Below are 59,458 nucleotides of genomic sequence, written 5' to 3' on the forward strand. Positions count from 1 at the left end.
TCTCCTTCCCGTGCCCAGGGAGCCGGGACGAGAGCAGGCAGCACTCGCGTGCGGTGGGAGCAGCTCAGGCTGGAGCTCTTGTCCTCGTTTGTCCTCACATGCCCTCCAGCTGAGCACTGGATGCTCCGTGTTGTAGCTACCGGCAGATGGGTCTCCATCAGTCTGGATGATGGTTTCCTTTGAAACCGGGCAAGAGCAACACAAGGTCCTTCAAGGTCCAAAGCTGTTTGGCTTCTGTGATGGGATAATGGAAGGTAAAACCACCGTTATTTGCAAAGTATCTCTGCCATAGCAGGTCTTACCCCGCAGGATCAAAATAAGACTTTGTTTTCTTTATCCCTTCCAGTAATTTATCAATTTAACTGCTAAACAAAGCCGCCTCTTTGAAGGGGAGCTCTCCTATTTTAAATCTTGCTCCAGAGGAAGCTGTAGATGATCTTAACCAGACATGTTTTCTTAAAGGGATGCACTTGCTACTGCTCTGGCTGAGGACTCTGGAAGATCAAACGGCACCCTGAGAATTCAATTTACTACATCGTATTCCTCTGCAAAGACACCGTTACCCAACTTCCACCACTCAGAAGGATTTAAACACATATTCCCAGCTCTGTAACAAGGCTGTGATACCCTGATGGTTTGGGTGTTCAATAAGCACACCACCTGGAATGAGAGCCAAGGCTTGTTCTTCTGCCATGTCAAGAGTCTCCAGCTGGGGCGATATTGGTTCTGGGGGGACATTAGCAAATTATACTCCTCTTGGTTATTGCCACAAGCTCTGCAGAAGCTCCATACCCAAGTTTATAAAGGTTTTCCATTTGTACGAGATGTAGAGGATGCTGGAAATAGAGTGGCAACACACAACAGTGCAACCCGCTGCATCACTTGGGGTGCTTGATGTCATTTGATTGTAAATAGACATAAACAAACATTGGCTTTAGGGCAAGAGAAAAGCTTTGGTGGCTCTGCTGTGGGGATAACTGTATAATACTAAAAAAAGAAAAAAAAGAAAAAGAAAAAAAAGAGTCTGCTTCCTGCCATGCTTACATCTAGTCCTCATGCACACTTTACAAGAGAAACTACCTGGATATAAATAAACAAACCCCCAAAACCCCCATTACTCACTCTGAAACGGATAACACGGAACACAATTATGTTTTGATCCGAAGCCAAAAATGCTTTACTGATTTGAAATGTAAATGATTCCTTTATCTACTGCCTGGGTCACAACGAGTTCAGGGCAGTTTCCTTCCTAACAGGTCACTCAGCACAGAGTTTTGCAGAATCCCAGGGAAGTAGAGAAAGCAGCAGGGGAGACACAGAAACCCCCTTGGCTGATTGATGAAGAGGAGGGTGGGAATGGGCCTCCCCATCCCTTGGGGAAGCATTTCCAGAGCTGCCTTTGCTGGATTCCTGCTGCAAGGACACTGCACCGAGCAGAGCAACGCAGCCCGTGCCGCAGCCACCAGCAACGCTGTCCCACTCGCACCAACACATCTCCCATACTTGCTTACCATGGGCTTGAATCATAGACTTGTTTAGGTTGGAAGAGACCTTTAAGATCACCAAGTCCAACCGTTCCCCCACCCCGGCACTGCCCCATGTCCTGAGAACCTCGTGTCCGTCTGTCCAACCCTCCAGGGATGGTGACTCCAGCACTGCCCTGGGCAGCCTGTTCCAATGCCCCACAGCCCTTTGGGGAAGAAATTGTTCCCCAGATCCAACCTCAACCTCCCCTGGTGCAACCTGAGGCCGTTTCCTCTGGTCCTGGCGCTTGTTCCTGGGGAGCAGAGCCCGACCCCCCTGGCTCCAAGCTCCTTTCAGGCAGGTCAGAGATCAGGAGGTCTCCCCTCAGCTCCTGTTCTCCAGGATGCTGCTGGGAAGGTGGGGAAAGGAGGGATGGGGGTGAAGAGCAGGAGAAGCCCGTGGGTTCACCCATGTGTGTGCAGCGTTCATGGATGAGAATTGATTGCGGGATAGTGGCAGAATTAACCGATTGCACGAAGAATTGATTGATGGGGAAGTGGCTGCACAGGGCAGCAGAGCTGAGCAGGCAGGGAAAAACCACAGGCAGGACCGGAGAGGAAAAACAACCCAGAGAGAAAAACTGAGCAGGTGCTACTGAGCTCTGAAGACTAATCAGGTTAATTCTTTCAGCCCATGGTGCTCTAGTGCAGTGCAAGAAGGAGCAAAATAATTCATTTCATGGGAAGAAGAAATAAAAAGATTTTTTAAAAAAATCAATGTTTCAACTGTTGTGTTTCTTTTGAATACACTTTAAAAGTTTTTCACTGAAACCAAAGAGCAAGACCTTCCCCAGCCAACGACCAGCAGCAGAGACGTGCTCTCGCAAAGGGAAATTTATATTCGAGCCTCTTCTCTGGCCTTTTTCAATTCCATCCCTGAGAGAGACGAGTTCAAGACGGTGCAAAAACCATCTAGACTCATTGAATAGTTGTGTGGTCCTGCTTTGTAACGCACAGACATACCACAGCTTCCCTGCGCTCCGTTTCTGCCAGGGATAACAAAACCCAGAGCCGCGTGCCCGGGTGCCCGAGCCCAGGGCGGAAAAGCTTTATTCGAGTTTTAGGACGGTGCATGAAGTGGAGGCGTTTTGGCAACCCCAACCCAGCACAGCCACGACCCCAGCCACGGAAACCATCCGAGTTTGGAACAACCTTTTTTTGGGTTTTTTTGGGACATCAGGTTGACCCTGGTGAAACCAGAGCCTTGTTTTTGAGGACAAACTCTAATGGAAGCACAACACCCATGTGATTGAAGGCGCCGGTACCACGGCCCAGGATGGGAGCTGGTGGGGAAGCGGTTTGTGGAGGGGATACCAGAGCCCCCCACGCCAGCACCTCGCGGGGCTGCGGCACCGATACCCTTCCAGCATGTTTCTGAGAAAAATGGCTGGAAACATTCCAGCAGCAAATGCATCCGTCTCCAAAAGGGAAAAAAAAATATCTTGCTTACATTAACAGTGTCTGGATGGTGAATAATGTAGAGGACAAAGTATCGCAGGGCAATTAATAAGCTGAGGCTGTGCTTGGTGGCAAGGATGTAAGGAAATATTAGGGGAAGTGAGACGCAAAGCCAGTAAATAGTGGAACAAGCACATTATTTGGGGAAAGGACCAACATGTCTGCAAATACCGGTTCTTAAACTCCAAAAGCAAAGGTCAGCAGCCTCCCATCACCCCCAGGTCTCCAGAGGCTGCAGCACCCCGGCTGTAAAGGCAGAGGCTGCTGGTGCGGGGACATGACACCACGGGGACACCGACACTGCTCTACCGCGTCCTCCAAGGAGGATGAAGAGGATGGCCAGGCACTTCTTGTGCTGCACAGGGGGCTGGAGGTAAGACACTCTTTTTCCCCAGTGCTGGCTGTAGCCCCACCAGCTGCATTCACCCCTTTGGCAAATTTTCACAGCAGCCTTAATGAGAACGAAGGGGCTGCTCAAGGGGGAGCTTACAGCTCTGTGCAAGCGATCAAAATCACACAATTCCCAGCAAGCACAGCAGGTCACACCTTCCTCAATGGGAAAACACAACACTTCAGCAAAGAAATGCAACAAGGGAAGTTTTATGCACGTACCTCATGGCAGAGCTGCGAACCGCTGTCCTCCATGGGGACGAGGGAGAGGATAACGATGATGACAATGATGATGTCTCTTCTGGAAGTGCAGGCTTGGGTTTGCTCACCTGCTTCACTGGAACACGTGCAAATGCAACCCTTGAGACACAGCTGCCAAAGCTCAGTGTAATTACAGGGGTTTGACAAGCATTTGGGATGGGCAGAGTTTAAGAATTTTGCTCATGTGGCTCGAGCTGGTCTGAAGGGCTGGAACCAGGGTTGTGAGGAGAGAGACCATCAAATTGTAGAATAGTTTGGGTTGGGACTTTTAAAGCTCCCCCAGTGCCCCCCTGCCGTGAGCAGGGACATCGGCACCAGCTCAGGTTGCTCAGAGCCCCGTCCAGCCTGGCCTGGGGTGTCTCCAGGGATGGTTCAGCCACCACCTCTCTGGGAACCTGGGCCAGGCTCTCACCACCCTCATGTCCAGCCTGAATCACCAAACAACAATGCAAAAAAGCGATGCAGGTGGCATGTCCCTGCCACCATCCTTCGCCTTCACCTTAAACCGGAGACCCCCTCGGGTGGGTGTGCAAACCCCACCAGGAATTGTGCCAAAGCCTCGGCATGAGGGGAAAAACCAGGCCTAAGGAACGCAGTCAGGACTGACCACAGAGCGATTTGAGCATTCAAGCAGGTTTTCCCTGCTCAAGGAGAAATATGACTTGGGACAAAAAATTGTATGTCTGCCTGAGCAGAATATTCTGCAAATATAATCAGGCATTTGGGTGATTAATGCACCCTGTTAAGAGTTCTCCATCAAAATCTTGGTTAAAAAAAAATCCCTTCTGCAGAGAAATTCAGATATCACAAGTGCAACAACACAGGCATGCATCCCAGCAGAACCCCGAGGGAACTAACAGAGCAAGGAAAAGCAAAATTTAATGTTACCGAGCATGCAACAAGCATCCAAGTTAACCCAACTCGGAATCCAATCACGGTAACAAAAGCAAACAAGCCGAAGTTTAAATAGAAGTAAAAAAATCTTGGAAGAGAAAAACCTATGAGAACAAATGTTTACCCTGATGATGGGATAGTTTAGAAATAATGGCTGGGTGCCAGCTCTCCAATATTTTTAGTTTTGGAAGGTCTGCTGATCTCAGCCACCCCGATCCCCTCCTGCCCTTGGCTTCAGCCTCTGGGTTTTATCAGAAACACCTTTGTGAAAATCAGGACAAAAGCTTCTGCCACCTGATTTTGGGGGAAAACCAACCGACTGAGTGTTGCAGAGTGTTTTGCAATTTCTCAGCTGATTACAATTAGAGCAGAAACAAATGCCCAGGTGAGTTAATTAAAGTTGTTACAGCTGACACAGTGAAGAAGCCCAATAGGGCACTGAGGAATGTAAAACAGATGCAAAGAATCCAAAATGCAGAGCTTTAACATAGATTCATACTGATAACAAGTCCTTGCTGGTTTTTGTTGAACACTCAGATTTAGGAGGACACCGGAGCCCTGGGATGATCTGCAATAGGAAATAATGATGGATTAAAATACTCTTGTCAGCAGCAGGAGGGAATTGGGAATCAGACGTGGCCACAGCGGATGGTGCTGGCTGAGGCTGACACTGTCCTGTGTATAAATCACCAAAAGCTCCAATATACGGCTTGGCTCCACCTGACAAAAGAGATAAAAAAGATGAAAATGCTGCCCTGTGTTTTCATTGCCAGGTTTAGGGGAAGGAAAACCAGGGGACAAAGCCGGGAAAATCCGCGATGACCAGCCCAGTGTCCCTGCGAGCACCTGCCAAGCTCAGACTCCAGCACGGAAAGAATGAGTCAGGTTTGAACTTATATTAATTTTATTCACATTTCCAGAAGAAAGCATCAGTGGAGTGCAATGACATGGCTAGTGTCGAAAAGCTCAAGTATTTGGTTTAGAAGAGGCAAACATTTCAGAGGCTGAACCCAGACAACTCACTCCCTTCCCCTGCACGTGTTTCCAGTTCAAGTAACAGGAATTTCCAAAATAAGCTCGCTCGTCACATGATGGAGAGGATGTCAAAAACTTTAAAGCTTTCTGTCGTATAAATCCCTAAGCAGGGCATGAAAGTAGCAGGCAGGAAATCTTCTACAGCTGAACTAGCTTATCCCCTGGGCTGAATGTTGGTTTTTTTTTTTCTTGGTTTTTTTTTTTTCTTTGGTTGTGGAGTTTTGCTATCGGTGCTGCCAAATGCTTCTCTGTCCAACTTCCATGCGATTCATTACCCAGAGCAGAAATTTGTTGCTACTGGATTACAAGGATGATCGTTGGTCATGGCACAGAAAAATATTAACAGGACTCTCTACCGAGGAGAGAAAAAAAAGGAGAAAAATTTGATCATTTTGGATTTCAAAACGAGGGATATGGGAACAAAACCATATCCAGAAATAAGATCTATTTTAATTGAGAACTGAGACTTCCCAATTGCATGGGAGGTTGCTTTTAAGTAATATATTTACATTTCTAAGTGACTTCTGGGTTCAGCTGGACCCACAGCTGGTTTCTGCTGATGCTTCACAGACAAAGCCCTCCTAAACCAGGTGGCATTAACCAGTTTCAGCTGTTTTCACCACAGAGCTACAACTTTTGGCTTTCTGCTTCAAAGTGCATGTTTTAAATCAGACAACAAGGCATCAGGCAATCAAAGGCATCTGCAGACCCCTCACCCTGACACAGGCCTGGCTCAGGACTGGGAACAGGCACAGCCGGGTTTGTCCAGGCAGAGTCTGGCAGCAAAACAAGCCACTGACTAACAAAACGGCATCAGCAACCAACGGATTCCTAAGGTATGGGGCTAAAAAATGAGCTGGTTTAGGTTGGTTTTTTTGCCTCGTAAATATTAGGGAATTTTAAACACGTCCAGTGAAGACACTGGAAATCATTTTGCCCTTGCATTATTGTGAAGTTGCTTGATTTTATTAGGATGTAGCTATATTTGGAAAAGGAGTCAGTCATAGATATGTGCACATTCTTGCTTGCTCTGCAAAGACAATTATTGAATTACCAAAAAAAAAAAAAAGGCACAAGAAGCACATTCTTCCTTCTTCTACCCCTAAAAGGTTCCTCCTTCCTCCTTGCTGGAAGCGCTACTCTTGCTGTCACCGAACAAACTCCAAGTACACATTTTCATCTTTGATCCAGCTGGCTTGGAAGCCTCTAGGATTAAAGATTTCTGTTTGAATAATTTCAGCGACTAGAATCTCATTGCTTGTTTCACCGATTTCTCTTCATCCTCTATCTATATATAGTAAAAGAGATGAAATAATATTATATTTTATTTTATTGCCGGAGGCAATCTGCTGTCCTCCAACTTGGTTTCCCAAAGGAAGGAGGTAAAACAGAAAATCTGGCAGGATCTGCTCGCTGCAAACCAGAACAAAGCAAAATTGCACTCACCCCACCCGGCTGGGGGTCACACTGAAGCAAAGAAGGGTTCAGGGTTATTTTGGAAGTTGGTGGAAAGCTGGGAACAGCGCAATCCAGCTACGGATCCTCCGCTCCAGTTGTCAGGGAACAATTTTGCTTTGCCTAGAAGGCGAGTTGTGTCAGAGTCTGGGACATGCCGCTTACAATTCAAGTCTTTGCACTGACGCTGGATGCGCAGAGTGGGATAAAGGAATGTGACTCTTTGGTGAATATCCTGGTTATCATACTAAAAATGTATTTTAATAAATTAAATTCATATCTAGTCCTTAACACTGCATTACATTTCTCTCCCGAAGTTGCCTGGCTGATATGTAATGTTTCGACTATTAAATATCCCACCAACCCTATGTCTTCTCTGTTGAAGGCTTTAACTCCTTAACACCTTATACAAAAATACAGAGTATGGAGACAAACTGCTCTATATATCAATCCAGGACTGAAAGGCTTCAGAGGTGTGGATTCTGCTCTATTTACAGTTTTAAGGAACTCAGGACTTTAGGCAAGTCACACGGACCTTCTCAGCAGCCGGAGGGTTGGACAAAGGACACGGAGTGACTGGGAAAGGAAGACCAAGCACGTTCCCTTTGTCACCGCCCACACGGTCACGGACAGCGCGTTCGTTCTGTTCCCAACGGTGCTCCAAGAAGCTGCGGGGCTGAGACTACGGCACAACACTGGTGACAGAGATGCCAAGTACATGAGGGAGTTTGAGGTGCCTACGGATGGATGCAGAGCCCTGAGAAATCCACGTAGCCCTGGGCAGAGGCTGATGGCATGGCTGCCTTCGGCAACACCGTGTAAATACGCTCAGAAGGGTCCACACACAGAAGATTCAGCCTGGCAGCTCTGAACGAAGGGTGAAAGGCTTTCCTAGCTATGGTGGGTCTAGCTAAACTCCGGAACAGGCAAGTATCTATCAGGGAGAGCAGCCAGAGGAAGAGTGAGGAGCCAGCATGCTGCCAGGCATGGATGGAACACAGAGCAGAGCCCCAGCAGGGCCCAGCGCTTCTTCCAGGGCTTCCACGGGAAGAGAAGAGCTCTGGAAGGGACGGCGTGGAAATCCCCCACCCAGGACATCGCAGTCCCGTGGGCACGTTCATGAAATGATGCTCTGAGTTTGAGCGGAGCAAGAAATACTCGTGCCCTGCTCCACCAGGAGAGCACGGACAGAACACAGCCACAAGCTCTGCTTCCTCCCTGACATAGATCAATTCTCTCTTTTGAGAAGGAATTTTTCCCTCATTTTGCTGTTTAAACCCCATTTCTCCTCCAAAATTCCCTGTGTGCTCTGCCTGCCTTGTCACTACAGCGGCAGAGGAGCCATGTCCCACTGCTCCAGCACACTGACTCTTTGGCAGAACACACCAGAGTCCATCTGGAGGCTGAAAAGGCTAAAACACTACATGTTCATGAGCTTCAATAGCTCAAAAATAAAAGCAAATTGTTTCTAGGAAATCTGTTTGCATCTGTACTCATATGCTGGCCACTGCTGGGTTTCCAACTCCTATTCCTGGCATTCACCTGACAGTGGAGGTGACAAAAACAAACCCATCAAATTCTCAAGTGCTCCTGATTGTGCCATTTTGCCGTAAGATGTTCCTGGTCCAAACAGCAAACAGGAGAATTACAGCTAAAATACTGATCTTTGTCTCCTGTGGGAGATACCTTCTGGAGAGATCCTTGCCTACCCAAAGCCCACCTACACAGGGCTCGTTCCCTGCTCGCTGGTGACATGAATGAGAACATTTTACTTGTTACCAGAAACGATGCAAACCATGGCTGGTGGAAACCCTTTGCCCATAGTACCTTCCTGCTGGGGTGTAAGCAGCCCAGTAGCCAAGGGCATTAGAACAACCAGGAGACACTGGAATTTAAAAATCGGTCCCAAAAAGGTCAGCTCTGGGGTCACAGCATCAAAGGATACAGGTGAGTGGCTCTGAAGTGCATCTTTTTCCTATTGTCTTATGCTCTTTTCTCAGAGTTTTTATACATACAGACTATTAAACATGCTGGTGATAACACAGTCTCTCTTTCAGGCACTATTGCTGGACACAGCAGCCACTTCACTCAAAGCTTTCTTCTCGCTATTGCAGCTCCACCAATGTTACCCTGGATTCCCCTTATAACCGGAGGTTTCTTCTACATCTCAAAAAGAGATTGATATACCAAAACCAAATGCAATTACAAAATATAATAATATCCTCTTCTTGGAAGTGAAGCTGCCCTGTACTCCAGACTGTGGCAGGATTATTATGTCCTCAAAATATTTTTAAGAAGTTCCACGAAAGTACTTCTGAGTTCCAATCTGCCTGTTGGGCATATTGTAAAGCCGAAGCTGAAGATCTGTTGAAGATCTGTTCCCCATGAGCTCCTCGTGGGCTCTGCCGAAGGGCTCTTGTCAGTTGTCTTCTGCAGACTTGAACATGAGAATGGCGTTGTAGATCTTCAGCGCGGGACCCAGCTTGATACTGAGTATTTTAACAATGTCGCTCTGGTTGAGGAGCAGGAAAGCCTCACCATCTATCTGCTAGAGGTTGGAAACACAAAATAAAATAAAGATTAACATCAAGAGATAGGCAGGATTCTCACTTCAAGCAAGAAAGTGAAAAACATACTACCTTGTGAAAATACAGGAAGCTCTAGTTAGCAGCGAGTGAAATCATAACATATTAAGAAGAGGTTAAAAATTTACTTGGCTTTGCAAGAACATCCACAGAGAAAATACAGATATAATTAATATAAACCCCAAACACTGCAGGGAAGAAGCTGAAGATCAATGGACACAGACAAACAATGTGTGTCTCCCTAAGTTATTCCATTAAAGTCCATTTACGGAGACTGACAGTGTCTCATCCTCTCACTTGATGTTCACCAGTGCAGACAACACCACCGGACACTCAACTCATCCAGAATAATAATTCTTCTATTTCTGTAGTGTTCACACCTAGAGCTTTTTTGGACACCAGTGACTGGTGGAAGAGGCTACGCTGAATAAACTTGGACAAACATACAATTAGAGCAAAGAGCTGGGAGCCAGGAGATTTGGCTTCCCCTTCTCTAACCACAGAAGAGACCATTAGCAAGTTACTTAACCTCCCAGTACGTACACTGGAAATGACAGCAGTGCTCCCAGTCCACAGACAGCGTCCCCGAATTTTATTTGCACGCTGCCTAGAGTCTACACTACCGCAATGAACATGTTAAAAATAGCTTGAAACAAATGGACTGCTGCTTAAATTAAATAATACAGAGTCAAGAGTAAAGTGCTGGAAAACAGTCCTACATTTCAAAATGCTTTTGGGTCCAATATTATTACTATGCTTCATTTTCACTGCATTGCCTCAGAGGTGCTTATTTTAAACAGATCTCCCCTGAACCGGACCTAGAAACAAGCACAATATCAGTGCCTGTGCTTTATTATTCATTTTTTTGTTCCATCTTCTTGGGATGGTTTTTAAAATTCTGTGCACAATTTGTTCTCTTCATTCCTAACGTAAGCAGCAACTTACCCCTCTCCCCGCCAAGAAGAGTCTGCAAGGGATTTATTTCTCCTAAAGCAGATGCCTGATTACAGCTAATGGACAATGCGGGTACAGTTCTGCAGTCCTGTCACTCACACCTGAACTCTGGCCAAAGCCAAACTGCTAAAAGGGTTTTAATTTCAAACTGACAATTTGGTTGAGCATAAATCTGAAAAGCAACCCAAGCCCCTCTCATCTGGCAGAGGGAATCGTACTTTGAGTCTGCAGAAGGTATTAAAATAGAACGTGGTTATCTGCTCTCTGAACCAGAAAGCTGTCACCGTGTTCAGGACCTGTTTAAATTATGGCTAAACGAAATAAAACACGTTGTGAATGGCTGGATTCGTTAGAAGATTTGCTAGTTACATTTTACTGACCAAATTCAATACATCTTCACTAGAAATCAGAACACACCTTTTACTATCAGCTACACTGATTGTTTCATTTGAATAAATTTCATTATTCTCACTATATTAATTAAACAGCAGCCCACTACACTGTTATGCTGTTAACAGTGCTTTTTGTGAGCCTCCATTTCTTTTGCTTTTTATTTGGTGTGTGTGCATGTCTTTTAAAATAAGGGAAAACAAAATACAGATACATAACTCCCATAAAATGCACTACAGCCTGATTCGTCCTGAAAGGAAGCCAGCTCCGGGGAGCTGTCATCTGTTACAAACCTGCCCTTTACCGTCGCCACTGCGTGCAGCGCTTCTCCTCCGTACAGAGAAGGCACAGCCCCTCCCCTCCAGCAGTAAAGCTCGGGTGACAGAAGGGGAGGGACGTCTGTGCAAATTCATCAGGGGCTCATAAAGCATCTCCCAGTCTCCCCTGCGATGCGCATGGAAGCCAAAGCACCCAACAGAGCATACATGTCGATGGTCCGAGTAAAGCAGCATGCTAAAACCAAGTTTCTCAGCAGCCATGGCGATGACGGAACACACCGCACGCAGGAGACGCTCTGATTTTCCAACCACCGCTTGTTGGAGGAAGGTTCCCCTCCTGCTCTCACCTCAGCCAGCGATTCCCGGGGAACCTCGCGCCCCTCAGCCTCTCCAAGAAAGGCACATGCGCTCGTTAGAGGGAGCAGATGAGCTCTCATTGCCCCATTCCAACAGGACATCTTTATAGCGATGCCAAACCCTCTACACAATAGTCCAAGACAGGATGTTAAGCATAAGCTCAGTGATCGGAGCTGCAGGGGAAATTTAAAGCAGCAGAATGTAATTAGCTGTGCTCGATGCTGAAGCTGCCTCCTAAATGTCACGGGCACTTTAATGACAAGTCTGAGCATGTCTATGTTCTCTGGAACTCCAGAGGAATGGGGTACAAAACCCCTTCGCTGCCACGGGACCCGCCAGTGGCACCGCACAGGACTTGGCCAGCCTCGACTTACCTCTTCCCTGAAAACAGACGCTTGTTCTTTGCAACCCGGTAAACGCTGGATAAAGCTCACCACCTGCAATGACATTTGGGAAAAGAGAAACATGCACAATTAAAATGGGGTGTCATCAAGCAAAGAGGTTGTAGTTCCATATATGAGTTCTATAAGCAATAATTTTAAAAACTTTAATACTTACAGCTCTCTCATTAATGAAGGGTATATATGAAAATCATTACTGGGTTGTTGCTGCAACCCCTGCAAAGTGTATTCTGGCTACCTGTAATACTTTCTGTTGCCTTTTGAGCATTTATCTTTCTGTAACAGTCCAGTTCCTCCATTGCTCAAAAGGATCTTTATAAAATATCAACAATATTTTTACAGATTAAAAACCATATATGGCAATACTATTTTAAACCCATGTACAACTTCACTTTCTCTACAGTATTTCTGGAAAGTAAAATAAGGATTTAGACAGTTTCCCATGATGACATGCCTTTAAGAGACAAGATAAATCAACTGAATGAGCACTGCTGGTTTACCAACATACAGAAAGCAGAAGAGCTGCGAAGAAAAGGAGTTTTGGGTTTATTTAATCCGTGGTGGGTGGCACAGGATTGATGAAACCAACAGGATTAAAGGAGTAAAAGTTAATTTTACATTTCACATTAGGGAAAACCTTTCTAAGCAGGAAATCTGTTACCATTTAGAATAATCTCCCCAGAGACATGCAAGCAGCCCTTGGGTTACATTATATAACATGAAACAGTGCAAGGAACAGCCCTGAATGCAGCGGAGGATGACTTAATACTTATTGTCTTCTCCAGCTGCAGCTTCACTGGTTCATAGGAGATTTGTATATCGAGGCATAATCAGATCAAACATCTCACGCTAATTGGATGCTCCCTTGCAGGAACAGCTCTGTTTCACAAGGCATGTTCATTTGAGTTATTACAGATGTGACATTTCTCCTGTGAACACAGACAAACAGTTAGGAGGGGTCACTGTCAAATGTGAGCTTCCCTTTAACTCAGGATTGTCAGACTCCCTCCTAAATCGTGTCACTGCATCTCCAGCTGATCCCACCACTTGACTAATGTTCATTCCCTTCCTGCAGTTCCGAAGCTGTCAGCATGCCCTCTGGGCTTCCTCTGCCCTGGCAGAAGCCGATTTTTGGTGAAAAGCTCTGACTCCGTTGTTTCTGTTATGCAATCTGAAAGCAGAGCATCCCTCTCGTGTTTTGCCCTTATCTTCGGCTGGTAGGGACAGTTCCGTTTTAAAGGGAACCCCTAAAATCCACGTCTCCATCAGGCAGTGACTCCAAATTTTCTTCTGTACAAGAGCGAACTCATAAACAAGTAACAAAATATTACTTTCCTTTTGAATCCTGTGCCCCCATAATTAAAACACAAATGAAAATCCTTCTGCAGGGTCTGGTACCTTCCAGAATTTAAGAGACAGTTGGAGCCCTGGGGGCAAGACGGTAAGTGCCCTTTACTGTCTGTGGTGTTGGGAGGCTGGTGGAAATCTCCGGGGAATGATTTGAGCTTGCCTGACTTCTGTGTCCTGCCCTGCGCGACTGCTGCTGGCTATTGTCACCGACGCCAAGTGACAGGCCTTTGATCTGTCCCAGACCTCACTTGGAAGGACACTGGGAGCACTCTGCGCCACAGGAGCGGCCTTTAGAACAAACAGGAGTCTCAGGGTTTTCCAGAAATGGAGACAAGAGAGGGAAAGAGGAGAATACAGGAGAGAAGGACGTGAGCCAGGCCCTGGGTTTCACTGAGCTGCAGTGACCTGCCTGGCTGGGGCGGGGGGGGCGGGAAAAAAGAGTCCCCAAACCAAGCCATGGCAGTTGAGGGACAAAGGAGGTTCAGGTGCATGAGGCCAAAACACCACAGGCTAGAGAAAACCAATGTTCTTCTGCGATTCAATATCCCTCACTAGCTGTGCCCTGAAAACATGACAGGAAGCTTTTGATAAATAACACAGCTAAAATAAAGTATTAATACCTACTCCTGTTGATGGTTCAGTGTTAGCAGAGTTTCTTTGCTTGAGGCCCCCTAAATACCACTGCTGCTCTGCCACTTCAGCTGTTCTCAGCCAATGGAGAATTGAAGCAACATTTTTTTTTTCCTTAATGTGGGTTTTATAAAATAAAAACAGTTCTTCAGTTTGAAAGCAAAGGAGAATTTTACACCCCCGTTGCTCTTGTTTCACAGCAGCAGAGTGGCTTCCTTTGTGCAGCAGAGTTCAAAGCACAACCCAAAGGCAAATGTTTGCCCTGTAGGAAGACGTTAGGAGCCCAAATGCCGACAGATCAAATCCAGTTTGGACTCACTAAAGCAGAGAGAGCCCTGCTGCTTTCATCTTCCAGACCTGTGGCTACGTTCACTGCACACACATGCTGATCTTGCGAGTGCTCAAATAGAGACCAAATTGATTCCTGTGGGAATTTGTGATGAGCATAATTTGCAAAACTAGATCCACTTTACTGAAATTCAAGCCAAAAACCTGTAATGACTTTAGCCAGTCCATTGCGGTGCTGCGACTCATCTTTTTAATGCTCCATTCACACTCCTGCTGGCAGTCAAGGCTTCATCGGTTGTTTCAGGCTGCAGCACAGAGCACAGTTGAGTGTATTCTGGGTTTTGAACCGCTCTATCCAGCATGCCCTGCATTCATGCCCCATGGTTCCTGCTTACATTCATCCGTTATCAAACTAATATCCCAGTTAAATTTACTCAGCAGTTGCTTTAAAGGTCAACTGCAAAGGACAAATTTTATTTGGCTTGTATCCTGACTCTCTTCTTCCATGAAACATGTTTTATCCAAAAGAAAGAGATTCTGATTTTTCACGTCAGAGGATTAACTGCTTCTGCCTTAACTGATTTTCTAAAAGACCTTTTGGAAAAGTTATTGGAAGCTTTCTCAAAAGGACACTAACAGCAAAGCTTTCAGAGAGATTTTTTTCCTCCTTGCTATGAATTTAATTCAAACTCATCTTCATCACAAAAAACCCACAAAACGACAACAAAAAAGGACCAAGTTTTAAACCAGCCACACTAATTGCTCTGTCCCTTTCACAGTTGCTGTGGTTCCCATCTCCTGTGATACTGCAATCCCACCAGTCTCCTAGCGGTCCTCCAGCATAAAGAGCAAAAGCAAGATTGGATTTATCTGATGTAAGAGGCACTTAGGGAAAATGCACTTTCTAAAAGTCTCTGAAGATCAGCACCTTTTTGCTGCTTTGCGGGTTACCTACATCCCTGCAAGCACGACATTACAGCACACTTCTCCTGAATTAAATGGCCTGCAATTAAGCGCCAGGATCCAAACCGTCACCATTTCTCAAGTAGAGATACAAATATTATTTATGCCCAAGGCATCGAGGCAAAAACCAACTACTCAGCACACAAAAGACACTGGCTTTTTCACACACCACCTAATTACAGGAGACATTTCCAGAGCTGGGACTGCAGAGACACATCCCCAGCTGCACAGCTACCTCTGTCAGAAATCAGGTCAGGCTGGGGGCAGTTTTGTTGCAGGGGAATCGGGCAGGGAGACACAGGAGGACTGGTCTGCACAGTGTGGTTCGGAATTATCTGCAATGTAAACGTGAATCAGCAGCAAAGTCACAGGAGAGAGAGGGAGATCAGAGAGAAATGCAATCTGCTGTCAGAGCGTTTCAGGCCTGAGGACTAAAGGATCAAGGGCTAAATAAACAAAAGAAAGGAGGGAATCTTGCTCAGGGAAATGAGCCATGGACACCAGAGGGTTAACAGGGATCCTTCCCCTCCCTCACAAAGGGACTTGGGTATAACTTCTAGCTAAGTCAGCTATTGCATATGCAAAGCAAACAGAAAAGCATTGCCAAGGAAAGGAAAAATATCTTCCAATTAGTACTCCAGAAGGTGAGGGCTCAGTCATTCCCACAGCCCGTGAAAGCAGAGCAGGGAACAGGTAACTCACCTCTTCCACGCTCCATTTGGCCACATGTTTGGCCGTGAAGCCCGAGACCTCCGGCAAGAGCTTGCAGTGCTGCTCCCAGCAGAGGTGGAGCCGATGGGTCGGGTTAGAGGCCAGGGAAGGCATAAAGATGGACTGGTGGAGGGCCTGCTGGAGATCCAAATCTGCGTCTGGAAAAGGAAACGAGACAAGTCAGAGCCAGGCTTCAAGTGGGAGCAATTACAACAAAGCAGGAGGAAGGGTCACACTCTGGAGGGAAACGCAAGGCAGGGCCAGCACGACTACTGCATGGCACGCCGAGCTTTCAGGGCGTTCTTCCCACCCTCCTGAGAGGGGAAAAAAAAAAAGATAAGATTGCCAGGCTGGAGGCTTTATTGCTAGCTTCTTCCCTGGAAAATGATGTCATGCTGCTAACAGAGAAGATGTTTGCAGCATTTTATTGACAAGGTGGAGGAGTTCTGGTAACAGCATCTTCGCCTGGAAACTAATGGCATCACTCCAGCTCACAGCTGGAGCCAGCCTGCAAAGAGCTCTCTGTGTGCCAGCTGATGGCCAGGGCTCCCCAGGAGACCCCCAGGCCAGGAGTGCTGCACGCTACCTCCAGACATCAACTCCCTCCTTGTGTGTCAAGTGACGGAAGCTTTAAAAATCAAGGCAAAAAAAAGAGGAAGAAATCACCCCTCCCTAATGAGATCACTGGAGCAGTGCAGAGTCATGGTCCTACAGGGATGTGCCTGGTTATACAACAGGAAGCAAAGCAGAGGATGGAAACAAGATGGGAAACATTTCTCTGGTTTACAGTGGGTAACGGGTGCTGTCCCCTCGTCCCTCACCCTGCCAGGCTGTGAACAGGGTGCGCAGGCTGCTTGGTGCCATCCCAACAACCATATTAAAAAAATTCCCATTTTGTTCCTGCCTTCCGAAAGGTTCAGCATGCCCAGTGTTGTACAGCTGCTTGTACAAAATTCCTGTTTCGTTCCTGCCTTCCAAAAGGTTCGACACGCCCAGTGCCGTACGGCCGCTCGCCTCGCTGGGTTTGCTTGGCATCAGCACAAAGGCTGTTAGTAGGATGGTGTGTAAAGATCTGCAGGGTGCGCCCGCTGCTACGTGTAAAGTGCAAAGGAAAATGGTATTATAAAGAAAAAGCAAGTTTCCATGATTTACCTGCTGCTCACCAGTCCAAGCGAAAGCAGTACTGGAGGCAACGCCTGATCTAGTGCAAGGTCACTCCCCTGTCCCCAGCTATGACACCTTACCTCATCTCCAGATGTGGGACAGCATCAAATACAGGTCTCTAATTCTGAGACCAAAAGAGGGAGGATTTAAAAAAATAAAGCCTGAGTAGGAACTGCTCAGTTTAGGAGCTGATGCTCCTTGTAACAACATGTCACCTACCCCTCATCTGCCGCCCCACCTCTCTGTCCCAGGAGGTGCCCAGGTTTTACGTGCTGCCACGTCCCTGCTGGGTGGGCACTGCTTCTATCACAACCTCTCTCCTTTTCTTCACTAAATCCTCAGGGGTAAGCATCCAAACCACGGCCTAAACAAATTACTTTCCCTTTGAAAAGGAAGCAGGGTTCTAATAGTTTAAATAGCGATGGGATGAAAGCGCTGGGTAATTGTGAAATTACAGGTCAGTGGATTACTGTGGAATTTCTCTCCACCGATTTCCATCATTCTGTTGAAGGTGAACGCAAAGGGAGAGCGGACAGCTTTCCTGGCCAGCTGCAACTGCAGCTTGGGGCTGGCAGGCTCCTCCAGCTCTCACTGCAGAAGTCAGCACTAGGTAAAAATGAGTATTAAAAAAAAAAAAAAAAAAAGCTAGGCACCTGTCCCAGTTTGTGCCTGCTTAGCTATTTTGGATTGGAGACTTATTACTATGTTAAATCCTCCTAAAAGCCTGGTCAGCTTGGTTCTCTGAAATGGCTTTTTATAGTAAATCTGAAAGTTAAGCATATGGTTTGCTAAAGTGACATCAGAAAGCTTCTCTTTAAACTTAACCTGTCATGTACCAAAAAAAAAAAAAAAAGGCATTGTTCTTCCTTTTAATTTTTTGTTTTCTTTTTCATCCTTAGGAGAACCTTAAAAAAGTCACCACCCCAAAATGATCCAGATTATGTTGCTGAAGACTCAGTGGGGTCTAAAGAAAGAAGCTGACGGAACTTAAGACCATCTGCCAGGTTTTGAGCAAGTCTCCCTCGACACCTCTGCTGGGCTGTCAGCAGAACGGTCACCAGCTGTTCGGGGAATGAAAATCCTTTGCCACTTCAGAAGAGTATCCAGTGGTACAAGAGATGGTGCAAGCTTGTCTTCTCAGTTAATAAACACAAGGCTTCACTCTACAAAGTATTAAACATTTCACTCCTATGTAATTTCACCCTTCTTCCTCATTTTAAAAAAAGAAAGAGTACCGTTAACATCACCTCCAGCATGTGCTTTCTCTTGACTGTGAAATCAAAGACAAAAGGCCTGTGATGTTTTAAATGTGACTGTGGTATATTGCACATATATGCACACACACAGAAAAATAAATAAAATTTAACCAACCTTTCCCATTGCTTTCCTGTTTCACCAGCTGGAACTTTATGTAGGCATGTGAGCATTCAAGCCTGAAAGCATCAATTACAAAACATTTCAGAAGATACACAAATTGATGTAACTCTTCTCTATACAGAGGTTAACAGGACTTTTAGGAACCAAAAAATTTTCCCTGACCTCTCACTCTAAACTAAGGTCTGTGCTATTAAATTCATGGCTAGAACTCAGAGTTGAGTTTACTACAGGAAAGAGAGGGTCCAAAATAATGGGAGGAAGGGAAGAGATTTACCATGTCATTCTAAAACCCTATGCTGCAAATCTCTGATCAAACTGGGCTGTTCTACGTTGTAATTCACATCTGTATTTCAGATATAGCAGCAGCATCGAGAAACGCAGCTGTTAACGCATGCAAATCCATCACAAAAATCTTATTTACTTTTTTGGTTTGGCTTTGATGTCTGCAGAGGAATCTTCTTCTCCCCAGTCTCTCTCTTGATTGTTTTCAGACTGTTCCGACAGACTGTGAACACTGCTTTGACATGACTTTTCACTGTCTTGTGAGGATTTTCTGGAAAGACACAAATGACAGTAGCTAAGCTGAGACCCTCTGTTCCCTTTTCCTGCAGGAGAGCAAAGCTCCTTGCAACTGAGTAACAACTACCATCTAGTGGTAGCAGCTTTCCTCTCCCCCATCATCATCACTGGCACCGTATAAAGAGCTTTTTCACTCTTCAGCGCGGATTGAGAGAGATTATGTGAAATAAGTCGGTCCCCGTGAAGAGAGGCTCTGATCCCACCAACTACAAGAAATCCACTGAAGCATGTGTTATGGGGAAATCAAGAGATTTAAGATTTTTGAATCTTTGATACATCGGGATAACATTTAAAAGTCTCCATGGCTGAGCTGGATGCATAAACTGAGCTACACAGTTGCCCAAGGAAGGACAAGCAGTCGGGTGTTATCAGATTTGCATACTGAATTCAGACCTCCCACTATCAGGAAATGAAATACTTCGAAGAACAGAAATATATTACAGTTTTAGAATATTTATTCTCAGGGAACCCCAAAGCTCCTGAGAGAGCTTTAAGGTAACAGTGAAACAATTGAAATGCAATCAGTTCTGGTGTTGAGATTAGCAAATTGAGACTCCAGTGCAATTCTGGGATGGGACAAGGCAAACTTTGGCCACGGATGCTGGGGAGGGGAGAGAAATATTCCTTTTTGCTGGCCAAATATATCTTGAAAATGTTATAAATCTAAGCAAAACAAATTAACTTTAAAATGTATAAGCCTTCATATACAACACAGACCAAAGTGTTGCTGTAGTTCATCCTAGTGACACTGGATTTGTACAGACTAGAGGTGGCAATAACAAAAGCCGTCATGTCCAGGTCTGTCCCCTGACACAATTTAACTGCCTCCTGCAGTCCAAAAACTAATACACAAAAGAAATAAAATACCTGAAGGGGGTCAACTTGTTTGCCAAGTGATACACACAGAGCCGTTACACCTACCAGTGTAGTGCAGCCGACTCTGGGCTGGACTGCAGCTACAGTTTAATAGTGCAAAATAACCTTGCTTCACAGTTTTAGGACAGGAAACGAAGGAAAAGAACATATTTTAAATTGAAACAGCAAAAAAAAATTTATGGAGACAGAATGCAATTTCCTTTGTTGGAATGTGACCAGAGCAGGAGGATTAAGGAATCAAGAAACCCATTAAGGCATATGAGGGTATAAAAGTGCACTGCTCTGTGTTAACAGTGTCTGGGGCACAGGTCAATATTTCAGACACATGAACTCAATGCTCTGCTGCTTCTCTGCCCATTCTCGAGGTTTCCGGCCTTGTAAAATGCTTTTTGCTCCCCAAGAACAGGGCTCAGCTCACCTGGATTGGGGAGAGTCCTCCTGAGAAGACTCTCCCGCTCCCAGCAGGAACGGCGCAGGAGGCTCCAGCCTCTTGGCTTTCTGCAGGCTGCTGCTGGGGGAAGGTCTCTCCCCGCTCAGACGGTCCTGTAACAAGTTTTCTCTGTTGAGATTCACATCAGAATATGGGCAGCCAACTAACCTGGGTCGAAGAAAAAAAGAAAAAACAAAAGAGATGATGATGCTTGCTTTTAAGTCATACAGGCGTACCAGCCTCAAGCAGACGTATCCATCAACAAATCCAGAAACACTGAGGACAAAACCACTCCGGGAGATGTTATTCCTCAGTTTTAGGTGTGGAAAACCAGGGGATTACCTGGCAGAATTAGAAACCAAAGTTGTTTTTAAAGAGTCACCTCAGAGAACAAGCGCTTTTCCTCTGTAACCTGCTTGTCTGAACAATATTTCATGAAACAAGAGTCCTGCAGCTTTCACTCTGAAAAACTCAAAGCTCTTTACCACATTATATACTACAAGATCTCCAGACCACCCATCTGAAATGGTTTTCTTGCTCTTTAAAGTAGTTTAATCAAGGCAAACCTTCATTTTCCAAGAGCACATTTCAAATCAAAAGGCAGAGCACAAAACAGCTAAATCTCCCCACTCTCTCCCTTTTTAACTGGCTCCCTGAATGGTGTTCTTGCGTATATTATTTTACCAAAAAAAATATCTTCCGTTTAGCTGAAATGTAGAAATTGGAGTGAATTAATCTATGTTGGATTGCTCTGCAGTTGTAATGATTCTACTGGTATAAACAGAATTTATGATGAAACAGCACATCTAGACACAAGAGGGAGCTGCAATTGCAGTTATAACTATCCAGAACAAACACCCTGAGATCATTTCGGTGCAGGTGCTTGTTGCTGCATTATTATTACAGACAGCAGTCAGACCGCTGGCAGGCAGAACCGTTCTAAGATCTTATATACATACGTATAATGTGTTCCGTATCGTGGTCCCCTGACGTGACCGATACCATGGCAGCCTGGAGTAGGACACGTTTGTCCCACTGTTCCCACTCGATCGACTGTACCTGGCAACAAGAAAAAAAAAATTAAACAGATCTGTAAAATGCTCCCTGCATCTGAAGAGCAGACTGCACTTCAGAAAATTATTCAACGTAACAATATGATGTCAGCTACTTTACCTAGAGGGACTTGCAAAGCATGTCCAGTTTTTGCACACCAGCCTACTGGATGAACATCAGGGCTGTCTGCATCGACCCAGAAATCATAATTACGATCCCAACCATCAAAATGGATCTAAAAGAAGCACACAGTCTTGGTGAGATACAGCTAAGGACATGACTCAGCTTTTATTTTAACTTCCCCTTTTGTTTCACCTTGCTCAGCTTGGGGCTGATTCATCCAGTCTTTCAGTCAAGCACAATTGTCCTTTGTGCTCAGTGTAACTATTTGTTTTCCTGACCTCTGCATCTATGTTTTACAGAACATCCAGATTCTGGTGACACCGTCAAATCCCAGGGGCTGCAAGAAAGCATAGACTAAATCTATGCAAACAGAATTGCTTATTTAATGGTTTTGTTTTCTGAGGATCCCAAAACACCATAAAAGCCAACGAGTTCAGTGAGTTTTGTAGTGAACAAGCTAGAATTTTCTGCTGGATGAAGTAACTAGTAATAGTGCAGATGCAAGTCAGGTTAACAGAGACCAAGGGTCACTGTGGTTTAAAGGCAACTGGGTTATCCATGCAGCAAAGTTTCAAATTTATGAACTGAGTATCGCACTACGATATAGTGGCAGAACTTGACTTTCGCTTGTAATCACAGCGATGAAACCGAGAATCAAATGGCTGATGGAGAGTGAACTCTATTCCTGCCCACATCACCACCCTTTGGGAAGGAGACCCGTGGCCGAGGAACCTCCATCAGTGCAGCCTCCACTTTAGCTGGCTGATACTTAATTTCCCAAAAGCCAAAGCACAACAGATTTTTCTGGCAACATACTTATGTGAAAAGAATTAGTTAAAATCCATTTATGTAACATATTGATGCTGGAGAATGATGCTGTTTCCCACATGTACCAGAGTTTAACTTGCTTTGGGTTTTCCTATAAGTATGCTAGGAAAAAAAAAATGTTAGGGAGCTTGCAGAACATTAATGCTGCCATCACTCACACAGATCACACAGAAATCACTAAAAGATGGAAAATCACACTGTCAAATGCTATTTCAAAATAGTTACATTAAAACAGTAACCAGCAATACCAGGCAATTCCATCAGATTTCAACAGGACAAAACAACAGAAATCATTTCCAGTCGGGCAGGCCTGCAGGCTAAATCGTCTGCAAGGGGCTTGTTTGCTGCTCCTTATACTAAATGGTTATTTCTTCTGTACTGCCAATCATTATATTCCTCAGCAAAAGGGCTCTGCACTTTGAAGCAAGGTCATACCTTAATGCGATGGTCGTCTTTGTCAACTATTGTTGCCACTCTTATCAAGATGGGATTTCTTCTGTCCACCGCCTCTAACTTCATATTAACTTGGAACCCGTGAGCAGGACGCTGTAAAAGAGGATTGCAAACAGAATGCTAAGAAGTCTGGGTGTTCAGAGCCAGTCACCGTCTCGGAATAAAATATGCTCAAGTTTTCATCAACCACTCAAATGCTTTTGCAGCTCTGGCTCCTGATCTCACACGGCAGACTGCTTCAGAGGTTCAGATCAGAGCTTCCTAGAGGATTAAGCCGTCTGTTTGTCTTGGAAGCAGCTCCAGCGGCCGAGTGTCCCACCCACAGGTTCTGACCTTCTCTCAAACCCCAGTGCTCAAACTACTTTGTAAAAACTCTGGAATGTTCTTTGGCCTGATGAGTGCTCTTTGTAGCACCCACGGATGTAAACCTCTAAGTAACAGACAGTGTTTACCAATCTTGCCATTTATCTTTAAATGACTGACTGCAAATTCCTCCTCTGACCTCCTCAGCTGGGGGTTATGCAGCACTGGATGCTCATTCAGAACACGTCCTTCTTCACTTCTGCATGCAAAGGTCAGGATTTTAGCAAGAGATGATAAATTGTGTCTTTGAACAAGATCAGGTTAATGAAAAGATGATTATAATCACTCTTCCCTCACAATCTTCCTCACCCTTCCTCACTGTTGGGATGTTATGAGCACAGCTCAGAAAAAGGCGGAGCCTAAGCTGGGGGAAACAAATGTGTCCTAGTGACCAGTTTCGCTCCTTTTCCTGCTCCACTTGTGCTGCAGGATCGAAGATGTCTTCCCAACCCTGGAAAACCTTAATCCAAGGGATGTTTTCGAGCCAAACTGTGCTGCAGGTAACTGCAGCTGTGGCCTTATAGCTCTCCAAGAGGCAAAACTAAACTAGCCTCTTCCAATTCCCTGACACCCACCTCGCAACCTGCAACAACTTCAACTGGACACCTGCTGAAATCTAGCAACTATCAAGCTGGTCTTAGCTGAGGCCTCCCTGATTGTTTTTCCTCCTCAGTCCCAGGCAGCTCACCAACAAAATGTGTGGAAGGGCAGCAGGTACCAACCTGCAGCACTAACTTCATCAAAAGGAATCAAGACAAGTGTCACAATGACACAGAAAAGTTTTTAAACATATTGCAAAGTTTAGCAAGGTAAGTCGGCAGTGTGGAAGAAGCTGCTAAGAAAAAAAAAATCAACTTTAAAGTAGGAAGGTTTTTTTTGTGAAGTTATTTTAGAGACTTTGTTTTCTGCTCACAGTGAGCTTCCAGATAAACGCACTGAACTCAAATGTAAGAAACAAAAGCTCATGCTCCCAAGGTTGAGAGAACCATCTTGAGATTTAGTCTGCAGGATGATCTTAGTCCAATCTTGTAGTCTGCTGTGTGTTTTGTTTTAGCAGCAGCGAGAGACGATCTTAAACTAAGGCTCAAAGTAAAAAACCCAGTTTTACCCTCTTGGCACAAACATGGTGAACCACCATCAAATAAAGCATCTAGCAAGAAAGAGCAGATAATAGCAGCTTCTCCCGCCCTCCTGATCAAGGACAATCAAAGAGATTCACCAACCAGTTTGAATGCTCTTGCTGGGGCTGCCTGGGAATTAGTTTCTTCCAAGTATTTCTCCCAAGAGAAGGCTTTGGAATCCTTGTATCCTGAAAAAAACCCCAGAGAATTAACACTTAAGTAAGAAAACCCCACATTTATTGTTACAAACAACACAAAAGCAGCTATGTAATACATGGCAGTTATGCTAATTTAGCACTTAACAATGGGCAGCGCTGGAAAGCGGTCTGTTTATTCATACCCACCACTGGCAGCACCACGAGTTTCCCTGGCTTCTACCCAGGGCTTTAACCCCGACCTGAAAAACCTGAGGGGTTCCCTTCTGTACAGCTTAATCAGCTCTTATTCTCGAGAGAAAGCTGCCAATTAAGAGCTAGTCAGAGGATTCTGTGATGTGCGATGGCATCACTAAATCAATCTCCTGTTTTATTAACTATTCTATGTGTGTCTCCGAGACTGCAGAAACTTCTCTTTTCCTGCTACCTACTCACCCATTGCTGAGTAAAACCAGCAGTCTGAAGATAAAAGGCTCCATTGCCATTACCATCATCTCAGACACCTACATGGGTGCGCTACTCTAACAACAACAGGATGTCTCTGGTAGCTACATTTAAGAAACTCCTCTATTTTTTCCCCTTCCTATTTCAGTATTTTTTAACCTCAGTATCATTTCCTTTTGGCAGGAGGGTGCAATGACTAAATGCATAGGACAGTCTGCAAATTGCTACATGTACACCTCTCAGCAGAGAAATCAGAACTGAGTGCAGATTGTGCCAGGGGCACGGGTAAACCGTGAGATGATGTGACCCCCACAGCCTTGTTGCACGTTCCAGGAGCAGGATCAGATGTGGTGTTGCTGAAAAATGAGCACTTACAAGCCCTTCTGCATCTGCAGCAAAGGCACAGAGGCTGATTCCTCCGGTGCTGAGGGATCTTGTAGTGCTGCCCACTCTGCTAAACCTGGTACGCAGTAATTACAGAAATTCTTGCTCCAGGGCTGTCAATCTAGCAAACAGCAGACATAATTTTTAAATTTTTGTTATTTTTAAGGTGGATGAGCACTTCCAAGGCCTGAAAACAACACTGATTTTCCTGTAGGCTCTTGTCTCTTTTCATCTGCCAACATTCTCTTAATTTACTGAATTCCAGTGCAGCAGAGATGTGGCTTCAGTTACTCTTTGATTTCCAGAAATTCCATCTTATCTATGAAACTAAGATACTGATTCCTCTTCATCCCAGATCACCTTAAAGGAAATGTTGCAAATGCTTCAAAGTTCTTTCCCTTCTGAAATCAAATTCAATTACAAATTACCAAACCCCGTTGGATTTTTTGAAAGAGCTGTGAAACAAAACACAACACAGTGGCACAAAGTATGAACAATAATATTTTTCAGTCAGTAAGGAGTACAGAATGGAAACCGTAACTTGCAAATACGTAATTAAGTGGAAGATAAAGCTTGCAGGTTTTTTGACTGATATAAGTCTCACTTTCAACATACCAGGTGGTGTTGTCAGTGGGGTTCCAGTTTCTTGGCAGTAGCCAACAGGACGAATATACGGGCTGCTCGCTTCACACCTGAATCAAAGAGGGAAAGTTGGCACCAGTGAATATTAAAGCGAAAAGAAAAGCAGAATTTCAAATGTTGATACGCCTTTGCTGGGTTAGCAGATGCTTTCAGTGGGTGTGATCATGGTATAGAAGACAAGCATTACCTCGGTAGAATTTCTAACGCCAAGTTTTCAAGGCATTCAAGCTGCCCCAAATGAGACAGAAATACAGAGAATAATGTCTGGTGCTTTAAAAAAACACCACAAAGACCCCACACATGGACCATACCAACCACAGCTCAGCCTGGATCATCCAACCTAAAATGCAAAGGAAGCAAAGAAACAAAAAACAAACTGTTGTCCCAAACTAAAACATCATTACTGTGGACGAACGGGAAATTAATTTTAAGGTCTTTGCCAAGAACTGCACGTTATCCACTAATTCTGGCTGAAACCTACTGGTAGCTTGTCTGGCTCCCAATTTTACTGCAAGTTTAGATCTTTTGAGTCCCGAAGGAGGCGACAGGTCAATGTGAGACAGCCCCTTTTGTCACATCTGCTCTGAGGAAGGGACCAAAGCAGCCTTTCAGATCTAGGAAAAAACCTGAGTGTTTTCAGCCAAGCTCTACTTCAAAGCTTTGTTTGCTTGCGTTTCCCATTAAAATTTCCAAATTCCAAATGAAACACAGCATGAAAACAAAGGTTCATGGGCTAAGACGGTAAAGGAACGAGATCTAAAGTCCTGCAAATGGCAACACTGGTCTTACAAAGCTCTGCATGACGTATTTATGGCAAAGAAAGAAAAGACCAACTTGCCACCAAACAGATGCCTGTGCTTAAAAAAACAAACAAGAGAAGATGGGGGATAGGACACAGAATACTGATCAAATCAGTGCTATTTTGATAAGCATGTGCCTTGTGTTGCTTTCACAGACAAATTCAAAGAACGTTGCTCTATTTATGTAGGTTGGGTAACATGAACATTCCCTGACCTGACCCAAGCTGCATCACCTCGAACACTTCTTACCTCGAATGCTTCACGGGGAGTTCAAGGTAACCCCATGGGTTTTGGCCTGACAAGCACTCAAACAACAGGGGAAGCTACTAGGCAACTGGCACTTTGTAAAAACCCAAATTAATAATTCAGATCCTTGAAAACTGATTTAAAATCCCAACTTCAGTGACGACATTTAAAATATTAGATATTACCCTTACTGGAAAAGGAAAATAAACCCCAGTCTATTTGCAGATATATATTAGACATAGAATCTCTTTACCAGTAGTCGTAACTCTCATCCCAGTTATCGAAATGAATCAGCAGGCGGTTATCCACCATGTCTGTGATGGTTGCAACACACAACAGCGATGGATTCTTCTTGTCCACGGCCTCTAGTTTCATTCCCAGACGAAAACCAGAGGGTGTGACAGGCTGGGGAACAGAACATCAGGAAAGGGAAATCAGCCACGTTCTAGGTCAGGCCATTTCAATTACCCTTATAAACTCATTAAGAAATGAGGTTGTAATCCTGAAACCTACTGCCCAAACCACACTATAGTTACTAGCAAGAGGTCTACAGACAAGATTTCCACATGTTCTGGCAATGATTGTTACTATTTCTAAAAGAGAGCTGAAAATTGCAGGTCCGGCCTTAGCAATGGAAAAGTTAGAGAGTTTTCAAGGAAAATAGGTGACTCAGTCAGAAGCAGAGCTGCACAGTTGGGCCCTGATCCTCCTGAAGTCCAAGTCAAATCCACCAGACCATGACACGAAACGGGAGTGAGTGTTATACAGGAACTGAGGGTAACAATCAAAAAAAACCAACAGTGGGTGAAGGAGGAAAAATGCTCAAGATCCATTGCCTCTTAATGAATCCCATGGTGCACACGAGTGTGCTGCTGGAAACCAGAAATTATTTTGGAAATCATTAAATTAGAGGAGAAGTGACACAAATATCTTGACTGTAGGGACATAGCAAAACACTGTTGCAATATATTTAATAAATGGGAGAGTAAATCTTTTCCTCCAGTATTAAGGAGAAAGGGAAATACAAATTCTCTCTCTGAAAAGCCAGTGACTGGGAGAAGGACGAGAAATTGTACTCGTTTCCATCTTAAAAATAAATCACAGCAGGAAATAGCTTGCAGTGGATTGTACCATGGCTGTACCTCTGACATGGGCATATTAAAAACACGTAAATATTCTGGTCAAAACTCACTTAGCATCAGACCTATTTCAAACATTTTGTACTCAATATCACCACTTACAGTGCTGAGGGTCTTAAAAAGGCTTTTTGGAGCTGCTTGAGCTTTGCAATTCTTCAAATAGGAAGTCCAATTAAATTCTCCTTCCTTGAAACCTAGCAAGAGAGATAAAAAGATTGTTTTACACAGCCCCATTACATTCAGATTGGTTTTTCAGAAATTGAAATTACCTGGGAAGAATATGAACTTTGCATGATAACTGCCCTTCTACAGTCTTCAGGGGTTATACACTTCAGCTAAAACACCTCTCTCTTTTTCAGTATAATGCCCAATCATTAATCTCAACCTTGAAATGTTTCTAGGAAATTGAACGCAGACAAGAAGCAAATTCTGAACCCCAGAGAGACTCCTTGCTTTAAATGCTCATCCAATAAAAAGTTTCTAATTTGACTAACAACGTCAATCTTTGGGAATATCAAAAGGAAGCTGTTTTGTCCTTTGGTGATTCGCTGTCTTAGTTGCACTTCTTCCCTTGAAGCCTCTCATAGTTTCACAATGAAATCCAACTAAAAATGAAACATGCAGAGCCAGGACAACTAGTTCTTAGTAGAATTTATGGTTTCTTGTACACCATTCTATTTTTTTTCTCATACCTTTAGGAGGGAGCAGCTTATGACCTGTTTTTTCACACCAGCCAACAGGATGGATGTCTGAGGAATCAGCATTAACCCAGAAGTCATAGCACTCTGGATAACCGTCAAAGTGCAATCGCATTCTGTACCCTTGGACCTATAATGAGGGGAGCTGTGATTATCATAAAGGGTTATGAAAAAGCTAAAGTAAAACACCAATTAAACACTCCCTCAATATTTAGATTTCTAGAAAAAAGTAAATATAAGATCTCATTTATTTCTCAAAAGTCTAGTGTTATTTTTCCTCATTTATGTCTCCCAGTTTCCACGCTCCTCTTTCCTCAACAGCTGAAAATAGAACTGGTCAGTGTAACTTCCCTGGCCTCCTATTCCATACTCAGGACATATTACTGTGTGGCAATATCTGGAGGGCTTTTACGTCTGTACCAGATCAACACAGATTTCACATAACTGAAGGAGCATAAAAGCATTTTGACTTGCTTATATTTACTAATTCTTAGGGCCTAATTGCACTGTTCTTTTTCATATTTGTTCATTGCATGCAATTAATAGGTTTACTATTGTGAGTTACAATTGCAAAAATCTGACAGTAGGATTTCAGGCATAGAGGCTTAACTATGTAACACTATTCCTTCAGCATCACCTTGAACTCCTCCTAACCATTAATTCATTGAAGTGCTATTATTCTTGTGTTTCTACCTTTTACTGAAAAATATCTTAAATGTACACGGGACTTTTGGAATCAAAACTGGGAAGAGCAACTACCTCAGCCACTGTGAGAACACAAAACCGAGATGGGTGTTCAGGATCCAGCCCTTCTAATTTCATTCCAACTTTAAATCCATTTCGGCCTTGTGGGAATGATTGATACTGTGAAGGGGGGAAGAAGGAAACATTTGTTTTTAATTCCTGAAGACAAAAATCTATTGCAGAGCAGTCATCAGATATACCTAAGGCTTCGAATTTTCAGCTCAGAGAAGAAAATTCTACCACCAAATGATTGCTGCTTTAATAGACAGGTACAGAGATCAATAATGACATGATCACCACATTTCAGATTTACTTGTTATTCTAATTAATCTCTCAAAAACATTGAACCATGAGCCTGTTGCAATTAGCTATGACAAAATCTTTCAGCAGATGCAGAAATGAGCTCTATTTGAAGACAAAAGCATCCCCTCGGCGGCCCAGTGTCAGAGGGCTGGCAGAACTGGAGCCAGTAATGCTAAAATCCCTTTGCCTGCGTCAGCACGAGGTCAGCAGTCCAGGCTTTCCCAAAAGGCAACTTCTCATCTTCAAGCGGTAAAAGGGACATGGCGTGTTTGATGTGGAACCCATTTACAGCCATTCCAGAGCACATTTGTGTTTTTCATTTGTTTGCAGCCTTAACCCAAATTAAACCTTTGGAGTAGAGTTAAAGGCTTAAGAAGAAATGTGAAGTGGAATTGCAAGCGGCTCATTGCACCCACTGCAGTTTCCTGACTCCTCATTGCACTCTGCAGGGTGCCAACAGCCCTTGGCTTGGCGAGCTGAACTTTTCATGTGGGCTGGTGCTCTGGAGCGCAGAAGCAGCTTCACTGAGGCCAAACTCATCCTTTCCCACCTTCAGACCATGAATGAACACACCTTCCACCCTCCCTCCTAACGGCCGCTTCTGACCAAGACAACCCACACCATTCAGAGTTAACTGAGCTGCAGTTTCCTCCAAGGAATGGCTAGATGGGGTGTTGTACAACCACAGACAAAGCACAGGACATACGAAAGACATTACACTGTCCCTCTCCAATGTTATTTGCACACTGCCTCACAGCCCGTTTATCCAGAGCTACCCAAAGCAGTCTGACACAGTCACTGTTTATTTGTGAGTGAGATTCAACCAGCATTTTTTACACCCCGCTTTGGGATGAGACTCACAGGGCAGACGTTTGTTTCCACAGTGCTTCGGGGCTGGAAACAAAACCGTGGGGGTTTTACTGCCTGTTTGCACTGAAACAACTCATAAAATAACCGCTAGCTTGAGGGCAGTCTCCAGTCCTACCTCCACTGAGTAACTCTGGGATGTTGCCTGAGAAAAACATAGCAAAAGAGTTGAAAAAGCTGCCAACCTCTCTGAACAGTTTGAGGGGAACAGCTGGCATCCGTTCCTCTTCTAAGTAGGAAACCCAGTTCCATACCTTCTTCTTTCCAGGAACAACTAAGCAATCAAAAACAAAGAGAAAAATGAATGTTTTTCTCAGCTACCTCCCACTCTGCCCTCTCCTTCTCCTCCCACGTACAGGCCAGAGCTGTTTTGCTGTTGTACCCCAAGGGAGGCAGTGTTACCCAACTTTTGAGAAAAGCTATGAATCCCTGCTCATTTCTCATTAAATTATATATATATATATATATATATATATATATATATATATAAAAATCACAGGTCAAATTAATTGTGGCACCCAGATTGCGGGCAAGCTGCCCATCAAAAGGTGCCACTGTAAATATGGATGAGAGATCATAATTTAAAATTGTGGAAAATGATTCCTTCTCCTGATATTTCACAGAGGAATAAGGGGTTAGATATAAACTAAAAGACAGCACAAAGAGGCATACAACTGCAGCTGAAATAAACCTAAAATAAAACAAATGAAAGACCAAGTGAATTTTTGTTCAGTCACAAAGTTGTTTTTATATATACATATACACACACATATATTTATAAGCTGCTAATACCACAATGCATCTACTAGAGAGGCAGCTACCAGCACACAAACAATGAAAACAACGTGGGCAGGTGCTTGGATTCATTCTAGTAGGACCATGTTTTTAAATGCATATTAAAAATCTCCCCCCAGTTTATATACACTAATTCCTTTAAAGCATATAATAAATTTAACCCATAGGCTATAATCAATCACATGTTGTTTACAACTTATTTTCTATTTAGCATTTGTAGTCTGGGGCTATGAAGCTCTCCAAAGTCAATGGAAAAAAGGTTTTTATTGGCTTCAGTGAGCTTTAGATCAGGCTGTCTCCTTCTAGATCCCCTACACTGTGCCCATCACGCAGGCAAATCTCATATATTCTTGCTAATATATTTCATAAGACTGACTGTGGTATGAGGGTTATGGACCTACTAAGCTATTTTGAATGTGAAATGAGCTCTACTGTCCTTTCCTCTTCTCTTTACTATTATTCATTTTATAATAGCTAGTAAAAAAATCTATAAACATTAAAGAAAAGAGACTATGAGCTTAGCTCACCTTGTTTTATTGGTTTAGTGTTTCTGCGGCTTTTCATATTATTTGATTTATTCTTCTCCTAGACACAGATATGTTAAAAAAAAGTTTAGCAATATTGGTTTTTTCCTCCCTCTTTGATCATCTCACAATGCAGGTACAATAAGGATGTAACAAGTAACTAACAGGACTATTAGCTAGCATTATTTTCTTGTGAATAACCCTGCAAGAAACATGCTACTAAAGTTCATTTAAATGTGGCTACTGAAAAGCAGCATGGGCCCAAAATCTCCATTACAATCCACAGGATTTGCTTTCTGCAGTGCAGGATTTACTGCCCACGTCAGCAACATTACTGTAATGCTCCATTTTCCTTTCAGAGGTTCTTATGTCCATCTATGCCAGGGAATGGATACAGAAAAAAAATCAGTTATGAAGGCCTGATAGAAGCTTCAAGTAACTACCATCATAGATGAACAGTCCGGAAAATGCGGCCTCCCTGTGTGACAGTCCCAGCCAGAGCGCCATTCACATTTCTTCTGTGTGGATTTCAAACTCATGTTTAATTCACCCAGGGTTGTCATTTCTCACCAAAAAGGGCAAAATCTGAAATGCAAAGCTGCCTGCCAAACATGGCCCACAAGAGACGGGGGGCAGAGGAGGAGGAGAAGTGGGAAGAGACAGAATGGGAGGACTTCTGAAAATTTACATACTTCAAAACATCTTCTGCACATCACAGAGAAAAGCTGAGCAACAAGATGAGTTAAACTGTTCATGACATCAAAAGTTTCAGCTTGCACTACCAACAAACACCTACCCCGGCATCTCTGCGCTACAAAAGCACGTGCAACAGGGCACAGGTTTGCACAAAGAAAAGTCCCTGACGGGTGTAAGATGCTTAATGAAAGTTAAGAAAAGATGAGGTCAGGGCTGAGGAACTTGTATTCATCTGCCATTAACACAGGTCTCTAGTACTGCAGAGAGTGTACATGCAAGTACCTATTAATAATAAAAAGCAATCGAACTCTGTGGTTTGACACTAATCTTCAATATCATATAATAGTACTTGACTGTAGTTAGATCAAGTATTTTTGGAGGTGTGTTTTGATTACTGTGAAACACACTTGGTGCGCAGGGCTATGGCTACAACTCAAGAGCTAGAGCCTGAAATCTTGACTTTACGCGAGCTGCTCACCCTTCTGACTCCTCAGACTCCAGATATGCTCATTACTGATGTAAATCAGGATCAGACCCAGACTATTCTCATGGCTAAGGAACAACCTCCCTCAGCTCCGTTTGCATTGCACAGTGAAATCTGAGACACAGAGTTGTCCCTGCTCTTCACAGTAGTCTAAAGAAAATACATGCGGCCTCATTTACCTCATCCTCATCTGCGTTTTCCTCATCATCCTCGGACTCCAGCAGCAGTCTTCTCTTCCTTCGGAGACGTTTGACAGGTCTGTGAGCCTCATTCACCTGACAGCCACTGCTGGTATTAAGATTTCTACTATTTCCCCTGTTTCTGCAATCATCTGGAATGTCTCTTGTATCACTAAACATCCAAAATTGAAAACAAAACCAAATTAAAAGTGCAACAATCCTCCTGCAGTATACCCCGTGTCTCTGCACCTCTTCAGGAGAGTGAGGATGCCTGGGCTGAGAACCTAAAGAAGCGAATCAGATTTGGCAGACATTTATCTTTTAAAAGCACTCCAAAGTACCAGCACAGCTCTCACCAACAGAGCAGCACGGGAGGGTTTTTAATTTTGCCTTTTTACAACTCTACAGGAAATTAAGACATCATCCTTATCTGTAGGATGGGGAACTAAGGCATCAAGCACACAACCAGCATTTCTGCAGGCTGGGAAGAGAAACGAGGACCGAGCTCTGGAGAGGAGCTTTGTTGGGTGTGGGAGCCTCACAGGTACCGGGGTGGTCACCGACAGAGCTGCGCAGGTAATGTGTACTCTTGAGTTCTACTCACAGCAACACTTCTCTTTAACACAATGTTCTCTTTAAATGTTTTTAAACACAGATCAGGAAGAATCTGGGGTTTCTTTACCTGTCCCTGTGCTGCTGGGAGCCTGTCTGAGTACCGAACTTGCCATTCTCAAAACAATCCATGTGCTTACAGGTTTGGAAATCGGAGCAGGGCACGTTGTCTCTGGGCACTGCAGAAGCAAAGATAAAGACAGCTCTTCAATTAAGATGCTAAAACTTTGTAAACACCTTTCATGCCATCAGTTCTGTCAAAGTCCTTTATAAACTTTCATTAAGTGAGCCTCAGTATCCTATAGTGAGGGAAGTAATTATTATCTGTGCACCGGCACATGGAGCATACCACCTCATTAAAGAAAAACCTTTTATCTATAATATTTTCATTTCAGAGAAACCCTGCCTCCTGTGAAAGTGATAAAGGGGAATATAATCTCAAGGCTACGATCAGGACACAATGACAAATCTTTTTATATTTCTTTATTCCTAGTAACCCTCTAACTTGAAAGACAAATGTCAAACAAGTCCATCTTGTTTGGATACTTCTAACAGTTGGTTAAGTTTTAAAAATTCAGCCTTTATATATACTTTGTGCATATGAAAATCCTTCCCAGGCAGCCTCTAAAAATAGTACATTATTGATGGGAGAATAGAAACAATTATTTCTATATCTAGCAAGGGATATATATCAATCTTTCATCTGCGTAAAAGCATGAAAATGTAAGGAATAACTCCAATATATCATTTATGTTTACTTGCTCATGTGATTTGAGTTCTTCCTAGTGCAAATTAATTTATCTTTAATATTTTAACAAAACAAAATTGCAGTGGTCCTCATTACCAGGCACCTACACTATCCCAATGTACAATTGCTCAAGTAACCTCACATGCAAATTGTGCAGGGGGGCTCCTACATATACATCATTCCTATTCTGCATTTAGTGGCACCGTTTGTGTGTGCTGGTTCGATCAACCCATTTTTGAATGCCTCATTAAACACTTTAAAAGAAAAAAAAAAGAAAAAAAACCCCCACACCACATCGTGCAATCCAGAATGCTGAGATATGAGTCACTCTCCTTTTTGTTTAAAGCCATTTTCATAGTCTCCTTAGCAGTACTTGTACTTGTTCTGCTAAGACGACCGACATTTTTCATTTATATTTGATTGCTCCCTATAGCCCAATGTGGCTGCGAGATGGTGCTGGCTGGAGCTGGGCGGATGGGCTGCCTATGCGCAGAGAACACACACGCCTGCACCTACCACAACTTAAATCCTCTCCCTGTGCCGTTGGGACCAATGATTCCAGGCATGGAAAAGACAAAACAGAGAAAACTTGTAAGAACCGAGAGTGCTGGAAGAGCTCTGCTCAATGAGGTGTCCCACTGATCTATGGGATGCACTCGGACTAAAAGGGTGTGAAGAATTTTAGTGCGGAGGTGTCCATGTAAGAGCCGGTTCTTTGCCTGATGGATTGAAATCTCCTCAGCTTGTGCAGACGAGGAGAATGACCCAAAATCAGCAGGAGCGTAAGCGAATGCCTGTAAGTGTAAGCGAATCCACACCACAGAGCTTACAATGAAGTTTGAGATGAGACAAGTGGGCAGGGAAAGCAGGTCCAAGGCATTCCTACCCGAAAACAGAAATAGTTCCACCAAAATCCTGGGGAAGCCAACTGACAGATGCTTGTCCAGGCAGGCAACGAGAGATTGTTCTCTTCCCAAAGAAGAAATGCAAGAGCTCAGAGGTCAACATATAAATATTCTGGTTTAAGCAACTGGTTTCTGGATAAACAGAGTAAGAACAGGTCTACAAAGAACTGAGATATTTTTGTCCATTACATCGATGTGCGTGTCCAGTAACATGCTTGTATTATCCTGTTAAAACTCAGTTTTTCCCTAATTTTAGTTACAGTAGCCTCGGAAACCTCAAAAGTCTTGTGGCCAACAGTGTGTCTCTTGTCGTGAGCCTGGTTAGAGAAGACTCTCATAGACGTTCTTGCAAAGGTAACCAAAGCTACTGGGGGTTCATCCTGAGACCATTCTGGTCTCAAGGCCCCAGAACAGGCAGTTTAGTTTAATACAGACTCAGACTTAATCGCTGTCATGACAAGTACATCACCCGTGTTAGGGAGAGACATTGATGTTGCTGCTGATCTTGGAAAGAAGGGGCTCTAGCTCCCGAGAATCACCACTGAAAGAGATCCCAGGAGTTCGACCTCAGCATGAGAGGGATGTTTGACTACATGGACCAACCTAGCCCAAAACGTTTATATAACCACACTTACTTTCCACAAAGGAGAGCACAATGCATGCTCCAGGTACTGTTATGACTACACACTAATTACATTCACTCTAAATACGCCTAAAATATTCCAAATAAGACAGTGACTCACTCTACACCCTGCGCCAGGGAGCACCCCGCTACTGAAATATGCATTTCAGTTAGACCTGTTTCTAGAAGCTTTTGCAGAAAACTGTATATTCTCTTCCACAGCAAAAAGCTCACCTTCCAAATCAGCACTTGAGGCAGCAGAAACGTTGACAGCAGCAGGAGCGAAGCTGGTTGGGTTGGCATTTACTGCTGAGGCTGAAAGAGTTTTTATGGTTTCTGCTTCTACTTCAGTAAGGATTTCTAGCAGCCCAAACTCATTTAAACGGAACTGCAGGTAACAGAAGAAAGAAAGCAAATAAGCAGTAGTAAAAGGGCTAAGAAGGGAGACAGGGAGGAATGGAATCCCCTGAAGAGCAACTACGTATGGGACAAAATGGCTCTATGTACATTAAAAAAACAACAGTGAGAAACACCCAACATAACTCCTCCTCAAAATGCCACCAACGGGCCCCAAAAAAACCCCAATGATGCATTTTGCCAAGGAAAGAAAGCAATGTTGATTCTACCTGCTTTGGATGTGCTCTCCTCATAAACCTCAGACCTCTGATGAATACATCAGCTGCTGGGGCTGGTGACCCTCTGAGGGAGGATCTGCCAGCACAGCCACCCTCTGCTCCAGCTGCCCACCAGCCCTGCACACACACTGACGGTCCCACTACCGGCCACGAGTAACTTCAGATGCAGAAGAAAACCCTCTAGACACGCAGCCCAGCGAAGTGTTCACACCGTGGGGTAGCTACGGAAAAGGAATGATATGTGGCAGACTTCAGAGATTCTTACCTTTTTTAACTTAAAAAATTTCTTAGGCTATGTAGGAACACTTCATTGGTGCAGGTAAAATTATTGAAGCATGCCAAATAGTGTCAACATGCATCTTCTATTAGTCCCCAATGGCAATTGAGCACCAAAAAAAAAAAAAAAAAAAAAAAAAAAAAAAAAAAAAAATCACCTTTCTGATAAGCAAATAGCTCTAAAGGTTACTCACTCCTTGATCTGCCTTACTGTCTGCAACATGGAGCTACTGAACTCCAGAATGAGACAAACAAGTCAAAGGTGGGTTGCATTTGCAAGCTCTGCTCCAAAGCTTTTATTCGTAGTGCTTTATTAGTCTGAGATCTTTCCTCAGCCATCCGCTCTTTGCTCAAACCTGCTAACCTCAGTTTAAAAGCGCTTGCTCCAGCCCTGCAGCAAGGGCTCCTCTCCCTCTGCTCCTGCGTTGCTTCCTGGGCTCAGGACCCTGCCTCCAGTGCCCCATCAAAGCTGCAGCCCCAATATTCTTCCCTCACTTCCCTTCTTTTTGATCCGAAGCCCACATTTCTTAAAGCTTCAAAGACGCTGGACTTGCTTCTCAAAAGCTCACTTCTTCCTCTGCAGCACCGAAGAGACAAAGCATAATTTTAATTCCAGCACAAAGAAAAACAACCCATTTCAAAGAAAGGAGGATCCTGGGTGCACTGAGTTTTCTGCAGGAGACTGTCCAGTTTAGACAAGAAACCTGTTGATTTGCTCCAACGCTAGAAGAGCAGCAGCACCAGGGAGCAGGTCCCGGGGGCTCCTTGCCACGGCTGATGAGGACGGCTCAGCGTCACGGGCTGGCACATGGAAGGAGGATCGCCAGAGCTCCACGTGCCACGAGGCGGCAGAGCTGGAGGTGGGGAAGGTGCCCGTGTCATTTTGTGGTAGCAGATGAGTCCCTGGGGTAGAGACACTTCTGTGTATAAATTAGCAGCTCTGATTCAGCCCAAAGCAGGGAAAACAGCAGGCTGTCATCTCCTCCCTTAGTCATTTGATAGCGCACCTACCGCCACACAAACTGGTGGGGCTCAGCTCCCAGAAAACAGAAGTTTGCATTAGAAAAAACAATGAGTGTCTTTATTAACAGCCTCAGATCTGATGCTGAAGACTGGCCGACCCATGGAGGCAATCTCTAGTCACATCCCGAGGCTATTCAAAGCAATATCCCGTATTCCCAAATTCTGGAAATGCATAACTGTGCTGCCATGAGGACTGCATCTTCCTTTACACAAAGGGGTTCAATACATCGTGTTTGCTAATATGAAATCCACACAAACCCTCCAGAAACAATCTGTTCTTCCTGAGAATTTTTTTTAAAGGGAATTAAGGAAACATTATGCATGCAAGAATTGGAATGTAGCAGGAAGAGAAAGGAAAAAAGATTAAACAGCAAAGGCCAAAAAAAAAGAAAAAAAGAAAAAAAAAAGAAGCATTTGGGATTTCTGCAGAAAGAAATGTTTCTGGCATCTTAAGAATGAAGTGGCTTCCTGTGCAGTGAGTTGTCATGTTCCAGCTAAACATTTCTACAACACTCGCTGTGGTACTCAGTGCTCTTACTGTTGAACATCTAATATAAAATAATACAATATTATATGGTGTCTATCAGTCTAATAAATAACATGTTGCTTTGTTGATTCTCTACTATTATGAGGAATCAGTAACAGTGATGTTGTTTCTGCAAAGGAACTCTACTGCTGGTTAAGAGAAAACCTGTGGCAATACTTTGCTATGCTCTTTTAAGAAGCAAAAGCATAATGACTTTGATTAAACAAAGGGTAAAAGTTAGGCCACTGCAAAATAATCATCCACAGGACCTCTTAGAAACTCAGTGAACCCAGTTCCCTGCCAGTTTTATGGGAGTGTAAACCACTGAAGGTGAGGGTCCTGATTCTGAACGCCTGATGTGATACCAACAATTCGATTTTTCAGAGCTCTCGAGTCCCTTCAGCTCCAATTTATTTCACTTGAAATTGATCTTCCCTCTCCCCATCCCGAGATTCAGAACTCGCAGCCTCGAGGACAATATTTTATATTCATTTTCAGCCATCAGAAGCGCAACCAAACTCAAATAACAGCTGAAGGTAATTTGGGAAACAGTCAAGAGACACTCACCCTCCTCTAACACAGAACACCACAGTTGTGACCATCAGATCTTATTTTGTCACTATCATGAATACATAAGATCCAGACAGCTCTCAAAGGTGCAAAAAAGAACCACTGATGTGAAAAGAACCTAAAGACTCAATCCAACAAAATGAGAAAATTTGTCTTTCAGAGAAAATGCCTTTCTCTTGCTGGGCTGAAATTAACGGGATTTCTTGCCCGAGTACATTGTACGGACATTACTGAGGACGATTGGGCCCATAACTTCTATCAGCAGAAAACAATTACTGAAATTACTTCCTGCCTTTAGAAATCAATTGAGCAAGAAAGGACAAGGAGAAAGGGAGTATCACCAGGCTTCCAGAAACATTACTGAAATTTCACCACTTCCTCGCTAACGTCAACCCCGTCATTTAGAACGAAGTGTTTTTTCTCTGCACAACTTTGATTTGCAAACTACGGAATATATTGCAAATATTCTGTGCTGCCAAAGGCACGGCAGCCCCTCGTGTATTGTGTTCCTTGGTTTCTTACTTGTATGTTGCTACCAGGCAAGGTACCAATGCCGTCTTTCCAGTGTAAGGCACTCAATATATCGCAGTCTGCTGCCGGGATGCTGATGATTCTCTCCGAGACATTCTGTTCCATCTTTCTGCTTAGTCTTTGGGCTCTTTATTTAATTTTAAGAAAGAAAACTAGGGTGTGAAAACAAAACAAAACAAAACACAAGAGGCACAGAATAAACAGGCCTGTTGCTTACATTTCACAAAGGGCTTTCAGAGCAAAACTAGTTTCAAAGGATTGGAAAAAAATGTAAAACTTGCATTTTGCTCACGACACTTAAATATGAATAGAAAGTTAAGAGCATTAAGCATATGTGCAGTGTGAGGACTAAAAGATAAACTGGGAAGTTTTAACAGTTATGAAGTTTCTGCCAATTACAGTTCACAGGCAAGGTCCTGGATTCAGTAGGAGCTTAGGTCCAGATCTGAGGAGGATCTAAAATTACGGAAACACAAGTACAGAGGTAGATGCACAAACTCATATACTATAGACGAGTCTGTACAACATGGGGGGGAGCAGCAGCATCTCACAGCTGCCACCAGGTCCCTCTAATGTGCAATAGCATCAAGGCTCTACACTAGAAATGCTTTAAAGCTCTTAAAATGCTTAAGCTCTTAAAATGCTATTGCTTTCACGTCCCAGCAAATAAACTAATGGGCTCCATTAGAAGACTCAACTAAAAGCCATGCTGCTACATGGGCTCCCTGTATCCCATTACTCACCTATTTTAGCAGTAGTTACTAAAAAAACCACTGACCATAAATTAACTGGATGTTCTTGTCCTTTAAATGTAACCTGAGTATTTTCAACTTATGAACATAACTGCTTAAAATAATTAAACAAAACCAATTCACAACCCTTCCTTGAACTGGCAGCTCTACTTATTTTTCCAGCGTGAGCAAACCCACTGATGTGAAGTTTGAAAAAGCAAAGCCCAAGGGACAGGTCTAACTGCAATCCTGTGGGAATGGGTCAAAACTGCCCAGCCTGGGGGTCTTTGCTCAGATATTTGGATGTTGGAGTTCAATAAGGTTGCCCTGAGCTCTGAACTCGGAGTAAGAGGAGGCACTGTCCAAGGACCATGTGCTCGATCTGCCTTCGGCAGATTGTTTCTCTCCTTGAGCATTGGGAAGTGCCTTAAGATAAGCGGCTGGGGCAGGTTTTTAACCGCTAAGTGCTTAAATTGGGGCAGCTAAACTCCGCTCCTGATGTGAAGCCTTCCACATGCTGGCCCTTCTACCCACAGGTTGAGTGTAAGTTTAATTCAGCCAAAGGCAAAACCACAGATCTGATGTAGGATAATTTCTGACGTTGAGCATTCCTGCAACTCTAATTCAAGCATCACAGCTCTTTATGATTATCTTATTCAGGTCAAAAGCAGGACAATACCAATTTGCAATACCAAATATCTTTGGGCATCACAATCTAAAAAGCAGGTCCTCATCCTTTCCCCATCAGCCCTTAAATATAGAATTCCAGCTACTTACAATCCTGCATATTGGTGAAGAATAGCAGCACAGAGGCCAGTGAGAGCGAGTTGGGGAGGGCGGGAAGGGAGCGACGCGGAGCAGCAGCCAAGCTGCAGCAGCGGTTCAGCTGCCACCGGTTTTAACCGAAAAGTGGGTGCAGGATCCGCAGCCGGTGTCTGTAGCTACACACTCAGAACAGATCCGCACCAGCACTGCGTGCCACGGCTGTATCCGTGAATCTGAATAAATAAGCCGTGCGTAGGGTGTTTTTGCACAACTGGAGCCAAAAGCCGGCCATACGTTAACATTTAATGTAGCCTTGCAAATCTATAAACACTCATTTGTAGCCAACATTTTTATGCCAGTTTCAGCAAGGGCTAAACCATCACTTTTTAGATGTTATTATTTGCATTCAGGCTTTAAAAATAGAGAAGCTCAGACACCAAGACTATGTAAAGAGCTCCCTCTGGGATGGGGGGTTTGGAAGATACTTGGAGAGAAGGAATTAAGCTGTAAAATTTATTTAAAACTGGGGCAGGAAAACTGTCAAAACTCACAATGTAGAAAATAACCTTATACTAACCAGAGAAGATCTGATACAATAATGGGCCTTTTTCATCTCTATATTTTATAAATCTAGTAAAACCCCTAGAAAAATGTAATAAAGAAATTACTTTCCTTATAATGTTCCCTATCAGTAGAATCTACAATAAAATCAAGATAGCCCAATAAAAGGAAGCAATCTATGCAATTAAGAAGACAGCAGAAACTAACTTGAAACATTTTGAAGAGCTGTCGCCAGGCACAAACGTTCCCCATTTGTCCCTATTTGTGATTGCTTTTCATCTTTAACATTTTAAGGCTCAAAAACATTAACGCAAAAGAAGATACAGCAAAACTAAGATGAGTCATTCAGTCCCAAGTCGCAGATTCAGATTTATGAAATGATAAATGACTGCCACGCTGGCAGAGATAATGGTTCATAATTAATATGCTACCACCCAGACCTCTGTGCTTTGTCTTTTGATAGGGAATCCATAGGCAGAGGAGGTCAAAAATACTCAGGTTTTGATCCTGTTTCTGTCGCTGAACCATTGTGCAGCCTTGGGAAGCTGCTTCATCATTAGTGTAAAAAAACCAGCTTTGGCTTTTAACATCCATCTTGTCTTAGTTATGAGACAAAAAAAACAAAAGGAAAAAAGGCACAAGTTCATACAAACAAATAAAAGTGTGAAGGTTAAATGGGTGTATGGGAGTTCACTGTACTTCTCTAGACACCATCAAACCTAATGGGAAGAGAAACATTTCAACAGAAATCCCATTTCAGATGCTGCCAGGTTGATTTCCAATTACATGAGGATTTCAGTATCTTGATATGAGACTAAATGTGAGAAACACAGCAGTGCAATAAACCCGAAGACCGTAAATCATGTAATACCACCCAAATTTGCAGCCCTTCTGGCTAAGTCTCCACATACCAGGAGGCAAAACTCCATTCAAGAAGCAGTTGGCATCAAGAAAACCATCTGACACTGTGCTGTTCTGGGAATAACCGACTTACAAACCACCGTTCTTCCCCGAAACCAAATAGGAAACCTAGCAAAGCCGGTCATTTAATTCAGTGTAATATATGTGCGCTCAAAGCGAGCTGGCATTCCGAACTCCACACATCCCCAGCTTCTTGTTCGATTTGGCAGCAGTGTCTAACACCAAATGCGTTAGATCTGCCAGTCGCTCTTATGACGTTAGCAGAGAACTGAACTGCAATTTAAACAGAAACAAACAAACAAAAAATTCATGACTTCTCGCAGGGCACAACTAATCTGGTCTCAGGAGCTGCTTTGAACACTTACCAGTTCAGACACAAAAATCATTTGCCTGTTCTTTGCTGTGATGATGACTGATGATACTTTACTCACCCATCAAAAGCGATTACTCACCTCGGGCAAGTAATATTTTGCAAGGCTGAACTAATACCATTACAAAAAAAAAAAAAACCAAAAAAACCCCACAACCTCACCTCCAGGAACCTCATCAGTCAGGGACTGAAATGAACTTTCAGATCCTGCAATGGAACTGTACCAGTGCCTCGAGAGAAAGTGTTAGTAGCCACCAGCAAGCATTCAACAGCAGGAAGAAGAGTTAAGTGCTTTCACTATCTATGGCAGTGAAGGAGAGAAAAAAAAAATATATATATATAAGGTTCAGAACTGAGGAATTCCAGGCTCCATCCATTTTACTTCCTATTAATTTTTGTTTTGCACACCCAGGGCCGTCTCCTCAGGGCCTGAGACTGTGACTCTACCAATCCCAGTCCCACCAGTATAACACTTGCACACACCAGTGAACGCCACCCAGTGCCACACCATAAAAACCATCAAATTCAGCAGCAGTGACCCAAAGCAGCCCCTACCCAGACACTCGAACTTTTGCTGTTTCTCAATCTGATCCGATTTCTACAGCAACAGATACAAGATGTAAATACTTTCCATCACCCGTAATCAGAACTGTTTTCACACAAAACTTAATGACCTGTAAGGAAGCTGTAAGATTTGAGATTCGAGATAAAGTCAGTTTTGCGACAACATCGAAATTGCAGTGCTGGGGGGAAAAAAGTGATTCTGCTAATGGAGAACTAGAAGTTCAGTCACACCACTGGCATGTTTAACTAAGACACAAAAAATTAATTTTGCAATAAAACATGCCCTTAAAGCGAAGTAGTTACTGAAAACAATCAAGAGCAGCATGTCATTACCCATGTTTTGTTGCCCTCCAACATTTACAGCATCTCTAGTGCCTGCATACTGGGTGTAGCTTCCCACAGACGTTTTAAAAGGATGTCGAAGCTGAAGCCACTTCACTACACTGTACTACATTTTCTGAATATTCATAATTTTCCAGGGAAAAACTTAAAGTTGGTTATCTAAACTCCGAATGACTGGTGTTAAGGGGACTAGTCTTAAACTCCATTACCACAAAGTTTTTCATGTGTCCTACTGACACCAACAAGTGTTCCACATTGAATAATGCATGTCAAGTATTTAGAAAGAAAAAAAAAAGTGCACAGAATTGACAAAGCAAGCTTAAAAAATACAATTAGGTGTAGGCTTGTCTTTCAGATCCATTTGGTTCTGCAGTCAAGAGACAGAACCAGCCAGAATGCCCATATTCTGTGTACATAATTGTGCAACAAAAATTGCAAAACAGGTTTTTCTTCTGGTATTTTGTTTTCTAAATAGCTTGGTAGAGCATGCAGTCAAATTGTTATTTCCAGATTTAGCGTTCCTACAGAATGAAGGAATTAAAGTAAAATCTGGTACAGATGGCCATGTAAAAACATCCAAACTTCTTTCAATTAAGCATCACATGCCTTCTTTGTGTTAAATACAATCAGAAACCGCAAAAATACCGCTGTCCCTGTTGCAGAAAAGGTTAGGTCAAAAATTAATCTTCTTAGAAAATCATCTGAGTCCGAAAAGTGAAGTGATTAGTCAAGGAACTAATTAAACAAAAACCCAGAGAAGTACTTTTTCAGATAATACCACAAAAAGCACAGCTTGCACACACATATAAGCCATTTCCCATCAGAAGTTCCAGCAAGTTCAGATGGATTGGTATCGCAGGCATGAAAGGTGAGTAGGGGAAGAAAACATGCAAATTTTGTGAGTGATATTGCTGTTATGCATCCAACACTGCACTTAAGTATAGCTTAGTCCTATTTGATTTCCTAAAGGATTTTGTACGCGCTTCAAGCTTCACCAAGAGCAAGTGCCCAGAACTCTACATCTTCTCTACTTTGACCACATCACCCAACTTTTCACCTTGAAAAGTTAGAACCCAAAGTTCCAGCTAGCTCTTTACAAAAAAACAAAAAACAAAAACCAAAGACACCTCACTCACAATCTACAGAGAAGCATCAACATTTTCCAAATATGATTTCTAAACATCTTGTGATTTATAAAACAAGGATAAACAAATGATCCCTTGGGCTCTGATACCCCTGTACCAGCTTTACTACGGTAAAAGTTACAAACCAGAGCTGACCCCCTCTGGGCATTTCCAAGGCAATTCCTTCTGTAAATTCCCTTGCACTATTTTCTCCCTGCTCCAAGGTTCTCGCCATTCATGTTGCAGCTTCTGGGGACACCATAAAGTAGCATCGCGGAGACCAAGCATGAAGAAGCAATCAAAAAACCCAAACAACAACTCAACAAATGACGTGCAAAGAGAAAAGAAAGGGTCACATGAAGACATGGAGCAGCAGGAATGCAAGAAGAGCTGCCAGGTACTATTTAAAAAGCTGTTTTGATGCAGGTTGGAACACAGCACACCCTGCAAACCTTCCAAAACTCCATCTTCACCAACCCCACCACAAAGAGACAGAGGAGCCACACGACTTTGAGCAGCAGTGACTGTTTCCATGCCTGAGATCATCTCATGTGCCAAGGGGACCGTCCTGCTACAGCTACAGCATAAATCAGGTTATCGAAAGAAATCCTGTGTGGTTCATGAACACATCTTCTACCTCTGCTGAGATCTACCATGCTTCATTTAGCAGGATTCTATCAGAAATTAAAATAAACAAACAAACGAACCCACAAACAAACAAATATAAAACACAGGACATGAGCCACAAGATGCTAAACCTAATAATAGAACATCCCTTCCTGGGAGGTAAAGTATTTTGCCAATAAGTTGAGCCATCCTCTGGAAAGTCATCTGCCTGTCTAAAGGCCGATGCTCCTGCTACTGCATTAAAATGGCAGTAAATAAAGAACTGGTGGTAAAAAGTGCAAACAGCATGGCCAAGGCAAAGAAAACACAGCCTTGGGCTGCAAGAAGTCAGTGGGTCAGGAAGCCTCTGCGGAGCACGTTTGTAACCACTCGCCCCACTGCAACTTAATTATTATGGCAATAAAAACCACAAAGGCGAGAGAAATTAACTCCGGCCAAGAAAAATGGAACTGGCCCAGCACAATCTGCCCAGAAGTTGTACCCAGTTGTTATCGGCAGCTCAAATTCAGGCTCCATTTCCACCTCTGTGCTCGCAACATATCACCATTTATTTAACACACATTCAGCCATAATGGGATTATTTGCAACGTAAAGTGCAATCAATTTTAGGCCAAAACTAGAGCACAGAGGCCAAAAATGTCCTCTGTTTTAATTTCATCTGTAATTACTTTATAAGACTAAAATCCAGCAAATTACCCCGGGGACTCTTACTAATTAGTATGACATATCTTACACCACCAAGTAGAAATACTCACTGAGGAAAGGACTGTCCCCACCTTCCAAAATATATAATCTAAATAGATGGGACAAAGAAGAGGAGGGAAGCAATATACTGATGCTAACGAGACCACGTCAGACTGTTGTTAATTGTTGTGTGGTAAGAAATCTGCAGCCTCAAGTACCCGTTTTCTCTTCTTTTACTTCTACTTTATTATATAATAAGACACGAACCAGAGATGCCTTACGCAATTTAGCACAAGAGAGCTCTTTATCCCTTAATCCCAATTACAAACCAATGTGTGTATGGTTTTGTTCCTTTTTTAAACTTATCTGGGCAATATTTGAATACATTAGCGTAAATGTTTTCGTATTAAAAACCTAATGCAATTCCTTCTGGCACCAAGCGTCAATAAAACTGTCCTAATCCCTTTCTTCTGAACACCAAACATCATTAAGATTGTCCCATACCAATCTTTACCCCGAGCACTGATCAGTACTTTTAAAGTATTATATTTATCCCTCTGTTTATCTGGCACTGTCCTTCTGTTCATAAAATCTTGATATTAGTTTTAGTCTTTGAGTTTGCTGTCAGAAAGTTTGATGATGGTTTTTTCCCTCATGTAAAAAACTATTTTCAAACCAGTCTTTCTGTTCTTGGGTAAGTCTCAAAAATCTATTTCCAATGCAGTGTATTGATATATATTTTTTAAAAATATTTTTGAGTTTTCACGCTCCCAAGAAGTTCACGCCAGAGCTGGGACCAGGGCCGGATAACTCTGATTTTCTCCGCTACCACTTGTGGACTCACTAGAAACAGGCAAAGAAAACACCCCAGGAACTCTAAATATAATTTTCATCCGTAGCCCGTGAACAACTTAAGCTCGTCTTCTGCACACCTCCTCAGCTGAGCTTTACAGCGGACTTTCTCCTTTACAGTGCTTTAAAATGCACTTTCCCCACCCAACCGGGAGCTTTAACCCGGGGGGAGCCCTGAGGGGTTTCCCTCAGCGCCGAGAGGGGAGGAGACCCCCCGAGAGGGGCTCGTCCTCGCCGGGGGTCGAGCTGTGACGGGACGCGGGGCTGGCCCTCACCCCAGAGGCGCCATTTCCCCTCACAGACCCCGGGGCCGGGCCGGGCCGAGCGGAGCGGCCCAGCCGCCGCGGCCCCGTCGTCCCCGCCACAAGATGGCGGCCGGCGGCTTCCCGCGCTCCCGCCTGCCCCCCCAGCCGCCTCCACTCACCCCGGCCCGGCCGCCCGGTGCCTCTCTCGCCTACCGGGGCTTTTTCTCTTTAACTCCGGCAACAATTCGTGCCCCGGCGGTCCCGCGGGAGGGCGGAGCGCATGCGCGGCGGTTCCGCTCCCGGCCCCGGCTGAGGCGGCGCCGGGGGCAGGGCGGGGAGCCGGGGCCGGGAGCGGGACGGGACTGGGGCGCACTGGGGCAGGCTGGCACCGAGGCGGGCGTGGGCTGGGACGCGGCTGGCACCGGGACGGGGCTGGCACCGGGACGGGGCTGCCGTTTGGACAGGGAGGCACCGGGACAAGCAGGCACTGGCATGGGGCTGGCACTGCGACGGGGATCAGCTGGGACAGGGCTCCCGTCTGGCCACGGAGGCGCTGGAATTGGGATAAACTGCGGCCGGACCAGCAGCAGATGCGCGTCCCCAGTCACAGCCCCGCACCGGGCCCTGCTCTCCCGGGCCGGCCCGGGCACGTCTGTGGGGAACTGAGGCACATTCCCGGAGACGTGGGAAACGGACGCAAACCGGTCACGGCCGGCATCCCGCAGATGGCGGCCCTCGCCCGTGCTTAATGGGAGAGCGTTCCCTCTTCCCTGCATTTGTTAAACTTGTTTTTCTTCTCATTATTTTCCTTTGTATTTGAATATTGAAACAATAAAAGAAGTGGTGGTAAGATTATTTTAATGATGCTTTGGGTCTGTTGTTTCTTTTTCTCCGTGGTGAGGAAGGAGCACAAGCAGGCCCCAAGCTGTGACAACTTAAATGGAATGGGATTTCAGGAGAATGATAAATGAGATTCGAAATGGCTCATTTGAAACACACATCATAATATTCTTCATCCCTCAAGTGAGGCACATAAAATACCCATCTTTAAAATCGGTCGGAAAGCAAACACATTTCTCACCTTGTCTGTACCAGCAGGCTCCTGGTCCTGCGGGTGTTTCCGGACGGTGTTCAAGCGCTCGCTGGGTCCAGGTTTACGGGAGCCAAGAGTTGGCAAGTAACTAAACTCTCCATGCTTATTTAGACTTGTATTTTGGTTTTAATTGCAATAATTGAGAGGTACCTATTTCAGGGCTTCTCACACTCTATGCCAGACAGATTTCTGCTTCCCTTCCTTAGACTTAGCCTAGACTTTATCACTTGCAGATTTTCTTAAAGGCATTTTTCAGCTAATTATGCCCTATTAGCAAACATCTTGCCTAGCCTGGTTTGTTTCTATACTAAGATTAAGCAGCAAAAGGGATTAGAAGTGTTATTATGTAAGCCTAAGATGTTAAAGCACTAAGTATATAGAGCTGCAAAAGGCTTTTCCTTCTAAAGAAATATCACTTCTGCAGAGCTTTCTCATACTGCTGTAGCAATGCAACATTCGATAAAATCTGAGCCACTCACCAAGCCCTGACCCCTCTTAAACTCTACAGAAAGATTCTGTGTTGAAAGCAACTCTTATGATCTATCACCCTTTCATCTCTTTCATATGGCAGTACGAGTTTCTAATGATCAAATCATACAGAATCACTTGCACCTGTGAAGTTAACATCTAGCTGTAAGAACTGCTGTCATTAAGTATTGTTAGCAGTGTGAAATTTGCTAAAGAAAAGTTTTTGATAAGGCCATAAAACCTTTTTTTTTCTTCCCCCCCTCCCCCGACTAAATAGAAACCTCACAAAATATGTTTTGCCTATTATTATTTTGCCATTGCTGGCAGGCAGAGCAGGGTGCTGGGACGTCACTTCTTTATTCAAAACCACTCGTGCAACAGAAGAGCTTGTGGAAAGATTTGTTGGAGCAATTTGCTAATGGCCCAAATCTAAAATTGGGATATTATTCAGGAATATCTACAAAATTCCTGCCAGAATTTGCTGTCCCTCCTCCCCACATCCCCAACTGATGTAAACCAGTGACAGTCACAACACGACGTCATGTAACCACCACCAAATGTCGTCAAGCAAAAATAGTCTTTATTCCAATTTCATGGAAACAGGAGTCACTGTACTTTGCAAGACAGGGAAAAATAAAATAAAAAATTTTAATATAAAACAAGGATATTGTCACAATACCAGAATATGGAACTATACTTCTTTTCCCCATGGATTACTGCAAGTACCTATTTTTTTTTTCCTTTTGACTGTACTATTCACAACTTTCTAAGTCCAAAACCAAAAGTAGTATGAAACTTAAGACTTAGCACTTCCACTAAATGTTGTACATCAAGGGGCATCAATTCAAGGGCAAAGACTGTTGAAGCCATCGTATCTACCTCACCGTCCTTCCTGCAATCCCATAAACCCACTGAGGTGCAGTGCTCCCTCTCTGCAAGGCTTTTCCTGGCAAACAGGGCAATTTTGGTGCTCTAGGAAGAGCGATATTTAAAGAGAACCTTTCTGTCAGACAGAAAATGAGCTGAACAGCCTTGCGCCAGCGAGCACAGCAGGGAGGAAGCACCGCAGTTCATGACAGACATACCGTCAGAGTTGTTCAAAATATACAGCATCGACGTGGTTTCTACTTCAGTCACTTGTGCTACAACTACTGAACATGTACAAAAGACTTTTCTGACTGTTCCAGGTGTGGTTGCAGCAAGATTAGGATCTGGAGCGAGACCTTGACCGTGATCGGGAGTGTGACCTAGAGGCAGACCTAGATCTAGACTTGGACCGGGATCTAGGCTTTGAAATAGATTTAGACCTGGAACGAGAATCTGATTTGACACGTGGTTTTGACTTGGAAATGGACCTAGACCTGGAACGAGAGACCCGGCGTGCGGCTCCATCCTCACCCTCACCTTTTGCCTCTTTTTTGTCAGAATCTGGTTTTAGACACTCCTTTTCCTTGGAGGCTGACCTGGACCGCTCGTGGCTGTCCTTCCTTTTCTTCTTGCTACTTGGTTTGCCATCTCGCTTGCTGCGCCTCTTGCTTTTCTCGCTCTTGCTGCGGCTCCTGCTTCTACTTCTGCTCTCATCCCTGCTCCTCTTCCTACTTTTCCTTTTATCCTTACTGGTGCTCCTGCTCCTACTCTCATCCCTGCTCCTGCTCCTCGCCTTGCTAATGCTCTTCTCCTTGCTCCTACTCCTCATGCTCTCCCTCGTCTCTCCCCTGTCCTTACTCCTGCTCCTACTCTTCTCCTTGCTGCGACTCCTGCTCTCTGCTTTCTCATCGCTGTTATGAAGAGCACCCTCAGATTTATCTTTACATTTGTTTCGGGATTTCTCTGCACTCCTGCTGCGGCTCCTACTTTTATCCTCTTTACTTGGAGTCCTGCTTTTCTCTTTTTGGCCTCTGCTACGGCTCTTGCTTCGACTACGGCTCTTGCTTCTGGAACGGGACACAGACCTGAAAGCAAAAAGGCAGGAGATGGCTCCACTTTAGCGTGGCTTGGATTTGACTAGCTCTTAAATACCGCGCATAATATGGTAGGGAAAAAACAGTGTTCCTACTGCAAATTTAGGATGCTGCTTCTCATTTAAGTGGGTAGCCCCCACTTCTTCCGCCATAAAGACATACCTGGATCTTGATCTACTCTTGGAGCGACTACTACTGGCGCTGCGGCTCCTGCTCTTATGAGAATGTCTGCTGCGAGAGCGAGACCTGGAACAAAAGCAACCAGCTTCACGTTAGCACGTGCCCACGGAGAGCTTGTGACCCGCTGTGGGTAAAACCCCGCAGTATTAAAGCACCTTTCGCACAGCTGAATGGTGAGAGCGTTACGCAATGAAGTTACAAACTTGGAGTACCCTTCTCCCCACTGCTCATCCCCTGCTGACAGGTCTGGAAGTGAGCAGGGTTGCTAATCTGGGAGAAGATACGCACCCTTATTTGAGATAAGGAAGCAAAAATCTCTTTCAAGTCAGAGTTTGGATACAGCAAGAGGCTGGGATAGAGCTTTGACTGCAGGCTTGGGTTTCATTTTCATGAACAGCAGGAGTTTGCCTGAGTTCTCTCATGACAAGTTCTACCCCAGAATGGAAAGGAGAAAATAACTTAGTGTTGTGTGCTGAAGCAGCTCTCGATCCTATAATGAAGGCAGCAAATCTCTAAGAAACAGGGAACGGGTGAGGGTTTCCAAGCTGAGAAAGAACTGTTAGTCCTGGTGCTTACAGCAGAACACAATGTTCAGAGCCAAAGCATTAAAAGCACCTTCTGTTTCATTCTGCAGGCTCAGCCGCACCTGCCAGGCAGCCTCCTCCTGCAAGACCGCGAGGGCCGCGGACCTGCCGCGCTGGGGACGAGAGCAGCACGGCGTCGGGTGTTCACCCATCACCCTCTGAACAGAGGCCTCATTTCCCTCGGTTACTTCCCGGCAACTCATAAATCTTCAAGAACTAGATTTATTGAGGACTCTGAACTCTTCCAATATTTATGTAATTGCAGCTAGATTCAGTCGGAGCTACTTCAGAAAGAGACGTACCTCGAATGGCTTCGGCTTCTGGAGTACGAGCGGCGCCGTCTCGATCCAGGTCTGTCTTCCACTAATCTAATCTTTCTGCCATTTACTTCTGTCCCGTCCAGCTTTTCAAGGGCTCTTTTCATGTCAGAATAGGATTTGAACTCAATCACACCTTCATTTTTCCTTCCTTTGTGTGCATCTGCATATGTCACTTCCCCTGCCTGACGCATATAATCCTGGAGGAAGAGGACAGAACAACCATCGCCTCGAATCCAGAGCCAGGCTTCCATTTCTGCAACGACGCTCGCTTAAACCTCTTCTGTTCACACGGATGTCAGCGAGGGTTTTAACCATCAAACAGCATTTTCAGTGCTAAAGCCAAATAACACACTAGGATTTCACAGAGTCTGTGTGATTAGAATCAAGGTGGTGTTGATAGTTTGGAACTAAATTATAATTTAAGGTCTCCGGTCTCGAGTCTAACAGCAAATACGCTCTGGACTATAAGTTTAAAATTAAAGAAGCCATTAAAGAAATAAAGTGCTTGCTCTCTAAATCACGTTTTCAACGGTTACTTGAGAAAGGTGATAAACTTAAAGGTTGAATATGAAGAGAAGACTACAGGCAAGCAGGCGTCCCTTCACCCTCCACCTCAGCACCAGATCCCGTTCTGCTGGAAGAAACCCCGTCACCACTAAAAGCTGAACTCATTCCCCCACTCCATGCTTCCTGGCTGCTCCGTTTCAATCCCTGAACACCTCTGTTTATCAGGGGGGTTGCTCTGCCCTGCCTGGAGCAAACCGTCCGATGGGGCCACGTTTCAGCCACCACGGAGTTTGGCTGCAGTGGAAACGGGCACAGAACTTCGGTTCAGACCCTTTTCAACCCAGCTACTCTCACCTTAAGTTGATTGAAATGAAAGCTATTAAAAAGAAAAGCAATGCATCCAGTAGAGGATTAATCATGCCATGCTCTACTTAAAATTTTTAATACCAGAAGCAAAGAGAAGCTATTGCTGGTGTGAAGCATTAACAACAAAAGGCATTTGAAGAATCTCGGTACGTACCTGAACTAGTGTTATATATTCAATTACAGACCAGTTTCTACTACGTCAAAGTTTGTTTAGACCAAATTTTACACATCCTTAAAAGAGAACCATAAAAGAAAATGTTCTTGTAACAAGTGTTTTTAACCATTGCTGCTAAGTTTGATAAGGAAACACTATATTTTGGGACCTACTATTGAAATTCTGCTCCCTTTCCTGCCCGCCCCCATCCATGATGCAGATAATCACAAATCAACACTTCACCTCCAGCGTACTCGGAGGTGCTGTGGGCTACACAGATTTACCCAAGGCTTCCTTTGCCGAGAATCACTTTCCACTCCTTCAGGCTTTGAGAAAATAGTCGCTTTTAGCAGAGGTTTTGCATGATTGCTCATTCTGGAAGCATCCTTGCCCTGAAAAACTCTCTTTAAAACAGCTTTACATGATGTGGAAATTCTTAAGAGAGGCTGTGCAAGAACGATGCAATTGTTTCCAAATAGCTCTAACACTTTACAAGTTGATGAATAAAATCCAAAACGACAAGGGTAAACTCCTCCATCTCTAGTGAATCCTACCGCTGGCATGATTAAAGTCTGTTTTGACAGGGCTTAAAGATAAAACACAGTCTGTACGTGATGGTGGTTTGTGTCAAGGCAAAAAAGTTATTCCAGTGCCCAGTGACACCAAGTCTGCACATGCAACTCCCAACGTTGCATTAATTATTTGCTATATGCAAACACACTTCTGCAGTGACTTAATGTGTGTATTACTTCCCAAATCGTATGCATACGCGCTCAAAGACTTATTAACAAGTTGGAGTCAAGAACACAGGTGGACACCAGTTTTCCTTGTTGAAAAATAAGCTATTTTTTTTACCCTTTGTGCTCTTTAATAGAGAGAGGGTAAAGAAAGGGGCCTCATACCTTAAGATCTTGCCAACTGCAGCGGCTTGACAGATTTTCCACAATCAATCTGTATTCTGTACGGGTCGGAGGACCGTACTTATCTCTTCCGCTTCTTCTATAACCATATCCACCTTTAGGAGGTGACAAGCAGACAGCAGGACTTCAACCAGGGAAATGGAGCGCTCGCTTGACAGCCCCCACCCCAACTGTTCTGCCCCGTATCTTCGCAAAGACATGACAAATAAACCCACCCGCTAGTCTAAGCCCCATCCCCCTTGTAGAAAATGTTACAACGATTAAAAAAAAAAAAATTACTCAAGCACATAATTAGAACAACGCACATAATTATAATTATATTACGATTAACATGCAATTAAAGTTATCTTTAAAACGATTCAAAAGAAGAAATCAAATTAAGCCATTTTACTAATGTTACTTACATTGCTCAAAGGCTTTCTGAATATCTGACCTGAACAAAGCTTTTCAGGCACCTATTTCAGATTAATCTCATCTGTCTCTAACCCTTGGGGTCCTCACCACCCAGGTCTAATGGGAAAAGGTTGCGGTCGTCACATGGCTTCCTTTTATTTTTTGGTCAGCCAAGGGCCACAAAGGTCAAAGAGCCACTCATGGAAAGGTAACCCAGGGTCAGCAAATGGGACGGGCAGTCATCTTAGCCTCAAAGGACTCTTTCAATTAAAACATTGAGGTCTTTGTTAAGTCTATGTTAAACATCACAGAGCAAATAAACCATTTAAAATAGTTAAACAAAATTATAATAATAATAAATGGTACAAGAAATCATGTTTATTAATTTATCAACTAAAATAGTTTAATACAAAGTTAAGAAATATTCAGATCAACAGTTACATTTACAGTTACAGAACACTATTCACAACTTCATATCATTTTCTTTTAAAATTACTTAAAAAAAAAAAAAGAGCAAAACATGTTTTATTTAAAATAAGTCAGGGATACAAATGCGTGTTAGTGCTTACTGCGTCCAGAACCGTACGTGCTGTCGCGGCGGGGGCCTCGGGCGTGCTCCACAATCACTCGCTCCCCACAAAGATCCTTCCCGTTCAGCTCGTAAACAGCATCATCTGCGTCCCGCAGATCGTCAAACTCCACAAAGCCGTACCTGGAGAGAGGGGGAGAGAAAGAAGCGCAAGGATAAACCTCTGATAGAAAGCTGCTGGCCTCCTCTTTTGGTCCATTTTTAAGCTTTCTTGGTAGTTCCCCCAACCACGGCTCCAGCTTTGCCCGTAATGGTATCTGAATTAACAAAATATCTCAGAATGACTCCAAACACCGCAAATAAAGTTGCTGCTTTCTCATCCAAGTGCTGTCATTTCAAGGAAGGAACAAGCGCGATTTATTTGTAACAACTGAAACAATCATAGTCATTATAAAACCGTTCAAATTGGAGCTTTCTTCCCTTTGATACCAAAAATAGAGCGAGCAAGCGCAAACATTTCAACGAGATCTTGCCCTGAAAGCAACTACTTGCAAGGTGAAGTGCCTGGTACGTGCCAGCCCTTTAAAGACAATAAACGCACAGACTCTTGAAGCTAGAATAATGGAGGAATATCTGAATCCGATGAAGTTTTTTATTTTCCCATCCCTCTCTCAGGTAAACATCACTTCAAGCCTTTGAATTGCAAGCTTAAACTACAATTAGCAGCAAGCGAGGCCCTTTTAGGACTCTGCTGTATCTCGTTGTGGTTTCATCCTCTTGTCCAAGCTTTTCAGCTTAACTACTAAAACACCAAACAGCTAATCCCGCCGTCTGAGCATCCAAAATAGCCTGCAGATTTCCAGAAGAAACTGAAAGAATCCCTCAAGTCAAACACCACGCGGTAATTTTCAATTGCTTGCTAAGCGCTGCTAAAAATAAGCCGTGGAGAAAGGATCAGAGGGCAAACAAAGCGAACCGCAGAGCACCCCGGCAAAAGGGCAGCGCCAGAGCAGAGAGACACACAAAATCTGATAGATTAAGTAAACTTTTTGTCAAACCGGAATTTAACTATAAACCAACAGCAGCCTGTTGGAAGAAGTTCAGAATATAAAAGTGAAAAAGGAATTAAATTGAGTTAATCCCAGAACTACAGACTGAGCTCTAACACACAGCTGAAGCAACCCGCCACAGAAGCGGCAAACACGAGGTGAATGACAACTCAATCACATTAAACTTCCTTTATCTGCAACTTTTCACTCTGTCTCCTGCAAAGGGAAGTTACAAAAGTAACTGGAATAAAGTGTATGACACACAGAGCACCTGAATTTTAGATACCGCAGCCTGCGCCCTCCTCCCCTGTGTCCATTACGTTCATACTTAAAATGCCGTAAATCCGGGCAGCTCAAACACACCCACAGCACCTCCCTGCAGACGATTTCTAAATGCCGAGCTGGTTTTGCAGGGCTGGTCCTTGGTAGATATTTTTCAATAAAAGCAAGACGACAAGTCCGTTAGCCACACCAGCTGCTTAACTTGGTCGTTCTACATCTGCTCTGAAAAAGTTGAGGGGCTTTTTTCCCAGCACCTGTCTATGAAATAGAAATATTTGATTTGGAAACTCTAAATAAAACAGGAAAACTAACTAGCCTGCAAAAACAAGTTCAAAGATAAGCAGTGGGACTGGGGAACAGAGCGCTTGATATTTCAGTTATGGGCAATCTGAAGTTGGGTGGGTTAAAACACTGACACGTGCACACTTGTTTGTTTTAATAATGGGTTTTATTAATCTTATCAACTTGCTATATGTCCATCTACCAGTACAACCAGTGTTAAAACTTACTAAGTCTTTTTTTTTTTTTTTTATGCTCAAGAACTAACTTTTACAAGAAATTCCTCTTCTCCACTTCTAAAGTGAAATTAATAATTAGCTCTGCTGGCTAACAATAATAAAATCCATATTCCACTCAGCCTTCCTAAGCAAGACTTCAAGTTGGGTTTCTTGTAAAAAGTAAAGATGCCAACATGCATGAGGCTTCAAGTGTTGGGGGGAAAAAAAAAAGACACCAGAAAAAAAGCAATTTATTTTCTCTTGGAAAATCTACACTTGAATGTCTTGAGCAGGATCCAAACCCTCCAGCTGCTGGGACACACACGTGGGCCAGGGCTCCAGTGGGGCCTGGGGGGGCAGACACCCCCTCAGCTGCCACCCCTGTGCCCCCACCCGGGGGCTCCGAGGACAGGCCGGGAACAGCCCCGCTGCTGCCACAGTGCCTGGAAATAGGGGGGGTCTGACCCCCAACAGGGTTTGGGGGTGCTGCCCTGGCTCAGCCTTGGGTGCCCGCCCCGGGCGGGGAAGGGGCCTGGGCACACAAGGGAACCCCCCAGGGGACACCCGCTCCCCACGGATGGGGGAGGCAGAAACCCGGCCTCCTGATCCCCCCCAGCACCCCAATGACTGAAGCAGGCACCCCGCCGTTGCCACGGGAACCCAGGCGTCCGGCCCCCCCCGGCACAGAGGCCCAGGCTCCCGCCCCGCCGTTGCCATGGGAACCCAGGCGTCCTCCCGCCCCCTGCCTCCCCACCGCCGCACGGCCCCGGGCACCCCGTCCCTGGCGCCGAAAGAGACTCAGGTGCCCGGGGAGGGCCCGCCCGCCCCCGCGGGACGCCCAGCCGGCCCGCCCGCCCGTCCCCGCCGCCGCCCGGGTTCGGGCCGGGCCGCGCTCACCCGTTCTTGAGGTCCACCTCCAGGATCTTGCCGTAGCCCTTGAAGAACCGCTCCACGTCCCGCTCCCGCGCCTGGTAGCTGAGGCGGCCGATGTAGACCCGCGGCATCGCGCCCGGCGGCGCCGGACGGGCCCGGGACGGACCCGCGGGGCGGGGCGGCGGGCAGCGCGCGGCGCGCGGCGGCTGACGTCACGGCGCCGCGCGGGGCGGGGAGGGGGCGGTAAGCGGGGAGTACGTCAGGGAAGGCCGCGCCCCGTCCCTGGAATCGCGGCTCTTAAAGGGGCGACGGCGCCGTGTGGAAGCCGCGCGGTGGCAGCGCGCTGGTGGGCCCCACCGCCCGTGTGGGTGGGGGTCAGCCTTCCTCGTATGGAGACAACGCATCGTCTCCCCCTTCCCCCATACGCAGGGCACTTATGGGGGTCCCCATATGCCAGGGTATGGGTGGGGTCCGCCTTCCCTATGGGTCAGGGGGCTTATGGGGTCCCCCCTCCCCATATAGCAGGTGGTTTGGGGGTCTCCCTTCCCCTGGGTCGGGGGGCTGGTGGGGATCCCCCTTCTCCATGGACGCGGTGATGGTGGGGTTCTCCTACCCACGGGTCAGGGGGCTTGCGGTGTCTCCCCACATGGCTGGTGCTGCGAGGGTCCCCCATGTGCCACAGTACTTATGGGGTCCCGTATACGGCAGGGGTCTGTGGGGTGCCCCCCCCCATATGCCGGATACTGATGGACCCCTCCCAAATGCAGGCAGGGGTGGGGGTCCCATCCCCACAGCCCGGGGTGCGCAGGGCTTCCCTCCATGGTGCCCCCCATCCCTGGGACACCCCCATCCCTGGCCACACTCGGCCATTCTTCATTCCCACCGATGAGCAACAACGCCCCTCTTGCAGATCCCAAAATACCATTTTTGGGATTTATTTTTATCGTTTCAGTCGACGCATCAGATGTGCCTAAATCACACCAAACCCCAGCAGAGCCTCTCAGGAACATTTCAGCATCAGCAGCCACCACCCCCCTAAACCCCCCCGCCATGACCAAAAATTAATATGTGCAACACCAGCAGCTGGTTTTCTAACCACGATCCTGCGCATTTGACAAGTAGAGTTAAATCTAATTATTTATTCCTTCGTGCTCTGGTGTAGGAGTAAGCGCTTGGGAACATTTTGTGAAAGTAAGAGAGTTCTCTAAAGCTTGTTAGGTTTTATTACCGAATCAAATAAACAAGGTGGATAAAGCTTTAATTTTTTCTGGTTTGTGTCATGCTTAATAGTGCTCTTAATGATCTCAAAGTCTTTCTCCTGCTTTTTTCCCTCGCTTTATTCATCAATCAGGAAAACTCTGGGGCACATGACACTGCCCTGCCTGCAGTGCTGGCGGCTTTGCTGTGGTGATAGGAAAATGTAAAATATTGGGGGGTTTAATAGTGATAGGAGAGGAGACGGGAGATGCTGGCAAGGACTTTATCATGGATTATATCTAGTGGCTTCTTGGTTGGTTTTTGCCTAAGGGAGGTCTCAGTGTCAGGGGTTACAGGGGGATAAAATGGCTTTAATACACCCAAGCAAATTTAGCTGCTAACACAGGGCTGGGAGTTTTAATTTCAAAGTGGTTTTGCTCAAAGCACCCGCAGGTGCAGAG

At 44.5% G+C, this 59,458-nt stretch overlaps 2 protein-coding genes across 5 annotated transcripts; both read right to left on the minus strand.

The window, feature by feature from the left end:
• Positions 1-5,412: 5,412 nt before the first annotated feature.
• LOC135997744 (lethal(3)malignant brain tumor-like protein 3) lies at positions 5,413-47,912 on the minus strand. Of its 4 annotated transcripts, none has more exons than XM_065650590.1 (20): positions 47,804-47,912; positions 34,073-34,181; positions 33,391-33,562; positions 32,035-32,092; positions 30,898-30,986; positions 29,558-29,662; positions 28,793-28,928; positions 28,203-28,294; positions 27,215-27,366; positions 25,889-25,965; positions 24,393-24,478; positions 22,789-22,899; positions 21,523-21,637; positions 21,309-21,408; positions 20,338-20,517; positions 18,886-19,017; positions 18,459-18,520; positions 15,915-16,081; positions 11,955-12,017; positions 5,413-9,564 (listed from the first exon to the last, which is right to left on the minus strand). In XM_065650590.1, exons 2-20 carry the CDS (start codon positions 34,132-34,134, stop codon positions 9,436-9,438), a joined length of 2,088 nt encoding a protein of 695 aa, XP_065506662.1. In that variant the 5' UTR covers positions 34,135-34,181; positions 47,804-47,912; the 3' UTR covers positions 5,413-9,435. The 4 variants fall into 4 exon arrangements, with proteins under 4 accessions (XP_065506662.1, XP_065506661.1, XP_065506664.1 ...); XM_065650589.1 differs by lacking the exon at positions 47,804-47,912 and adding an exon at positions 36,512-36,588; XM_065650592.1 differs by lacking the exons at positions 33,391-33,562; positions 34,073-34,181; positions 47,804-47,912 and adding an exon at positions 32,475-32,610.
• A 1,856-nt stretch (positions 47,913-49,768) lies between these two features.
• Positions 49,769-57,984, minus strand: SRSF4 (serine and arginine rich splicing factor 4). Its single transcript, XM_065650594.1, has 6 exons — positions 57,825-57,984; positions 55,140-55,282; positions 54,160-54,272; positions 52,213-52,427; positions 51,309-51,392; positions 49,769-51,137 (listed from the first exon to the last, which is right to left on the minus strand). Exons 1-6 carry the CDS (start codon positions 57,929-57,931, stop codon positions 50,390-50,392), a joined length of 1,410 nt encoding a protein of 469 aa, XP_065506666.1. The 5' UTR covers positions 57,932-57,984; the 3' UTR covers positions 49,769-50,389.
• Between the last annotated feature and the right edge of the window lie 1,474 nt (positions 57,985-59,458).

Source organism: Caloenas nicobarica, chromosome 23, assembly GCF_036013445.1.
Source record: "Caloenas nicobarica isolate bCalNic1 chromosome 23, bCalNic1.hap1, whole genome shotgun sequence".
Classification (NCBI taxonomy): Eukaryota; Metazoa; Chordata; class Aves; order Columbiformes; family Columbidae; genus Caloenas; species Caloenas nicobarica.

What these genes read in the sequence shown, in the direction of transcription:
- LOC135997744 (XM_065650590.1), bottom strand. Translation starts at nt 34,134, where the DNA reads ATGGATTGTTTTGAGAATGGCAAGTTCGGTACTCAGACAGGCTCCCAG. An exon ending in CCCTCAAACTGTTCAGAGAG is followed by an intron (nt 29,663 to 30,897) that starts GTTGGCAGCTTT and finishes CCCCCTTCACAG; the next exon opens with TATCAATCATTCCCACAAGG. An exon ending in TAAGCTGCTCCCTCCTAAAG is followed by an intron (nt 28,295 to 28,792) that starts GTATGAGAAAAA and finishes CTCTCTTGCTAG; the next exon opens with GTTTCAAGGAAGGAGAATTT.
- SRSF4 (XM_065650594.1), bottom strand. Translation starts at nt 57,931, where the DNA reads ATGCCGCGGGTCTACATCGGCCGCCTCAGCTACCAGGCGCGGGAGCGG. An exon ending in AGAAGCCGAAGCCATTCGAG is followed by an intron (nt 51,393 to 52,212) that starts GTACGTCTCTTT and finishes CTTTTGTTCCAG; the next exon opens with GTCTCGCTCTCGCAGCAGAC. An exon ending in AAGAGTAGATCAAGATCCAG is followed by an intron (nt 51,138 to 51,308) that starts GTATGTCTTTAT and finishes TTTTGCTTTCAG; the next exon opens with GTCTGTGTCCCGTTCCAGAA.